General features: G+C 42.0%; 4 protein-coding genes and 1 long non-coding RNA gene across 6 annotated transcripts in view; 2 read left to right on the top strand and 3 right to left on the bottom strand.

Annotated features, from left to right (window-relative positions):
- MVB12A (multivesicular body subunit 12A) overlaps nucleotides 1-11,989 on the top strand; it is a 20,378-nt gene extending 8,389 nt beyond the window's left edge. For both annotated transcript variants that reach the window (XM_073548999.1, XM_073549000.1), the window contains exons 5-10: nucleotides 2,606-2,735; nucleotides 3,637-3,768; nucleotides 5,098-5,198; nucleotides 5,273-5,334; nucleotides 5,518-5,577; nucleotides 11,499-11,989. In XM_073548999.1, the coding sequence (XP_073405100.1) occupies nucleotides 2,606-2,735; nucleotides 3,637-3,768; nucleotides 5,098-5,198; nucleotides 5,273-5,334; nucleotides 5,518-5,577; nucleotides 11,499-11,543 (530 nt within the window). In that variant the 3' untranslated portion in view covers nucleotides 11,544-11,989. The remainder of the gene's footprint in view (nucleotides 1-2,605; nucleotides 2,736-3,636; nucleotides 3,769-5,097; nucleotides 5,199-5,272; nucleotides 5,335-5,517; nucleotides 5,578-11,498) is intronic.
- Nucleotides 11,990-17,099: 5,110 nt separating this feature from the next.
- On the bottom strand, nucleotides 17,100-22,474 carry LOC141052196 (single-stranded DNA cytosine deaminase-like; the record flags this gene model as incomplete). Its single annotated transcript, XM_073549414.1, has 2 exons — nucleotides 17,100-17,324; nucleotides 22,051-22,474. Coding segments are annotated over 2 exons (531 nt in total), but the record flags the coding sequence as incomplete, so codon positions are not given.
- Nucleotides 22,475-31,304: 8,830 nt separating this feature from the next.
- LOC141051884 (uncharacterized) lies at nucleotides 31,305-50,465 on the bottom strand. The gene is made up of 3 exons (XR_012220707.1): nucleotides 50,384-50,465; nucleotides 40,293-40,702; nucleotides 31,305-31,822 (listed from the first exon to the last, which is right to left on the bottom strand). It is a non-coding gene; the product is annotated as an uncharacterized lncRNA (long non-coding RNA).
- A 1,587-nt stretch (nucleotides 50,466-52,052) lies between these two features.
- Nucleotides 52,053-52,927, bottom strand: LOC141052194 (serine/threonine-protein kinase 25-like). The gene is made up of 2 exons (XM_073549413.1): nucleotides 52,890-52,927; nucleotides 52,053-52,295 (listed from the first exon to the last, which is right to left on the bottom strand). The coding sequence occupies exons 1-2, from the start codon at nucleotides 52,917-52,919 to the stop codon at nucleotides 52,053-52,055; spliced, it is 273 nt and encodes a 90-aa protein (XP_073405514.1). The 5' UTR covers nucleotides 52,920-52,927.
- Nucleotides 52,928-59,542: 6,615 nt separating this feature from the next.
- On the top strand, nucleotides 59,543-60,484 carry LOC141051678 (olfactory receptor 8J2-like). Its single transcript, XM_073548674.1, has one exon. The coding sequence runs from the start codon at nucleotides 59,543-59,545 to the stop codon at nucleotides 60,482-60,484; it is 942 nt and encodes a 313-aa protein (XP_073404775.1).
- The last annotated feature ends 11,605 nt before the right edge of the window (nucleotides 60,485-72,089 follow it).

Genomic DNA, 72,089 nt, shown 5'->3' with positions numbered 1-72,089 from the left:
CCACTTGGTACCTCCCTATAAGGCACCTATGGACGCCTGGGACCTTAACCTGGTCCTAAGTGTTCTGCAGGAAGCTCCATTTGAGCCGCTACAGGATGTCTCTTTGTTATACCTTTCCTGGAAGGTGGTGTTCCTGGTAGCTATAACATCAATCAGGCAGGTGTCTGAGCTGGCAGCGTTATCATGCCGAGCCCCATTTCTGACCTTTCACAAAGACGAGGTGGTTCTTAGACCAGCTCCTCCTTTTTTGCCAAAAGTCGTGTCCTCGTTGCACATTAATGAGGATATTGTCTTGCCCTCTTTCTGTCCAGCACCGGTACACCGTGTGGAGAAGGCCCTGCATACGTTAGACCTGGTGAGAGCACTCATGAGGTACGTGTCGCGGACGGCACCCTTTCGTCAGTCAGACGTGCTGTTCGTGCACCCTGAAGGTCGTAGGAAGGGACTCGCTGCTTCAAATTCAACTATAGCCAGATGGATTCGTTTGGCTATTCAGGAGTTCTACCGCATCAGAGGTGCGCCGATTCCAGCAGGGATCAGAGCACACTCTATTCGGGCAGTGGGCGCCTCTTGGGCGCTTCGGCACCAGGCTTCGACGGAACAGGTTTGCAAGGCAGCAACCTGGTCCAGCCTGCACACGTTTACTAAACATTACAATATCCATACTCGCGCTTCAGCGGATGCGAGCCTGGGTAGAAGAATTCTCCAAGCAGCGGTGGCGCACCTTTAGACAGGAGGTGCATGTAGCTTGGATTGGTGAGTCAACTTCCGACCCAGGGACTGCTTTAGAATGTCCCACAGTACCTGTGTCCCCCCAATGAGGCGAAGGAGAAACATGGATTTTTGTGATAACTCACCGTAAAATCCTTTTCTCCGAGACGCTCATTGGGGGACACAGCACCCACCCTGTTAGCCAAGTTGGCTTCTGTTTATTTAATTAATATGCTCTCTGTATGAGATTAGGGTGGTTATTTTCTAGACATGTTGTTACCTGCATTAAGGTTGATGTTGTCTGATTTTGATTTGATCTCCTACCGCTTTTGCACCAAACTGGTTTCTGCCCGCAATCGGGGCGAGAGTGTATACGGCGGAGGAGGAGCTAACCTCCTTTTTTTTTTTTTTTTTTTTTTTCCCACTTAGTGTCAGCCTCCAGGCGGCAGTAGCATACACCCACAGTACCTGTGTCCTCCAATGAGCGTCTCAGAGAAAAGGATTTCACGGAGAGTTATCACAAAAATCCATGTTTTACGTTACATCAGGTGCTATTTGGCAAAAAGATTTGTAGGACTCTAGTCCAGTGTCCACATTGGACACCAGGGTCCTGCGTCACCTCTGGGGTTTTAAAAGGCCCTCCTCCAGGACACGCCTGGTGAGACCTGGTACCTAGGTGTTATGCAACATTTTTATATCAGAGGCACCTTATAATAACCAAAGATGAGCAGCCGGGGTGTGGACTCGGTGAGCCAAACCTCTGACTCCTCAATTTCCATGACACCGACTCCACCAAAATGGGCTCCGACTCCACGACTCTGACTCCACAGCCCTTCCAGGGGTGTGGAGTCGGTAAGCCAAACCTCCGACTCCTCCATTTCCATAACTCCGACTCCACAGCCCTGATGAGCAGGATGCCGGCATTGTGACAACCAAGAAAGTTTGCAGGACTCTGGTGTGGGTGCAGCGCAGTAGCAACATAGATGGCATTAGCAGACTTGTACATCAGGAAATGCTTACTGAAGAAAAAAAGTATATACATAAATGCTCTGCCAGGCGAAAGACAGACAGCTCTAGTGCCTCCTGTTAGAAGTAGCTGCCCTATCATTGTTTGACCTTTTATCGAATCTTCCCATATGACTTTAGATATTTAACAAAATCAGAGTTTTCTTTCAAAGGAAAATACAGTAGATGGAAGTCTTTTCCTTTTGAAGACTCTCGGTTGTCTTAAAGGGTATTATGAAGTTATTAAATTGCTATAGTTAAAATGGAAATAAGCAAGTTTACAATTGACTTGCTTTTTCTGTTTGCTATCATTCTGAGATCTTTTATCTTTCATAGTGTACAGCTGGTTTCTATGGAGCTCGGCCTCTACTGCCTGCCCAGATCTGGCCACCAGCGTGCAGTAGTTACTGTATACTCCAGGAGAGAGGTTAACGCTTAACATTCCAGACAGCTGTCTCCATCACATTCATTTCTATACAGCAGTTAGCTGCTTAACTCTCTTTCAGCTCATGACGATCTTCAAAATCACCAGCCTCCACCAATGTCAGCTTTCAGAGCAGTTTTAATCACAGCTTTCACAGTCCTGATAGCTAAATGTGTTCCAGCAAAACTTGTGCTGAGCTTTGTGGTTCTACTAATACTACAGCTGTCGTTTACCATAACTGAGTGATCACGGAGGATGAGTGCTCACTCTGCCAGAGTCTAGGAAGTGAGGAGACTTTAAGGACACTGTAAGGAGACTGCAGAGCTCTGAGCTGCTCAGGAGACAACTTCAGAATACTCCTTTAGGTAATGTGTCAAGGTTTGTTAGTCGGTAGTTGACCTCTAGGGCAGTGGGCGGCAATTGGCCAATGCAGCTTATTCTGACTAAGGCTCCTTGTCTGCACAGAGGTAACCGTGCCAAAGAAGAAGCGTCTTTGTGTTAAACTGAGTCCTGTGACCACGGCGGACTCTGCTGTCTCTGACATTAAAGTGACGGTGAAGAGCAAAAATCTCGGCCCGCCATATATTCGCATCGGGTAAGTACCAAAGTTTTTATAGAAATCTCCCCAAATCCCAATGTGTGCTAGCTATGTAAATGTTTTCTCTCAAGCGTGCAGACATTTTTAGGCCAGGAAGTAACTATTGAGCATCTCCTTGTCAGCCATATTATTTCTTTCAGAGTTCATTTTCTGTCAAGATTTATTTCACTCCCTCCTTGAACTGTTCCTGGCACCAAATTTTTAGAAAGGAATATCCTACTATGCGGTCGGATCTGTCTGAAGAGTTTGAAAGTAATCTATATTTTTGCCATAAGATCAGAAACCTTTGAGGGTTGTGTGGATTAAATGGCTTTTCCTGGGACTATTCACAGCACTGACGTCTGCCCTGACTTGCAGAATTATACTGTGTCTTACGCTCACTGTTCTGATTCAGCTCCATTCGGGAGATAGAAATTTTTGGCATGTGACCATCCTCTTGATTCTAGTCATTCTGGTCACGTATCGACACCTCTTCTATCCTTTTATTTTTCATTCTGTATTAAATGGTCATGATATCACATATGTCATCGAGAAGTGGATCCTCTTGTCCAGCCTGGCTGCTCTCTTCTGCGTATGCGCCAACCAGCAATCTGACACCTGTTCAGAGCTTTTATTTACTTGTTTTAACTACCAACGTAAAGTAGCGGAAACCGGAGCTCTTCTGTGGTTTTGGTCCAGCTCCCTGCAGGGAAGTAAAATCAATATTGCTGGAGCAGAGGCACAGGACGAAATGCAATGACTGCATGGAGTAAATGCATGAAAAGAAAGAAGACATGACATTTTCTTGGGTCTAGCAGAGATACATAATCTATAAGTGTTTGTACATTGTCACTTGTAGTGTTATTGTCGTATTATCCGTGCATCTCGCCTTACGGCTCTGTTCTTGTTGTCACTCCAGTGATATGAGTGGCCTGGCTTTATGGTGCAAGAAGGTTCCTGTTTCCATCCCGAAACCCACTCCTAAACCACGCAACATCACATCCGGCGTCCGAGGACTTTCTTTAGATAACGGCATCCCAGCCACGACTACGTAAGTACAGCCCGCACACTGCCAGGCAACAAGAAAATATGGCAATATCATGAGCAAAGTTCATTACACTACCCGCTCTCTCCCAACTCTTGTGAAATTCTAGAAATTTGGGTAATTTAATATTAAAATTGGGTTGAGTGATATTTTCTGGTCAATATAGAGGAATATGATGTTATTACAGATTAAAAAAGTGATCTACTGTAGTCAACCTTCATCCATATTCCCTTACACCACACATGAAGACTGACGGTGGGTCCCCACTAAATATCTGCTTCTACAGAGAGTGTGACATGTTTATGCGGAAGGCCCATTAATGTGCCAGCTACTAACCCCAACCATATCTGCCAATTATTAAAAAGTTATTCCCAAAATTACAAGTCCTACTCTTAAGAGATAATTTCCTGATTTCTCGGGGTCCAACCACGGGGATCCTAAGCAGTCCTGAGATCAAGGATTTGAACCCTGACTGGAAGGAGAGGTGCGCGTGCTCGACCTCCACTGCTTTTGTCAGTTGAATTACCAGAGGTAGCTCAGTAGGTTACTCCGATATTTCCTTTTCTTCCGTAGACCATGAATTGAGTGGAGACAGAGCATGAGCACCTCTGCTTCTATTCAGGACGTCCAATTCCAATCACCCTAAGCCCGATGTTGGCCTTGCCGCAGAGTCCTCTTCCTAAAATCGAGAACCCTGATTTCAGGATTGCTTGGTGTCCAAGCAGTTGGATTCCTAGAGTTCAGCAAGTTATATTGTATTCCCTTGCTTAGAGGATAACTTGTGATTTTTGAGAATAACCCTTTATGGGTTGATGTGGGGAGGGGTTTGTCCAAATAAAAAATAATGATGATACAATTTGGGGCTTTTATTTAACCACTTTGCATTTTTACTATAAACTTTGGGTGCCCTAGCATCTCCTGTTATTAGAAGGCTCTGTTGATAAACTGGTCACAAAATGTCCTCCATCTTGCAACCCCCTATGTTATCAGCTGTAATCTACGGGAACCCTGACAGAAAGTGTTCCGGTTCCTCAGAACAACACTTTGGGGAAAATGAAGCATTACACAGCGTCTACTGAAATCATCACAGCAAAATGCAAGTGAATGGAGTCATATTGGGACCCCCTAGAGACAAACAAGTTGTAAAAAAAAAAACAACTGACTTTTTGCAACTTGCCTAATGGTTTGTTTGAAATTGGGTTTTGTAAATTGGAAGGGTCTCGGGAAGGTCATTCATGGGCTACCAGTAGACCCTTTGTGGCTTGGCACAGGAATATGAGCTGTATGGTCGGGTCTCCTACATACCGCTAACGTCTCTTCTGTTCCTTTTTGTAGCACAGTCCACCTTCCGGCTCCGGTAGTTTCTCCTAAACCCTATGCCAGATCGCCTCAGTCTGAACACCCGCTATACGAGGCCAACGTCTACGGCGCATCTGGTAAGACTTCGGTCTGTATGTAATGAATGGTAAAGTCTTTCCCAGAGTCGCACATTTACCTTCTTGTGTTTTAGCCATTGATGGGATCCCATTTACTATCCATCCGATGTTTGGAAGCAAAATATCAGAACCTGCCGTAAGTATCCGGATTGTGTACCCCAGTTATTTCCCACTGCATACTGCAAAACTACAACTCACAGCATGCTCCAACAGTCTGTAAATGGCACAGATGTAGTTTTGCAGCATCGATAGAAGCCGTTGTCGGATGTGTTGTGTCCGGCGTCTACTCATGCATCTATTGTTTCTTATTCCTTTTCAGATAAACTTTTCTAACTTCAAAGATTTGAGAATTAAAACTTTGGCAGAGATTGAAAATGAGGTAAATCTTAAAGACACCAGTAGTGGGTGATGTCACGGCTGTAGCTTGTGCTCATTTTGCTAATAAATAGTGAAGCTTGTAGTTTCTGAAAAGTGGCATCCCGCTATAAAGGGACAACCACTTGAGCCATATTGCCTGCCGTACACAGACCTGATACGAGAAGGGGTCAACCACGGACATGCTGCATCATTTAAGCTATTTATTTTGAAGAGGGCGTCAGAGTTGAAAAGGTTGTTCCATCTTCAGGAACGTACCGCTCCTCTGCTTCTTGATTGACGTCTTGTATCAGCGTCATGGCTGAGCCACTGACTCCTAACTGCACTTTTCCACAATACAAGTAGACACAGAATTTATCGAAGGATCATTGAAGCTGGCCTGAACCAGCGATCCAGGCTCAGTAGCAAAGAGCTTGTAAGTGCTGCTCTCCTTGCCTAGGAATCCACAATCCAGGCTTAGTAGCAAATAGCTTGTAAGTTCTGCTCTCCTTGCCTAGGAACCCGGCCTCTGATAGACTCCAGCTGTGGTTGGCAACCATGACAACGAGCAGTAAACAGTTTCTTACTGGAGAGCAAAGTTGCTTGCTTATCTTGCTTGTTAAAGCGCTTTGCAACTTTACCCATTTAATAGGATGAGACAACCCCTTTAACCCCTTCCTGACATGAGACGTACTATCCCGTCCACGGTACCCGGGCCCGTATGACCGGGGACGGGATAGTACGTCTACCGCGATCAGCGGCGCCCACGTGGTGAGCGCCGCTGATCGCGGCCGGGTGTCAGCTGATTATCACAGCTGACACCCGGCACAATGTGTCAGGGGCGGTCACGGACCGCCCCCGACACATTAACCCCTTGCACACCGCGATCAAACGCGATCGCGGTGTACCGGGAGTTAAAGGGAAGCATCGGCAGGGAGGGGGCTCCCTCCGTGCTTCCCTGAGCCCCCCACGGCAGCGCAATGTGCAGCGCTGCTGCGGGGGGCTCCTATCCTCCAGGCCCCCGAATCCAAGATGGCGACGGGGGCCTTCGGGGGCCTGGGGAAGCTGGCTTCCTCAGTGCCTGCAAAGCGCAGGCATGAGGAAGCCTTGTGCACTGCCTGTGACAGATTGCTGATCTGTCACAGTGATCTGTGATGTGACAGATCAGCGATCTGTCACAGGACAGTGATGTCCCACCTGGGACTATGTAATAAAGTAAAAAAAAATTAAAAAAAAAGTGTAAAAATAAATTAAAAAAAATCGCCAAATAAATTAGTAAAAAAAAAAAAAAAATATTCCCCAATAAATTCATTTTTTTAAAATAATAAAAAAAAAAAACAATAAATGTACACATATTAGGTATCGCCGCGTCCGTAACGACCTGCCCTATAAAACTGTCCCATTAGTTAACCCCTTTAGCGAACCCCTTAAAAAATAAAAATAAAAAACGAAGCAAAAAATAATGATTTATTATCATACCGCCAAACAAAAAGTGCAATAACGCGAGATCAAAAAGACGCATATAAATATCCATGGTACCGCTGAAAACGTCATCTTGTCCCGCAAAAAACAAGCCGCCACACAGCATCATCAGCAAAAAAATAAAAAAGTTATAACTCGCAGAATAAAGCGATGCAAAAATAATTATTTTTTATATAAAATAGTTTTCATTGCATAAAACCGACAAAAACATAAAAAAACGACCTAAATGAGGTATCGCTGTAACCGTACTGACCCGAAGAATAAAAGCGCTTTATCAATTTTACCGCACGCGGAACGGTGTAAACGCACCCCCCCCCAAAAGAAATTCATGAAACGCTGGTTTTTGTTCATTCTGCGTCCCAAAAATCGGAATAAAAAGCGATCAAAAAATTTCACGTGCCCGAAAATGGTACCAATAAAAACGTCAACTCGTCCCGCAAAAAATAAGACCTCACATGACTCGATGGTTCAAAATACGGAAAAATTATAGCTCTCAATATGTGGTGATGCAAAAACTATTTTTACAATAAAAAGCATCTTTTAGCGTGCGACAGCCGCCAAACATAAAAACCGCCATAAATAGTAAATCAAACCCCCCGTTATCACCCCTTTAGTTAGGGAAAAATAATAAAATAAAAAAAATGTATTTATTTCCATTTTTCCATTAGGGTTAGGGCTAGGGTTAGGGCTAGGGGTGTGTTGGGGTAGGGTTAGGTTAGGGTTAGGGTTAGGGCTAGGGTTAGGGTTAGGGCTAGGGTTAGGGCTAGGGCTAGGGTTAGGGGCGTGTTGGGGTTCGGGTTGGAGTTAGAATTGGGGGTTTCCACTGTTTGGGCACATCAGGGGCTCTCCAAATGCAACATGGCGTCTGATCTCAATTCCAGCCAATTCTGAGTTGAAAAAGTCAAATGGTGCTCCTTCCCTTCCAAGCTCTGCTATGCGCCCAAACAGTGTTTTACCCCCACATGTAGGGTATCAGCCTACTCAGGACAAATTGCAAAACAATTTTTGGGGTCCAATTTCTCCTGTTACCCTTAGGAAAATAAAAAATTGGGGGCAAAAATATCATTTTTGTGGAAAAAAATGATTTTTTTATTTTCACGTCCGAGTGTTATAAACTTCTGTGAAGCACTTGGGGGTTCAAAGTGCTCACCACACATCTAGATAAGTTCCGTGGGGGGTCTAGTGTCCAAAATGGGGTCACTTGTGTGGAGTTTCAATAGTTTAGGTACATCAGGGGCTCTCCAAACGCACATGACACCCGCAGACCATTCCATCAAAGTCTGCGTTCCAAAACGTCACTGCTTCCCTTCCGAGCCCCGACGTGTGTCCATACAGTAGTTTTCTCCCACATATGGGGTGTCAGCGTACTCAGGACAAATTGGACAACAACTTTTGGGGTCCAATTTCTCCTGGTACCCTTGGGAAAATAAAAAAAATGGTGACTAAAAGATCATGTTTGTGGAAAAAATACGAATTTTTTATTTTCACGCCCGGGCGTTGTAAACTTCTGTGAAGCACTGGGGGGGTCAAAGTGCTCACCACACATCTAGATAAGTTCCTTGGGGGGTCTAGTTTACAAAATGGTGTCATTTGTGGGGGGTTTCCACTGTTTAGGTACATTAGGGGCTCTCCAAAGGCAACATGACACCCGCAGACCATTCCATCAAAGTCTGCATTCCAAAACGTCACTACTTCCCTTCCGAGCCCTGACGTGTGCCCATACAGTAGTTTTCTCCCACATATGGGGTAGCAGCGTACTCAGGACAAATTGGAAAACAACTTTTGGGGTCCAATTTCTCCTGGTACCCTTGGGAAAATAAAAAAAATGGTGACTAAAAGATCATGTTTGTGGAAAAAATACGAATTTTTTATTTTCACGCCCGGGCGTTGTAAACTTCTGTGAAGCACTGGGGGGGTCAAAGTGCTCACCACACATCTAGATAAGTTCCTTGGGGGGTCTAGTTTACAAAATGGTGTCATTTGTGGGGGGTTTCCACTGTTTAGGTACATTAGGGGCTCTCCAAAGGCAACATGACACCCGCAGACCATTCCATCAAAGTCTGCATTCCAAAACGTCACTACTTCCCTTCCGAGCCCTGACGTGTGCCCATACAGTAGTTTTCTCCCACATATGGGGTAGCAGCGTACTCAGGACAAATTGGAAAACAACTTTTGGGGTCCAATTTCTCCTGGTACCCTTGGGAAAATAAAAAAATGGTGACTAAAAGATCATGTTTGTGGAAAAAATACGAATTTTTTATTTTCACGCCCGGGCGTTGTAAACTTCTGTGAAGCACTGGGGGGGTCAAAGTGCTCACCACACATCTAGATAAGTTCCTTGGGGGGTCTAGTTTACAAAATGGTGTCATTTGTGGGGGGTTTCCACTGTTTAGGTACATTAGGGGCTCTCCAAAGGCAATATCACACCCGCAGACCATTCCATCAAAGTCTGCATTCCAAAACGTCACTACTTCCCTTCCGAGCCCCGACGTGTGCCCATACAGTAGTTTTCTCCCACATATGGGGTATCAGCATACTCAGGACAAATTGGACAACAACTTTTGGGGTCCAATTTCTCCTGGTACCCTTGGGAAAATAAAAAAATGGTGACTAAAAGATCATGTTTGTGGAAAAAATACGAATTTTTTATTTTCACGCCCGGGCGTTGTAAACTTCTGTGAAGCACTGGGGGGGTCAAAGTGCTCACCACACATCTAGATAAGTTCCTTAGGGGGTCTAGTTTCCAAAATGGTGTCATTTGTGGGGGGTTCCACTGTTTTGGTACATCAGGAGTTTTCCAAACGCGACATGGTGTCCGATCTCAATTCCAGCCAAAAACGTCAAATGGCGCTGCTTCCCTTCCGAGCTCTGCCATGCCCCCAAATAGTGGTTTACCCCCACATGTGGGGTATCAGCGTACTCAGGACAAATTGCACAATAACTTTTAGGGTCCTGTTACCCTTGGAAAAATAAGAATTGAGGGTGAAAAGATCATTTTTGTGGAAAAAATATGATTTTTTAATTGTATGGCTTTATGTTATAAACTTCTGTGAAGCCCATGGGGGTTCAAAGTTCTCACCACACATCTAGATAAGTTCCTTAGGGTGTCTAGTTTCCAAAATGGTGTCATTTGTGGGGGGTTTCCACTGTTTTGGTACATCAGGGGTTTTCCAAACGCGACATGGTGTCCGATCTCAATTCCAGCCAAAAACGTCAAATGGCGCTGCTTCCCTTCCGAGCTCTGCCATGCGCCCAAATAGTGGTTTACCCCCACATGTGGGGTATCAGCGTACTCAGGACAAATTGCACAATAACTTTTAGGGTCCTGTTACCCTTGGGAAAATAAAAATTGGGGTGAAAAGATCATTTTTGTGGAAAAAATATGATTTTTTAATTGTACCGCTGTACGTTATAAACTTCTGTAAAGCCCTTGTGGGTTCAAAGTTCTCACCACATATCTAGATAAGTTCCTTGGGGGGTCTAGTTTCCAAAATGGGGTCACTTGTAGGGGGTTTCCACTGTTTAGGTACATCAGGGACTCTCCAAACGTGACATGGCGTCCAATCTGAATTCCAGCCAATTTTGCATTGAAAAAGTCAAACGGCGCTCCTTCCATTCTGAGCTCTGCCATGCGCCGAAACAGTCGTTCCCCCCCACATATCAGGTATCTGCGTACTCAGGACAAATTGCACAATAACTTTTGCAGTTCAATTTCTCCTGTTACCCTTGGTAAAATAAAAAAAATTGAACCTGAAGTATTTTTTTTATGAAAAAAAGTTAGATGTTCATTTTTTTTTAAATATTCAAAAAAATTCCTGTGACGCACCTAAAGGGTTAATAAACTTCTTGAATGTGGTTTTGAGCACCTTAAGGGGTGCAGTTTTTAGAATGGTGTCACTTTTGGGTATTTTCTATCATATAGACCCCTCAAAGTGGCTTCAAATGTGATGTGGTCCTAAAAATAAAATGGTGTTGTAAAAATGAGAAATCGCTGGTCAACTTTTAACCCTTATAACTTCCTAACAAAAAAAAATTTTGGTTCCAAAATTGTGCTGATGTAAAGTAAACATGTGGGAAATGTTAGTTATCAAGTTTTTTGTGTGCCTTATCTCTGTGATTTAAGGGCATAAAAATTCAAAGTTGGAAAATTGCGAAATTTTCAAAATTTTCGCCAAATTTCCGTTTTTCTCACAAATAAACGCAAGTTATTTGAATGAAATTTTACCACTAACATGAAGTACAATATGTCACGAGAAAACAATGTCAGAATCACCGGGATCCATGGAAGCGTTCGAGAGTTATGACCTCATAAAGGTACAGTGGTCAGAATTGTAAAAATTGGCCCGGTCATGAACGTGCAAACCACCCTTGGGGGTGAAGGGGTTAAAGAATGCCCATTATTTGTCATCTGTTTTTGGTTCCAATCTCGTCACTGTGACTTTTTTCCTCTTGATTTTTTTTCAGTACGACTATGGATTTGTGGTGGAGCGCTCGGCTTGTGCCAGATGACGATGGACCTGTTCAATGATTTGCTGACCAATCGATGCAAACCAGAAATGTCCTGCACCCAGTTTATACAACGTATGACGACAAAGCCCACGCGGATTCATGTCCACGCGTGTTTTCTCACGTCACATCAGATATCCATAATATAAGGAACATTGCTCTTTCCAATTGTGGGCGCCACGTATTATGTACATGATCCAGCCCCCAAGTTTAAAGAAGCCCTTAAAGTCCTCGCTTTTTATGCACAGTCTCATACTGTTAGGAACCCCCAGTGATCAGGTATAGTCTACTAGTTTCCCTGCAGCACCTCCACTTGAGAAATGAAGTATTACATTGAAATTAATGGGGTATCTTTATAATGCATCAATGTGCCAGGTCCGCCTGAGTGATGCTGTTTGTAGCCACTTTCTACTCAGGCTAATAAATGAATATTGCCACCCTTTATGAAAGCGGTCAAAAAAAGAATAAGCCAAAGGGGGCACCCCAAACAGCTTTATGGTTTCATAGGCAAAGTATCTTTCTCTTAGTAACGTCCGTGCCTCATTATATTAGCAAATACCTTCAAATGGAAATTTAGTATAGTTCTTCTGATTACCCCATGTAATTACCCCATGTGCAGGGCATTGCAATAGCTTGGGTATCCATGGTTATGACTACTAATAACAAACTGTCACTATATGAGTGTTAAAGGGAATCTGTCACCCCTTTTTTGAGATATCCTATAATGATATCATTCAATTGTGTGTCACATAAGGATTCTCTTAGTACTTTTGCTTCCCCCTGACCCCGCACCTTTCATGCATAAATACCTTTTTATATCGGTTCAGATGTATGTAAACTGCCGCTGTCCGGTCCGATGGGCGGGGCTTATTTACCTGCTCCCCCTCCCTGTCTTGCTCTACGCATTTCTTCTTGTGCAGAGCAAGGCATGGAGGGGGGGGAGCAGGTGAATAAGCCCCGCCCAGCAGACTGGACCGTGGCAGTTTACATACATCTGAACCGATATAAAAAAGGTATGCATGAAAGGTGCGGGGTCAGAGGGAAGCAAAAGTACTAAGAGAATCCTTATGTGACACACAATTGAATGATATCATTATATGATATCTCAAAAAAGGGGTGACAGATTCCCTTTAATAACCATGGATACCTAAGCTACTGCAATGCCCTGCACATGGGATAAGAGACATAGCTAATCAGAAGAACTATACTAAATTTCTAATTGGAGGTATTTGCTATTATTATTACACCTACTACCTATTGGGATAAGATCTTTGAGATGGGATTACCCCTCTAAGGCTGCATGTAGACATCCATTTTTTGTTATATATTTTTGACATATTTATGAGCCTTCTCTAGTGCACTTTTTTTTTTCTAAATGGAGACTTATCCAATTTGAGGATCACAATTGCTCATTGCAGCCAATGGTTCCATGAGAAATAAGGGATGTCACACAAATGACATCCATGATTCTTTCCGTCCATTTTTCACTGTTTATAGGAGAAGCTCTGGACAACAACTCTTTTCTTTCTTTCTATCGTTGTTGCTTTTTTTTTGCAAATGAGAATAGGTGACTTGTGGAAGGTAAAAAACAAAATGACACAAAGACCAAAAATAAGTGGAAATCCAATGAAACACATTGATTAAAAAAAAGTTTGTTTTATCAAATATGCAAAAAAAAAAAAAAAAACCTTTGACTCTTTTAGCTTCTGTTCAGAAGGTTCTTAGTTTTATTGTGACAACCGATATTAACAGTCCAGGGAGCTCCGTCATGGTTGTCAGCGCCGTCATTCCCTGACTTCTGAATAGTAGTTGTATGGTGATACTTCCCAAAAAAGTCCCTACGGGAGCTGTAATGTCCGGTATATGTATGCCGTTTCTAACCCAGCTTCCCCAGTAATGGATGTAACCAAGAAATGGCTGATCAGAACCAGAGTAATAGTCGTTTACATTTTTATGTCATAAATCCATGCTATATTTTATTAAGCAACTTTTTAATGTATTTTGTCAGATAAATCTGCTTCTTTCTCCTCCTGAATGGCTCTTTCACTCTCGATTCATTGGTAAAATCTATGTTCAGTGAAGACAGATTTTCCCATTACTGAGATTGGAGATGACGGTGCTCATAAGGTTCTATGGAGGAGAGAGGAGCCTGAGGCCGACACACACATTCCACTGCTAGTTCCATAGAACTTTATGAGCACCAACTGTCATCACCAATCTCAGTAATGGGAAAAATCCACCTTAAGGACAGTCCTTTCTCATGAACTGGGTATTTTGCTAATGAAAGATCAGTCCGGGAGGAGAAAGAAGCTGATTTTTAATGTAAGATTTATTACAAAGTTTCTTATATTTGCATGTATTATTTATGAAGAAAAAAAAATCAATGGCCACTCTGTAGGAAGGACACACGGCTGGTGTTTTATGATCAGCCCATTGACCTCTATGGGAAGTTTGTATTGAGCGTCTGTTTGTTTTCGGGGTCTGATTATGGATCGGTGTTTGTGTGCGGCAGTGAAGGTGCTAGTTATGTATTAAGGGGAAGAGAGCAGGAGCTCAGACCTGATAATATATTATAAACTGACAAAATGATGAATTGATGGATAAAAGGGCTGTAGAGCAATCTTGACACTGCCAAATGAAGAATTACACCCAAATATTCTGTCTTTGTTGACCTGATGGGTGCAAGAAATAGGAGACTGGACAAGGTGTGTTTCCTACCACTAGGATATATCTTCACTTTCATCTGTCTAGACTTATGATCTCAATGGGTACCCTGCAAATATCCCTTCTCACTAGAACTCTTACTCCGTTCTGGCCGTAGCATCTTAATTATGAGCATTTCTTTATCGGCGGCGTGACAAAGGATTAAATGCTATAATCCTGTTTGTCTGAAGCCACCACTTGGGGGAGCTCAAGAGCCAACTGCAAAGAGTTCATTGAACTCGATAATAATCATTCAACTAGCTCCCCCTGGTGGTGGCTGCAGACAGACCAAATTAAAGTGTTACTTGCATCATTATCTTTAATAGCTGTGTCTTCTAGGTCCACGATCAGCTGACCTTCATCATTATAGACAACCTATAAAATCCTCATTTTCTGGCGTTCTCCCCATGTATGTACACCACATATTTACACCATTCCTTTTTCATTTTATGTCTTGTTCCCAGAACTTAACATTAAGTTGCTAAATATATTTATTGTCTATTTCCTTCAATTATTTCTGTACCATGTCCAAATACCGTGGACAATAAATCTTGTTTCTGGCTCCCGTCTTGTTATATTACTGCTCCTATAAATATGCCTTTTAATAAATATGAGCTACACATGAGTATCAGACTTTGGGACATATATATATATTTTTTTTATAAAAGTGACATATTCTTCCCGTCTGTAAATATTCAGAAGCTTCAGTCCTAAAAACTTCCTTTCAGATTAGTGGTGTAAATATTAGCTGGGGGGAGGAGGAATATGGAGTTGCAGCCTCTCTCATCATGTGTAAGTGAGACTGCATGCCGTGAGAGGGGAGAAAGAGCAGAAGAATTGCTCTGACTCGGAGCACATAGTGCAGCTATAACATGAGGCTATTGTGAACAGGACCCTGGGAAACAGACTCCCGTCCCACCTTTGAAGTATTTCCATAAGAATGATAGCCGCCACTATGTGGCTCTCATACTCCAGTGGCCCCATGTTCCTTTATTATATCGCCATATCACGTCCTCCATTACTAACAGCAGTTTACCATCTCTGCACGGTGGACCCCGGGCTGCGAACGCATCTAGCCTCTGCTTTAGGTGCGTTCCGCAGGCCCTAACAGCGTCCAATCTCAATTCCAGCCAATTTTGCGTTGAAAAATCAAACGGCGCTCCTTCACTTCCGATCTCTGCCATGCGCTCAAACAGTGGTTCCCCCCCACATATGGGGTATCAGTGTACTCAGGACAAATTGCACAATAACTTTTGCAGTCCAATTTCTCCTGTTACCCTTGGGAAAACAAAAAAAATTGGATCTGAAGTTTTTTTTGTGAAAAAAAGAAATGTTCATTTTTTTTTTTTTTTTTTAAACATTCCAAAAATTCCTGTGAAGCACCTGAAGGGTTAATAATCTCCTTGAATGTGGGTTTTGAATGGTGTCACTTTTGGGTATTTTCTATCATATAGACCCCTCAAAGTGAGTTCAAATGTGATGTGGTCCTTAAAAATAAAATGGTGTTGTAAAAATGAGAAATCGCTGGTCAACTTTTAACCCTTGTAGCTCTGGTAGATCCACTCCTATTTATAGATGAATTGTAGCGATTGGATAAGGATTAAAATATAACTTTTATTCCACAATATAAGATAAAATATATATTTTAATCCTTATCCAATCGCTACAATACATCAACTTTTAACCCTTATAACTTCGTAACAAAAAACATTTTGGTTCCAAAATTGTGCTGATATAAAGTAAACATGTGGGAAATGTTAATTATTAACTATTTTGTGTCTCATATCTCTGATTTAAGGGCATAAAAATTCAAAGTTGGAAAATTGTGAAATTTTCACCAAATTTCCATTTTTTTCACAAATAAACACAAGTCATATCAAAGAAATTTTACCACTATCATGAAATACAATATATCACAAAAAAACATTCTCAGGATCGCCAAGATCCGTTGAAGCGTTCCAGAATTATTACCTCATAAAGGGACAGTGGTCAAAATTGTAAAAATTGGCCCGGTCATTAACATGCAAACCACCCTTGGGGTAAAGGGGTTAATACTCGTATCCTGCTGTGCGCCATATCATAATTAAAAAGAAGAGGGGGGAAAAATGTTCTTCACCCCTTTCTGACTTGGGGTGTATTGATATGTACTACTTAATCTGGTGCGGGTATATAGAGTGGACTTAGGATCTCAGTGCCATACCTGGCATGTGGTGTATACAGCCAGCACCTGTGGATAATAGCAGCAACCAGAACAAGCTCCGATTTCTGCTATTTAAACTTTGCTGTCAATCAACTGACCAGCATTTAAATGGACTGGTCGCTATGATGCAAATACATCGGCACCCATCGCTCACCCCTTGAGCTAAAATCACGAGATGTCAATGGTATGCCATTGCAGCTGAGGACCTACTGAAGGCCCTGTCTCTGCCATCTTTGTACTCCTCTAAAGCCCATCCATTTTCTGGGCTTCAAAGTAGATTGTCAATTTTGCGCCAAAAATATGCAAAGAAAAACAAGTTTTACAAATATGAATAAAAGTTAGTTACTTTCCCTTTTTCCAAATCAAAAATAAAAAAAATGAAGGAAAAAAAAAAGATTTGGTATCGTGTCCATAAAAGTCCGATCTGTCAAAATATAAAATTAAGTTAATTTTTTTTCTTTTTGATGAAATGTAAGTTCCAGAGTTGCTGTCCTTGAGTCTCTGAAATTCCTCTCAAAAACACATTAAAAAGTAATTAAGAAGCCACAAAATGGAATTAAAAAAATGTCATCACTGCACAATACAACAAACCTTCACACAACTCCATGAAAAAAAGGCTGGAGGTCTCGGAGAATAAAGACATAAACCATTTTTTTTTCTTTCACCATATATAATAATAAAATGCTACAAATTTTTTACTGATTGTAATTTTACGGAGATGGAGAATAAAGAACAAAATAAAAAAACACCTATGTTGTGTAAGTTCTGTACTAATCAGCTCATCAACCATCGGAAAGCCTTGTAATAATCGTTGTTTAAATTTTGCCGTGGGATGAATGATTCCGACGTGTCGACAAAATGCTTCCAGCACCAACGAAAGTCTAAAAAAATGGAAAGAAAAAAAATTAATTCATGAAGAGGAAAATAGAATAAAAATAGAAGAATTTTTATGTCCTTGCCAAGTCATTTCTGCCCTATGCTTTAAAGTCAAATGATATCCAACTTGTAAGTTCTACGATAGCGTGGTTCTTAATGGGTCAGCAGGTCTATATAAGTAATCAGAAAGCAGCACAATGTAGGGGCAAAGACCTTGATTCCCGTGATGTCACTTACTGGGCTGCTTTGTGCAGTTTTGAAAGAATTCCTGTTTTCTCTGTTTTATGTATAGCAGTGCTCTGACTGCTGAGCTCTGTATAACTCCGCCCACATCCTTCATTGGCAGCTTCCTGTGTACACAAGTAGCCAATCAGTGATGGGGCTGCATAGCTTAGCTGCACTGCCTGACACAAGACACCTAGTCATTGATGATCTCCTGCTGATAAAGTTATTGAAACTACTTGCAGCTGAGCAAGTGATACATCACTGGAAGCCGCATCTCTGCTCCTACATCATTCTGTTCTTAGGTTAAATAGCAAAAACTTGCTGACTGATTCCCTTTAAAACTCTTCTTCTACGCTAAGGCTATTTTAATACTGAGTTTTTTTTATCAAAATATATCCAAAATTCTTTTGGTAAACTCTTCCAATTAATTTCTACGGGAAATCCACCGTGATGGTCATACGAAGAGTTTTTGTGTTTTTTTTTTTTTGTTCCCCTGAATAGGTTTTGAAAAATTCCTGGGTGGGCATTTAAAACAGTGAATGAAGACGATCTTGAAGGAAATCTTTGCAATCTAGCCACTGTCTAATCAAAAGGCTTCAAAATACCCTATCAAAAATCCTCAAAACCGCTTTACAAAAAAAACTCTTCCACAGCTTTCCAAAAAAAGAAGCATTTCCTAAAATGATTCTGCTTGAAGACACCAATTTTGAATTCCTTAAAATAAAAAAAGACTAGCTTGGCCCGTGCGAAATTTTCGTACATTGACTTGATGGTAACCATACACTTTCACACGTCAGTGTTTCTGGTACATGTGGTGACCGTTTTAACACATATCAGAGATACTTACACATATAGACCCATTCAAGTGAATGGGTGTGTGCACGTGTCAGTATGTCCGTGGGCAAAACACGCTGACATGTCCGTTTTTTGCTGTCAGCACGGGCCGCAAAACATCCCGCACACGAGTACACCAATGAGACACGGCTGATATCTATGTGTCATCAGTGTGACTCGTATTGACGCCTGGCAATCAGCGGTACAGTTAGTGCTGTTCCCTGGCACCGGATGCTGAAAACCATTCTCATCATTCTCCCCTGTGCGCTCTGCGATCAGCACTAATAGCGGAGTATGTTGAGAGTTGTACTCAATTTATAACAGTGAGAGTAAGCAGTGGCTAATGGGAATACTACTCCAATCAGTCAACACCTTCTTTAGCTAATAACAGAACAGGTGGCAGCTGAACTGAACTGCGGTGAACTCACTGACCTTTTCTCATAGTGCTGAGGTCACCTTATTTCAGCCCACTTGTTAATATAGCCTCAATGACCTGTGGTAACCTCTCAGATGTCATCGTTGGTTACTGATGCTGTGCTCCCAGCAGCTCATTCCCAAGCGGTTCTCAGCCTGGACGGTCGCATCTTGCACCGTCCAGGGTGAAAACTCTATCCCCAGACATGGATTACGACAAGAACGACGGGCAGGTGAGGGATATTGTTTTTATTTTGTTTTATTACAGGAGACGAGGAATTCAGTGGAATTAGGTGTTAGGTAAGTATAACTGTGTTTGCTATTTTTAAATAAAAAAGTAAAAAGTTTGTTTTATTTTAAATAAAAGACTTTATTCTGGCTGTGTCTTTATTTACCATGTAACTATAGGATTAATAATGGATAGGTGTCTCATACAGTTGTGGCCAAAAGTATTGACCCCCCTCCAATTCTGTCAGATAATACTCAGTTTCTTCCTGAAAATGATTGCAAACACAAATTCTTTGGTATTATTATCTTCATTTAATTTGTCTTAAATGAAAAAACACAAAAAGAATTGTCCTAAAGCCAAATTGGATATAATTCCACACCAAACATAAAAAAGAGGGTGGACAAAAGTATTGGCACTGTTCAAAAAATCATGTGATGCTTCTTTAATTTGTGTAATTAACAGCACCTGTAACTTACCTGTGGCACCTAACAGGTGTTGGCAATAACTAAATTACACTTGCAGCCAGTTGACATAAATTAAAGTTGACTCAACCTGTGTCCTTGTGTGTACCACATTGAGCATGGAGAAAAGAAAGACCAAGAACTGTCTGAGGACTTGAGAAACCAAATTGTGAGGAAGCATGAGCAATCTCAAGGCTACAAGTCCATGTCCAAAGACCTGAATGTTCCTGTGTCTACCGTGCGCACTGTCATCAAGAAGTTTAAAGCCCATGGCACTGTGGCTAACCTCCCTAGATGTGGACGGAAAAGAAAAATTGACGAGATTTCAACGCAGGATTGTGTGGATGTTGGATAAAGAACCTCGACTAACATCCAAACAAGTTCAAGCTGCCCTGCAGTCCGAGGGTACAACAGTGTCAACCAGTACTATCCGTCGGCGTCTGAATGAAAAGGGACTGTATGGTAGGAGACCCAGGAAGACCCCACTTCTTACCCCGAGGCATAAAAAAGCCAGGCTGGAGTTTGCCAAAACTTACCTGAAAAAGCCTAAAACGTTTTGGAAGAATGTTCTCTGGTCAGATGAGACAAAAGTAGAGCTTTTTGGGCAAAGGCATCATCATAGAGTTTACAGGAGAAAAAAAGAGGCATTCAAAGAAAAGAAAACGGTCCCTACAGTCAAACATGGCGGAGGTTCCCTGATGTTTTGGGGTTGCTTTGCTGCCTCTGGCACTGGACTGCTTGACCGTGTGCATGGCATTATGAAGTCAGAAGAATACCAACAAATTTTGCAGCATAATGTAGGGCCCAGTGTGAGAAAAATGGGTCTCCCTCAGAGGTCATGGGTCTTCCAGCAGGACAATGACCCAAAGCACCCTTAAAAAAAGCACTAGAAGATGGTTTGAGAGAAAGCACTGGAGACTTCTAAGGTGGCCAGCAGAGTCCAGACCTGAATCCCATAGAACACCTGTGGAGAGATCTAAAAATGGCAGTTTGGAGAAGGCACCCTTCAAATATCAGGGACCTGGAGCAGTTTGCCAAAGAAGAATGGTCTAAAATTCCAGCAGAGCATTGTAATAAACTCATTGATGGTTACCGGAAGCGGTTGGTCGCAATTATTTTGGCTAAAGGTTGTGCAACCAAGTATTAGGCTGAGGGTGCCAATACTTTTGTCTGGCCCACTTTTGGAGTTTTGTGTGAAATGATCAATGTTTTGCTTTTTGCTTCATTTTCTTTTGTGTTTTTTCATTTAAGACAAATTAAATTAAGATAATACCAAAGAATTTGTGTTTGCAATCATTTTCAGGAAGAAACTGAGTATTATCCGACAGAATTGCAGGAGGGGTGTCAATACTTTTGCCACAACTGTAGACGCTTCTCCATTATTAAGCAGTGAGCTTGATGTCACCTGACAATACAAAGGTGACATCAACACGACAAATATGAACCCCACTTGCCACCTCTACAGGGCACGTGGGAAGAGCCGGGCAGATTGCCAGAATTGGCACATCTAAAAGATGCACCTTTTCTGGGCAGCTGTGGGCTGCTGTATTTAAGCCAGTATCCATGGTCACTTGCCAGCCTGAGAATACCAACCCCTAGCTAACTTCTTTAGTTCGGATGGTTGTCAAAAATCAGGGGACCTCACGGTTTTTTTTAATGACTTATTTAAATAATTTAAAAACAGTGTGGGAACCCCTCTTTTCTTGATAACCGGCCTTGCTAATGCTGACAGCTGAGGTTTACAGCCCACAGCTCTCAATTTTGCCTGGCTGGTTATCAAAACTATAGGGGAACCCACATCATTTTATTTATAGAGCAGGCGGCGACTGTTGAATACTCCCATCAGCTGCATACTGCTTTTGTTATCAGCTGAATATAACTCAACATTCTCCCCTGCTAGCGCTGATCGCAGCTGGAGCAGGGCACAGTGATGTGAGCCTTCTTCAGCACCCGGCCCTGGGGAGCAGCACAAACAGTACCGCTGATTACCAGGCATTGGCACGTGTGATACAGATGCAGCACACGGTTGCCACATGTATGCCACAAGTATTACACGGACATTGATATCTCCGTTAATTGTTTTTTCAGTACCAGAAATATCAGGATGTGTTAAAGAGCCCTAAAACAACTTTTGTCCTAACAATATTTCTCCTATGTGTTCTTTTTAATGAGTAGAGGGAAAGAAGCCACTTCAAAAGATTGACATGGTGGAATCTAAAATCTCCAATCATTCTTTCGCCTGACATCTGCCATCGTGGAAGAGAAGATAATAAATAACCAGTACATCTTTGTGCAATAGATTGGTTCAGGCAAGTCTAGATTAATATTTATGACTGCCCTAAATCTTTCCTGTTTTATTTGCTTGGAAAATAAACATTTGCATCACTGTGTAATCCAAGCCAAAGGGACAACTTAATTTACCCTAAACAGGCACTGAAAAACTTGTAGGTGAAAACTTTGACTTTTTAAGTCCATATGGTGGCTCATCGAATGATAGGTTGAGGGTTTATTATGTAGAATATCTAAGATTGTCAAAACTCATCACAGTTCAATCGTGCAATCTCTTACCTATTTGACACATTGGTCGTATTTTTATTCCTTTACATTTAAGTTCTTGGATCTTAGTTTTAGAAGTGCACGGATGGACCTTGGCGAATATGATGTGTAACTTGACATGAGGATTATTGGGAAGGAACGTGTTCAGCAAAATCTCAGTGCAATTATTACATGGACTCCATGAGATATACCATACAACAGTGCAATTTCTCCAAGCATCGTTGAATCGTTCTCCAAGAAACACCATCTCAGCGTGGGATTCTCCGGTGTTGGTAAGGTGACCGAAATCAACACTTTTGTGCTGATCGTACACCTCATAGCAGAGATGAGTGGCTGGAGGCTGCGTATTTGGTCGGTAATGAGAGCGGAACATCGCAGGAGGCATCAAAATCATATTGGTGGAAAGAGCGCAATTCAAAGGCTTAAAAACATAAATAAATTAAACATCGCATTGGAAAATTTTACAGATCCAGAAAGAGACTGATAACACAAACGTGACAAATGCTTCTCATAACTGAAAATTTGCTACAAGCATATCCCATCTCTGTATGGTATAAAAGTATGTGACACACTTGTGGTACCACTGCACTCCTAGATGAGAGGTTTAGTTTGTAAAATGGGGTCACATTTGAGGGATTCTGTTGTGTTGGCACCTCAGGGGCTCTGCAAATGTAACATGGCACCCTCAAACAAGTGCAGCAAAATCTGCACTGTAATATGGCGCTACTTCCCTTATGAGCTTTGCACTGTGCCTCGAAAGCAGTTTTCGATGACATATGGGCTATCGGTGCACTCAGGAGAAACTTCACAACAAATTTTGGGGTCTATTTTCTCCTGTTACCCTTGTGAAAATACAAAATTTGGAGTTAAAAAAGATTTTGGTGGAAAATATTTGATTTTTTTTTATTTTCAAGGCTTAAGGTTATAAACTTCTGTTAAGCATCTGTGGGTTCAAGATGCTCAATACACATCAAGATAAGTTCCCTAAGGGGTGTAGTTTCCAAAATGGTGGCACCTATTGGGGGTTATCACTGTTTAGGTACATCAGGGGCTCTCCAAATATGGCATGACGTCCGCTAATTATTCCAGCAAATTTTACATTCAAAACGTCAAATGGCGCTCCTTCCCTTCCAAGCCCTGCTGTGTGCCCAAATAGTAGATTTCCCCCAAATATGGGGTATCCCCATGCTTAGGAGAAATTGCACAACAAATGGTGTGGTCCATTTTCTCCTGTTTCCCTTGCAAAATTAAAAAAAAATATGTCTAAAATATAATTTTTGTGAAAGAAATGTTTATTTTTTCCTTCCACATTCCAAGAATTCCTGTGAAGCACCTGAAAGGTTAATAAACTTCTTGAATGTGGTATTGAGTAGCTTGAGGGGTGCAGTTTTTAGAATGGTGTCATTTTTGGGTATATTCTGTCATATAGGCCACTCAGAGTTACTTCAAAGGTGAGGTGGTCCCTAAAAAGATGGTTTTTCAAATTTAGCTGTAAAAATGAGAAATCGCTGGTCAAATTTTAACCCTTATAACGTCCTAGCAAAAAAAAATTATTATATTTCAAAAGATGTGCTGATGTAAAGTAGACATGTGGTATGTGGTAAAAAATAAAAGTTTCAAAATTTTTGCCAAATTTCTGTTTTTTTCACAAATTAACGCACATCAAAAATCTAAATTTGTTAGAATTTATCCTAGACTTTTTTTTTCCATCTGTGACATCATGGTGTAGATAGGATTGTGGCAAATTATAATATTACAACTTATGGTTATGAAATGTCTGGAGATGAGCTGTTGAATCAGGGGTTTATTTTGATTGCACTTTTTGGACTCGGAGATCAATTTTTTCCTAAGATGTGGAAAATTGTCTTTATCCTCATGGGAAGGGTTGCCTTCCTCTGGATCAACTTTGTGTGATTTGGGGCTGAAATTAGGAACATCTTTTTATTTCTTTTTTGCTTTTTTTTTTTCCAGCTATGCAACAATGTTACTGTATGGTTTTCATTTTGGCAGAGTCACTCAAAGTTTTCCCACATCTACGTGCAGACAGTAGGAAGAATCATGAATCATACCAAGTTTTACTTTTCATCTGTGACATGTCTAAAAAATGTAGATCGCATTATCTTATGTAAATTTAGGTACATGTTTGTAATTTAGGCATAATGATGTTAGGTTAGACATATCCATATGCTGACTGGGGACGTACTGACCTGATGTGTTCAACTTTCCAGTGTTCTTCTGGTCTGACTTCTTGGATGGAAATCATCCACGCTTTGATAGTTAGAGACGGGTTTGTCTAGTAACGATGCAGAACATCCTTTGTTGGGTGAGTACATTCCAGTCTTTGGGTCAGGTTTATAGTCAACTTCATTAAGTTTCTATTTCCTGAATTCTGATCACTCCCAGTTTATGGTTTACAAGTCAATTATTGTTCACCCAAGAACATAAAAGCAGCTGATGGATCCTAACGACTCTCAGGAAAAGAAACTGAAAGAGCTTGTCTGTGCTAGATGTTGCAACTAATCTCTGTCCATACATTTTTTTTAAAGATGAGTAAATATTCAGATGTAAGGATATTCTTAATAAACAACAGAAATCCCCTTGTAAGGTGTTATTAACCCTTTAATGTTAATGATTTTTTTTTCATATTTGCACTTTTGTTTTTTTCCCTCTTTTTCTTCCAGGAGCAATAACTTTTCTATTTTTACTTCGACTTAAACATTTTAGGGCTTGTTTTATTGTGGGACAAGCTGTAGTTTTGAATGACACCATTCATTTTGCCCTATAATGTACTATGAAAATGGAAAAAAAAATTCCAAGTGGGATGAATTAAAGCAATTTTTTGCTTTGTTTTTACATTTATTGTGCTGTAAGAATGATCTTAAAACATGATTTATTTTTTTTAGGTCAGTGTGGTTATGGGGATACCAAATTTATGTTGATTTTTTTCTTTTTAAGTGATGAAGAAAATCAGATTTTGTAAAAATAACATTTTTTTATTCATTTTACAAAATTCGTAAGTTGTAACATTTTTATTTTTCTGTTGGTGGAACTGTGTTAGCGCTTCTTTTTATTGATATTAAATTGAGGGACATTCAAGATTTTGACATTTTATTGTCTTTTTATATATAGGTCAAATGCAATTCAACTGCTCTTTACAGTGGTTACCATAAAAATTAGTTTGATATTTTGTAGATCTGAATACCAAATATGTTTTTTTTTCCTTTCTTTATTTTTAACTAAGAAAAAGGGGGTATTTTTATTAGTAGAATTTACTTGTGGTGTAGGATTGTACCTTATGATAAAGTGATTGAAGAACTGAATAAAGCATAGATTTTATTTTTTATATATCTTTTCTCTTTTGTACAGATATTGGCTAGTAAAATTTACTTTCTCCACTGTATTTCATTGCCTAATCATAAAAAGGCAGCATCATACAGATGGAAAATAAAACACCCCCAGAGAATGTCAGAACTGGCTTTTTCAGTGTCATGTGATGAGAATGATGTGTCTAACGTTATCACACTGGGATCTCCTCACTCCTGGAACATGTACTGACATTACAAGCACCAGAAAAAGAGGAGAGCTCTGCTGCAAACTACACTGTGACTCTATCCCAGATATCGGGGAATAATGTCCTGATAACTTAAATATATCCAGAATGTTGTTTGTGGCAAACTGATCACCACTGCAGCTCTCCTCTCACATCACTGTCAAGTCATTAGATTATGAATGACATGACAGTGTCGGCAGAGGAGTGCTGTAGTGTGCGAGCAGCATGTAGCATAAATCTATTCCTGGTATCAGCACATTATTCCTCAATGTCTGGGATATATCCATAGCATTGTGTGTAATGGCATACAGCTCTCCTCTTGGCACTTGTAATGTTATCAAGCATCGGATGTAAAGAGATCTCAGTGTGAGATGGTTAGCCACATAAGTATTACCACATCACACTGAAAAAAATGGTGTTTTTTCCCCCCCTGTACGATTCTGCCTTTTTATGATTCGGTAGTGTAGTTCAGAGGAAAAAGTAAATGCCTACAGAGAAGAATCTCTTCTAATGCACTCTTGGTTGAAGGGAACATTTAGATTATTAGGCACTGTGTTAGGGTTGGCGGAACGCACCAAATAAAATATAATAATAAGGTGCGTTCGCAACCCAGGGTCCACCGTGCAGAGATGTCATACTGCTGCTCGGTAATGGCGGACACTGACTGAACACCGGCAGGGTAAACGCTGACCCAGTGTGTACAGGAGCAAACTCTGTTACTGCACAGAGCCGCAGAACACAAGTGCCGGAGCCTGTTAACCTCACAGGGCTCGGCAAGGTGAACACTAGTTCAGAGACACAGGACTCTGCCTCAAGGACACGGGGTTAGAGTCCCTCTAGTCCCACTAGCGTTCGACACCGCCACTGCGATGCCCGAACTAATTAATATAGTTGCACCCCGTGTGCACTGCATCGGTTCAGCGGACACCAATAACTACCATGAGCAGGGAGGTAAGCGCTTGACGTGCACCGCTGCGAGGAACCCTGCTGCATATGCGGCCCAGTGGTGCCATGCGCTGACTGGCGCTATCTGGCGCTAACGCTCGTGTGGGGAGCGGGATGCTCAGTAGCCCATAGACTATGCCACTACTGGCGCTGACTTTATCTCCCTAAACCATAACTCCTACACAACCGAGAGAAGGGGTTTCATAATGAGTCAGTCACCAGTCTCATACATCCGTCATTACACACACAAGTAGCCATCAGAGTCTATACTAGCGCATGGCCGCGCGGCCATGCGACTCTTTTATAGCGGCGTCCTTCCGGGACCTTCCTGACCTTCCTGATGGTCCAATCTGAGCTGGAGAAGGACCTGAGGATGTGACCTCCGATCTCCAATGAGAGATCGTCCCACGAGCCTGCTCAGTGGACAGAATGGAGGACGTAGTCCCTGGAGTAGCTCGCTGCTGACCAGCATGCGTTGCTATAGCTGGACCAGAGGTGGCAGCAGCAACCAAACCTACAGAGCTGGTCTGAGCGGAGCGTCTGGATCGACGAGTCGGCTGAGCAGCCTCCTGTGCGGCCGGAGGGGAATGGGAGACCGCCGAATGCAAGGCTCGGGATTCCCGCTGTGCAGCGACAGGAACCCGACGCCTAACACACTATAATGTTTACAAGCCAATATCTCTGCAGCAAAAAAAAAAATTAGATTTATTTAGCTCGTCAGGGCCTTTATTATAAGGTACCCAATCTAACAGGCCAAAAATAGTGAAATGTCCTCCTAAGACCATTTAGCCCTCCATAAAAGGACCCCTGCTCTTCTCCATTTACACCTTCGGCCTCGGACAGCTCATAGAATCTCACAGCTTTCAGTATCACCTCTATGCTGATGACACACAGATCTACCTCTCTGGACCAGATATCACATCCCTACTAACCAGAATCCCACAATGTCTCTCTGCTATTTCATCTTTCTCCGCTAGATTTCTAAAACTTAATATGGACAAAACAGAATTCATCATCTTTCCCCCTTCTCACTTGACCCCCCCCCCAGCAGACCTATCCATTAAAATAAATGGCTGCTTACTCTCCCAGTCGCACAAGCTCGCTGCCTCGGGGTAATCTTTGACACTGATCTCTCCTTCAAACTACATATCCAAGCCCTTTCCACTTCCTGCCGACTTCAACTCAAAAATATTTCCCGGATCCATACATTCCTCAACCAAGATTCTGCAAAAACCCTATTCCTTGCCTCATCATCTCCTGCCTTGACTACTGACTGCAACTTCCTGCTCTGTGGCCTCCCCTCTAACACTCTTGCACACCTCCAATCTATTCTAAACTCTGCTGCCCGACTAATCCACCTGTCCCCTGGCTATTCCCTGGCCTCTCCCCTCTGTCAATCTCTGCACTGGCTCCCCATTACCCAAAGACTCCAGTTCAAAACCCTAACCATGGCATACAAAGTTATCCACAACATGTCCTCCATACATCTGTGACCTCGTCTCCCGGTACTTACCTGCACGCAACCTCTGATCCTCACAAGGTCTCCTTCTCTACTCCCCTCTTATCTCCTCTTCCCACAATCGCATATAGGATTTCTCTCACGCATCCCCCCTACTCTCAAACTCTCTACCACAACAGACTCTCGCCTACCATGGAAACCTTCAAAAAGAGCCTGAAGGCCTACCTCTTCTGACAGGTCTACAACCTGCAGTAATCACCGATCGACCAAGCCACTGCACAACCAGCTCTACACTCGCCTACTGTACCCTCACCCATTCTTTGTAGATTGTGAGCCCTCGCGGGCAGGGTCCTCTCTCATCCTGTACCAGTCGTGACTGTTTTGTTGAAGATTACTGTACTTGTTTTTATTATGTATACCCCTCCTCACATGTAAAGCGCCATGAATTAAATGGCGCTATAATAATAAATAATAATAATAATTAATAATAAAATATATTGGTGTCCAGATTTGACCAGAAACCTGCTTGTTCACAGTGGTGCTCTCCTGCACTTGGTATCCCCTGCTGTGAATGACATCCATCCACTGGGACACCATGTGCATTAATATGCATTTATTAAATCCTCTTTTGACACTATTGAAGTCAAAGTATAGCGACACAATTGCATCAAAATCATACCTGCTGTCTCACTGCCTCAACTGCATGTGAACCCAGTCAGATATTCTAGCTGTTATTTCCCTTTCCATGATTTAAAAAGAAACCCTTTGGAAAATGGAAAAATTAGCAAATTAATATATTTAGCATTTTCACTCCAATGTGTTGTGTGCCCCTTGCTGTTCCTAACATGATGCCTGTCGTTATGTGACGTCACTGCTGCAGCCGGTGAATGCCCATCATGGTCACCTGTCATGTCATCTCTATGGATGATACACCAGCGTGCATAAAGAAATAGTAGGGGGTAAACAATACTTGCATAGGAGGGATCATGCTCTGTAATAAAAGGCATGAGGACAACGGATGTCGTTAAGAAACCACAGCTTTAAGGTGAGAGCAAAATTCAACCCCACTACAGAAATTTTTAAATCCTAGAAAACTTCTGTGCACAAAACCCTACACCGTTACTTTTAATATCGTCTTCTGTGCCTAATACTTCAAACATTTGCAAACTATATTCCAAAACTTTAATGTCTTTTTCAGTTAATGATTTCCTTCCAGTGACTATGGGATTGGTAATGTGGGATACTCAATCTGCAGATTGTATAGACTGTGGCCAGACAGTTCTTAAAATTAAGGTCCTTAAAATTTCCATCTAAAGTATTGCATTAAATTATGGTATGGGGAGGAGTGAGATGCAGCTGCAGTATCTCACTGTGTGTGCATGCAAATGCTGTCAGATGGATGGTTGTTCACTACATTGCTCCTAGAGGCCTTATGGCTCTGGATTCACAACTTATATTCCAGTTTGCTTATAGAAATATAGAAGAGAGGAAACCTATAGTAAACATCAAAATTATCCCTCCAAAAAAGTTCTAGATTGTACCACCCAGGGTAGAAAGAGTTTGTTTTCACCTCTGTATCCTTTTTATGACCATTCATTTTCTAACAATGAAGCAAGGAATACTGCAAAAGTTCTGGCCAGTTAGTAGTAACTAGAGATGGGCGGACACCTGAACGTTCGGGTCCGGAGGGTTCGGCCGAACAGTTACAAGAAGTTCGTGTTCGGGTACCAAAACAGTACCTGGACCCGAACCCGGACTGTGAATGGGGGGTTGGACTTCCAGTGTTTTTCATGCTGTCATGTTCATGACAGCGCGGCAAACACCGCTTCTGATGTGCGGTAAAATCATTCCCGCCAGTTAGAGAGCCGTGGTTCCCACGCTGTCAAAAGACAGCGTGAGCACTCAGCTGTGATCAGAGGTGTAAAGTTTACCTCCGGTCACTGGTGTCAAGTGGATGGGACTACTACTCCCATTATCTGACACCTGGTCCACTAATTAGTAGCAGGTACAGCTGATGGGTATATTCATTAGCCATCTCCTGTATTTTTGATAACCAGCCAGGCAAAACTCACAGTTGGGGGCTGCAACCCTTAGGTGTCAACAAGGCTGGTTATCAAGAATAGAGGGGTCCCCACGCTGTTTTTTTAAAATTATTTAAATAATTTTAAAAAATGGTGTGGCGTCCCCCATTTTTGACATCCAGCCTTGCTAAGGCAGACAGCTAGAGGCTGGTATTCTCAGGCTGGTAAGGAGCCATGGATATTGGCCCCCCATCCTAAAAATAGCAGCCCGCAGCTACCCAGGAAAGGCACATCTAATAGATGTGCTAATTCTGGTGCTTTGCTCGGCTCTTCCCACTTGCCCTGTAACTGTGGCAAGTGGGTTCATATTGTGGGGCTGATGTCACCTTTGTATTGTCAGGTGACATCAAGCTCATGGCTTAGTAATGTCTATAAGACACCTATCCATTACTAATCGTATAGTTATATTGTAAATACACAGCCAGAATAAAGTCCTTTATTAGAAATAAAACAAAACACAATTTTTTATTTTTTATTTAAAAATAACAAACAAAGTTATACTCCCCTAACACCTTTTCCACCAAAGCCCTTGTTCTCTTGTAACAATACTGAAATAAAAAAAACAACAATATCCCTCACCTGTCTGTCCCACGCTGTAATCCATGTCTGGGAGATAAATAGTTTTCAACCTGGATGGTGCCAAGATGCGACCATCCAGGCTGACAACCACTGGTGACTGAACTGCTGCAAGCAGAGCCTCAGTGACCGAAGGTGACGTCATCGAGGTTACTTCCGGTCACTGAGGCTGCATTCCCTGCAGGGCTGAACTGCCGTGACTTCGGTGAGATCGCATCTTAGCACCGTCCAGGTTGAAAACTTTTTCCCCCAGACATGGATTACAGCGTGGGACAGAACGATGGACAGGTGAGGGCAGCCGAACCCGAACAGTAACACGGACTTCCTGGTGAAGTCCATGTTCAGTGTCCATGCCTGAACAGTAGGTATTTGGTACAGACGCCGAACATTACTGTTCGAAATTGGCCATCTATAGTAGTACTGTTGATGGGAACAACCACAGTGTGTCCCCCTCTATTTAGCGGCTCAATAATGCCAACTATAATCGTTACACCGGTGCCCCAATTAATTAACATGTGACATTAATTTGAAGAGCTATTAAAACTTTTAATTGGTTGATTTTTTTCCAATTAGTTTATACAAGTTTCTTAAATAAAATAATACATAATCAAATAATACTAACATCATGATAAGAATAACTCATATTGGTCGTGATAAAATATTTCCAAAATCATTAGCAAAAAAATCATAAAAGTAGAAATTAAAGTACATATATAGCATAAATGCAAGTATCCTGTATCCTTCATAGTCGAAAAGAAGAGTAAGTCCATTTTATGTAGCTGATAGTTTGATCTCTCGGTTTCTTATATACATATAAGAAAAGGGTAGGACTTTGGTTGGGAAGCAGCTTGCTGATGCAGAAACCTTTTCCTGGAGCAACACTCCATAAAGGAGGACAGAAAACGAATATTCCCAACCTCTCAGACTTTTCCCCTTTCTGAAGATGGAGCACATGAGCGGTTAACAATCCCAGAAAGTGCTACAGGTTATTAAAAAAAAGTTATTTCCTATTTCTTTCAATATTTACATCCATTGTATAATGTATTGTCTATGAATCGGACTGTAAAGCGTCCGACAACCACTGAAAAGTATTGTGATAGGTTTTGGCCAAATGTCGCCATGGAATAAATGATTCGGTCGTGTCAACGAAGTGTTTCCAACAGTAAAGGAAATCTATAACACAAAATTCACAGAAAACAATTATTGCATTAAAATGAAAAATCTAATATTTATTTTTAATTTTTTACTGAGCCCTGAGCATTAAATCTGATGAGAAGCATTTTGGAACTGCAAAAATAGTGCGGTTCTTTGCAAGTGTCAGCATGGAGTATGTCAAAGCTCATTATATACAGTGGGGCAAAAAAGTATTTAGTCAGTCAGCAATAGTGCAAGTTCCACCACTTAAAAAGATGAGAGGCGTCTGTAATTTACATCATAGGTAGACCTCAACTATGGGAGACAAACTGAGAAAAAAAAATCCAGAAAATCACATTGTCTGTTTTTTTTTCATTTTATTTGCATATTATGGTGGAAAATAAGTATTTGGTCAGAAACAAGCAATCAAGATTTCTGGCTCTCACAGACCTGTAACTTCTTCTTTAAGAGTCTCCTCTTTCCTCCACTCATTACCTGTAGTAATGGCACCTGTTTAAACTTGTTATCAGTATAAAAAGACACCTGTGCACAACCTCAAACAGTCTGACTCCAAACTCCACTATGGTGAAGACCAAAGAGCTGTCAAAGGACACCAGAAACAAAATTGTAGCCCTGCACCAGGCTGGGAAGACTGAATCTGCAATAGCCAACCAGCTTGGAGTGAAGAAATCAACTGTGGGAGCAATAATTAGAAAATGGAAGACATACAAGACCACTGATAATCTCCCTCGATCTGGTGCTCCACGCAAAATCCCACCCCGTGGGGTCAGAATGATCACAAGAACGGTGAGCAAAAATCCCAGAACCATGCGGGGGGACCTAGTGAATGAACTGCAGAGAGCTGGGACCAATGTAACAAGGCCTACCATAAGTAACACACTACGCCACCATGGACTCAGATCCTGCAGTGCCAGACGTGTCCCACTGCTTAAGCCTGTACATGTCCGGGCCCATCTGAAGTTTGCTAGAGAGCATTTGGATGATCCAGAGGAGTTTTGGGAGAATGTCCTATGGTCTGATGAAACCAAACTGGAACTGTTTGGTAGAAACACAACTTGTCGTGTTTGGAGGAAAAAGAATACTGAGTTGCATCCATCAAACACCATACCTACTGTAAAGCATGGTGGTGGAAACATCATGCTTTGGAGCTGTTTCTCTGCAAAGGGGCCAGGACGACTGATCCGGGTACATGAAAGAATGAATGGGGCCATGTATCGTGAGATTTTGAGTGCAAACCTCCTTCCATCAGCAAGGGCATTGAAGATGAAACGTGGCTGGGTCTTTCAACATGACAATGATCCAAAGCACACCGCCAGGGCAACGAAGGAGTGGCTTCGTAAGAAGCATTTCAAGGTCCTGGAGTGGCCTAGCCAGTCTCCAGATCTCAACCCTATAGAAAACCTTTGGAGGGAGTTGAAAGTCCGTGTTGCCAAGCAAAAAGCCAAAAACATCACTGCTCTAGAGGAGATCTGCATGGAGGAATGGGCCAACATACCAACAACAGTGTGTGGCAACCTTGTGAAGACTTACAGAAAACGTTTGACCTCTGTCATTGCCAACAAAGGATATATCACAAAGTATTGAGATGAAATTTTGTTTCTGACCAAATACTTATTTTCCACCATAATATGCAAATAAAATGAAAAAAAAACAGACAATGTGATTTTCTGGATTTTTTTTTCTCAGTTTGTCTCCCATAGTTGAGGTCTACCTATGATGTAAATTACAGATGCCTCTCATCTTTTTAAGTGGTGGAACTTGCACTATTGCTGACTGACTAAATACTTTTTTGCCCCACTGTATATGGTGTTTTCTGAGGTTTTGCTAAACACTTTTCATGCAAGTTTTCGGCATAGCCGGGGAAAGATTTACTATAATATCACTTGTTATGTATTTCCAACTGATTCTGTTTAGAAAAACTGAAGGATTATAATGGATGTAAGGATCAGCAGCAATGCAAATGGCCAATCTATGGGAGATTTTAATCTGTCATGTGAACCTAGTCTTAGAGTCTTTACAACAGGATTTGAAGCGGAACTGAATTTCGGTCATAGTAGAATCCGATAGTCTTCAAAGTTGAGTTTACATGAACTATGGGTGGTCCATGACCTGCAGTCATAATATGGATGATAAAATGCTGCAAAAATGTAACAAGTCCTCAAATTAGCCAATTTTAGGAATTAGCGAGTTTTCAGATGATAAATATTTAGAATGAACATTGGCATCTCCATCATTTTTTAATATAAGAGAACCCCAAGAGACTTAATTGTAAGCCAATGAAGTAGCTCAGACAGCACTAAGCTCCGTTCTACAATGAATCATCTGGCTTTGCTTAACTTTAAATACAAGCTTTGGCACAGATGTCTACAGAACCTAAGGTATGGCTTTACATTTTCCTTCCAAGATTTTTGTTTTTATCAACTTGTATCACTATAGTTTTGAGAAAAAGCAAAGCAAAATTTAGTTTTGGGAAAAAGAAAACAAAGCACAATTTTTTGTTGCCATTTGTTAGCTTTTAATAGGAGATCAATTCCTTGTGGATTTTCTGTTTTCTAAAAATGTATAACTCCCCCCCATTCTCACAATAATTTTCCACAGGTGCACACTGAGCGGTTTGATGGGTCTTTCAGCCTAAGCAAGATTAATTATGGGTCTTTGGGACATGGCATCACCCAAAATTTTCTGAAAAATTAATAGGTATCTTAACTCAACCTCAATGTCTCCTTGTAAAGACCATTTTCATAAATGTTTCAAAAAAAGATAACACATTTGCATGTTTCTTTCTTTCTTTCTTTCTTTCTTTCTTTCTTTCTTTCTTTCGTCTCCCCTCTCTCTTTTTTCTCTTTATTTCTTGCCTTCTCTCTTGCTTCCTATCGTTTGATCTTTTTCTCTTCCACTCTCTCTTTTTCTCTCCCCCCTCTCTTTTTTTATCTCTCTCTTTCTCTATCTTTCTCTCTATCCCCTTTCTCATATCTATGGAGAGCAGACACAGGATTCACATGTCCATGAAAAGCATCAAGAGTACCACATATCGTCCTGAGGTATTAATTCTGCCAATATGGCGAATATGAATTTGAAAAGGTTCAATCATCTCAAATATGTTCCTTATTCTCTTTCTTTTTTTTGTTAATTCTCCCACATGTTTGTTTCAATGGCGAGAGGAAAATATGTTACTTCCAAAAGGAATTGTGCAACTCAACATTCCCGATCATTCTCTCCCCTAAACTCTGCTGTCAAGGGATATATATTAATAAGATACAGTATATAGCCATTACATTTGTTAGGAATCTGGGTCATTCTATGCTTATGCAGCAACCCAGATTCTCACATTTGTCTCCAGAGGCTAAGTCCTTTTTCCCTGCTTCTGAGCATGCTCACGGGACGAGCTCTCATTGGAGTTTAGGAGTCAGGTGCTCAGGTCCTGCTCCTGATTTCATTGGTTATGCTCGGGGCTCTGGAGATTTCCGGAAGGTCCCGCATGCTATAAAAAGTGCGCATGGCTATTCTGCCATGCGCTAGTCTTTTCTATACTTGCTGCTGTGTGTTTGGTGATGGATGCTTGGACTGGTGAATGACTTATTAAGAAACCCCTTCCCTCTGATAATACGATTGTGTGAGTGATTGGGATACAGCCAGTATTCGTGCTAGCACCAGCGCGCTCAAGCTCCACCTGTTACAGCAGCCAGCATCTTGCATTGCACCTGCTAATTTGCGCTTGCAGTCATTTTTGGCGACCGCAGTTGCGACGCCATGCACACGTCCAGTCACGGTAAGTCCATTTGGTGGTAGTGACGTCTTTAACTACTCCGATCTCTGGCTACCGCACGTGTGCCGCTGATTATCTGTGCAGTACATACAGACTCAGCGTTTTTTGTATTTGTGTTCTTGTGTGCAGCTCTGTGAGTTCTAACAGAGCTTGCTTTTGTGCACTAGGTGCAGTTCTTCCCTGTGCACATTACCGTCCTTGTGCTCTGCCTATTTAGCAGAGGTTATTACACCTGCCGCACGGTGGACCCCAGGTGGCGAACACGCTTTATTTATATTTTTTTAAGCGTGTTCCGCTGCCGTAACAACATTGTTGTGAAATAGCCTGGCTTGATCAAGATTTGGCTCACATCGATTGCCGTTCTAAGTATTTCTGTGATGTTTTCATAATTTTAGGTTACTTTCCTGGCTTTGACTGCAAAAATACATATATTAGCTGTGTAAACTTCATCCGAAGGACAAATTAAATGACCCTCAATCAGCAATGAAAAATATTATAATGAAAAGTTTGACTTCTCTATATTATGTCACATCAATAATGGGATTGACATTAGGTGTGTATAATGCTTAAAGATATTGTCAACTATTTTCACATTGATCAGCTATCCTTATGATAGATCATCAATGTCTGATCAGTGGGGTGCGACACCTGTCATCCTCGCGATCAGTTGTTCTCAATACTGGCGGTGGACATGGCAGTGTGGCCATGGCCAGGTACTGCATTTCCTTCCCCTATTGATTTGAATATGTCGTGGATGTGCACTACCCAGGGTAGTGGGTGTCACAACCCCACTGATAAGATATTGATGACCTATCCTAAGTATAGGTCATCAGCATTTTAACCCCTTCCCGACCTGTGACACAGCGTATGCGTCATGAAAGTTGGTGCCAATCCGACACATGACGCATATGCTGTGTCATGACTTTAAAGCCCCCCTGCGGGTCGGGTGACCGGGGTCAATGAAAGGTCACCCGACCCGCTGATACAGGGGGCTTTGTACTTCACCACAGGGGGGTGATTCGCCCCCACGTGGCTACGATCGCACTGATTGGCTGTTTCACTTTTAACAGCCAATCAGAGCTATAGTAATATTTCATCAATGAAATTTGATGAAATATTACAAACCAGCCATGGCCGATGCTGAAATAGCATCGGCCATGGCTGGAGACACGGATCCGACCCCCCCCACACCAGCTAATGGGGCCAATCTGCACCCCGCCACTGAATGACAGCGGCGATCTGCCGCTACTGTCATCATCTGCTCCCCGCCTTCCCTCCACTCCCCGCCAGCTTCCAATCACCTCCCCTCCCACCCCCGGTACATTTAGAGTGCCGCTGTCACTCCCGGTGTCCCGCAGTCCCGGATCATGGACACCACCATCTTGGAAAATGGCGGGAACATGCGTAATGTGCCCGTTCGAATCTGCCGGCTGCAGATTCCATTGATTCATTTTGATCACTGTGAAACTCTCACAGTGATCAAAGTAAAATAAAAAGTAAATAAACCCCCCCTTTATCACCCCCATAGGTAGGCACAACTAATAAAATAAAGAAAATATTTTTATATAAAATTTTTCCATTAGGGTTAGAATTAGGGTTAGGGTTGGAAATAGGATTAGAATTAGGGTTAGGGTTGCAATTAGGGTTAGGGTTGGAATTAGGGTTAAGATTAGGGTTAGGGGTGTGTTAGGGTTGGGATTAGGGTTAGGCTTGTGGTTAGGGTTATGGTTAGGGTTGGGATTAGGGTTAGGGGTGTGTTCAGGTTAGGGTTATGGTTAGGGTTGGGATTAGGGTTAGGGATGTGTTGGGGTTAAGGTTGTGGTTAGGGGTGTGTTGGGGTTGGAGTTAGAATTGAGGGGTTTCCACTGTTTAGGCACATCAGGGGGTCTCCAAACGCGACATGGCGCCACCATTGATTCCAGCCAATTTTGTGCTCAAAAAGTCAAATGGTGCCCCCTCCCTTCCAAGCCCCAACATGTGCCCAAACAGTGGTTTACCCCAACATATGGGGTATCAGCGTACTCAGGAAAAATTGCACAACAACTTTTATGGTCTAATTTGTCCTGTTACCCTTGGGAAAATAAAAAATTGGGGGCTAAAAAATTATTTTTGTGGAAAAAAAATGATTTTCTATTTTCACTGCTCTGCGTTATAAACATCTGTGAAGCACTTGGGGGTTCAAAGTGCTCACCAGACATCTAGATAAGTTCCTTGGAAGGTCTAGTTTCCAAAATGGGGTCACTTGTGGGGGGTTTCCACTGTTTTAGGCACATCAGGGGCTCTGCAAATGTAACAACGACCGCAGACCATCCCATCAAAGTCTGCATTTCAAAACGTCACTACTTCCATTTTGAGCCCTGACAATGGTTCCCCCCCACATATGGGGTACCAGCGTACTCAGGACAAGCTGGAAAACAACTTTTGGTGTCCAATTTCTCCTGTTACCCTTGTGAAAATAAAAAATTGCGAGCTAAAAAATCATTTTAAGAGGAAAAAAATGATTTTTTATTTTCACAGCTTTGCGTTATAAACTTCTGTGAAGCACTTGGGGGTTCAAAATGCTCACCACATATCTAGATAAGTTCCTTGGGGGGTCTAGTTTCCAAAATGGGGTTACTTGTGGGGGCTTCCACAGTTTAGGCACATCGGGGCTCTGCAAACGTAACATGACGCCCGCAGACCATTCCATCAAGTCGGCATTTCAAAATGTCACTACTTCCCTTCCAAGCCCCGACGTGTGCCCAAACAGTGGTCCCCCCACATATGGGGTGCCAGCGTGCTCAGTACACACTGGACAACAACTTTTGGGGTCCAATTTATCCTGTTATCCTTGTGAAAAAAAATTGCGGGCTAAAAATCATTTTTTGAGGAAAAAAATGATTTTTTATTTTCACGGCTATAATCTTTTGTAAAGCACCTGGGGGTTCAAAGTGCTCACTATGCATCTAGATAAGTTCCTTAGGGGGTCTAGTTTCCAAACTGTGGTCATTTGTGGGGGAGCTCCAAAGTTTAGGCACACAGGGGCTCTCCAAACATGACATGGCGTCAGCTAAATTTTGGAGCTAATTTTCATTTCAAAAAGTCAAATGTCGCTCATTCCCTTCTGAGCCCGGCTGTGCGCCCGAACAGTGGTTCCCCCCCCATATGGGGTACCAGCGTACTCAGGACAAACTGGACAACAACTTTTGGGGTCCAATTTCTCCTGTTAGCCATGTGAAAATAAAAAATAGCGTGCTAAAAAATAATTTTTGTGGAAAAAAAATGATTTTTTATTTTCACTGTTCTGCGTTATAAACTTTTGTGAAGCACTTGGGGGTTCAAAGTGCTCACTACACATCTAGATAAGTTCCTTATGGGGTCTAGTTTCCAAAATGGTGTCATTGTGGGGGGTTTTCACTGCTTAGGCACACAGGGGCTTTCCAAATGCGACATGGTGTCCGATAACAATTGGAGCTAATTTTCCATTCAAAAAGTCAAATGGTGCTCCTTCCCTTCTGGACCCTGCCGTGCATCCAAACAGTGGTTTATGACCACATATGAGGTATCGGTGTACTTAGCAGAAATTTCCCAACAAGTTTAAGGATCCATTTTATCCTGTTGCCCATGTGAAAATGAAAAAACTGAGGCTAAAAGAAAAATTTTGTGAAAAAAAAGTACTTTTTTTGGACAGATCAATTTGTGAAGCACCTGGGGGTTCAAAGTGACCACTATGCATCTAGATAAGTTCCTTGGGGGGGTCTAGTTTCCAAAATGGGGTCACTTGTGGGGGAGCTCCAATGTTTAGGCACACAGGGGCTCTCCAAACGCAACATGGCATCCGCTAAATATTCCAGCATATTTTCCATTCAAAATGTCAAATGACGCTCTTTCCCTTCTGAGCCCTGTCGTGCGCACAAACAGTTGTTTATGACCACATATGAGGTATCGGTGTACTCAGGAGAAATTGCCCAACAAATTTTAGTATCCATTTTATTCTGCTGCCCATGTGAATATGAAAAAATTTATGCTAAATGAAAATTTTTGTTGGAAAAATTAAAATGTCCCTTTTTTCCTTCCACGTTGCTTTAGTTCTCGTGAAGCACCTGAAGGGTTAATAATCTTCTTGAATGTAGTTTTGAGTAGCTTGAGGGGTGCAGTTTTTAGAATGGTGTCACTTTTGGGTATTTTCTGCCATATAGACCCCTCAAAGTGACTTCAAATGTGAGGTGGTCCCTAAAAAAATGGTTTTGCAAATTTTGTTGTAAAAATGAGAAATCACTGGTCAACTTTTAACCCTTATAACTTCCTAACAAAAAAAAAATTTGTTTCCAAAATTGTGCTGATGTAAAGTAGACATGTGGGAAATGTTATTTAGTAACTATTTTGGTGTCACATAACTCTCTGGTTTAACAGAATAAATTGCAAAATTTTCAAAATTTTTGCCAAATTTCTTATTTTTCACAAATAAACTCAAAAATAATCAACTTAAATTTACCACTAACATGAAGTCCAATATGTCACGAAAAAACGTTCTCAGAATCACTAGGATCCGTTGAAGCGTTCCAGAGTTATTTACCTCATAAAGGGACACTGGTCAGAATTGCAAAATATGGCCAGGTCATTAAGGTCAAAATAGGCTGGGTCATGAAGGGGTTAAAGCAGTGGAGAACCTCTAAGATTCAGAAAACTCTGCACATTTAAAAATGTGATAGCATTAGGTGAACTCTCCTGGACCATACTGACCTTCGTGGGACATTGCTTGTATTTTTACTCCTCTACTGTTAAGTTCTCGGATCTTAGTCTTAGTAGTGCCCTTGTAGACCTTGGCAAATATGATGTGCAACTTGACATGAGGGTTTCTGGGAATGAATGTGTTCAGCAAGATCTGAATGCAATCATCACAAGGACTCCAGGAGATGTACCATAGAATTGTGCATTTTCTCCAAGCATCTTTGAATCTATCTCCAAGAAACACCTCTTCAGCTTGAGACTCTTCGTTGTTGGTAAAGTGACCACAATCAATACGTTGGTTCTGATCATACACCTCATAGCAGAGATGAGTGGCCGGAGGTCTTGTAGATGGTCCATAGTGAGAGCAAAACATTTTGGGAGACATAGAAATCATGTTGATGAAAAGTGTAAAAGTAAGAAACCTAAAAAAAAAAAAGAATTTCAAAGTTACAGCAGAATTTTTTTTTGAAACAACGGAAATTCTGTATCATCAAAAGTATTACAAATCTGTGGCTCAAGACTTTTACATATTGTAAAATCCTGAGGCAGAGAACATTTTTGACTTCTTAGAGACAATCCAAATGTATGTGCATAGGAGTGATCGTGGTGCATCCCAGCACCCTGTAGTGTTCTTTTGTTTCATGTGACCATGGAAGCTACAATCGTGGAGTTCCATTGAGTTTCCAAGACACCCAGCAGCCTGCTGATGGCAGCCATGCCTGCTAACAAGATGGTGCTGCTGTGAAGACCAACCTGTGGCTGGGCATAATAGAAGATCATGGTTTTTGCTATATACCACAATAGTATGGTATTGCAGTATATAATATAAGCTATTAAACAATCATATATTAAAATCCACCAAGTGGACTACAAAATAAAGTAAAAAGAAATGTGTTTTTAAAATGTAAAAAATCTAAAAACTTTAAATCACCAACTAATATCCCTTATTAAAAAGAAAGAAAGAAAAAACAGTATTGTCAAATATAACTTTTAATGAAAATTTATCTCACCTCCTGATGAGCCTTTTGTGGTCAAACGTGTAGAGGTCACAAGACATATTTCTGATGAGTATCCTTTTTGTCTGTTCCCTATTTATTGCTTGATCACATGCTATCCCCATCTTTTCATAGACAGGGGAAGGATCCACACAATATCTGTCATGACACAGCTGTCGGGTGACCCAGGACCAGGGACTCCTTCCCTGTCCCTAACACTAGTGGGCGCCCTAGCTCACCCTACTCCCTGGGATACTTCCGAAGGTGAAGATGCTGGGGCTTCCACCTTTGCCTTGTCTCCTGAGTTAGCCCTCCATCTGATCTCTTTCTCCACCCAGGTAAGAGGGGCGCTACTGTGCACCGTAGTACACCAACTTCACAAACAAGGCAACACAAGCAAGGGTTAACAGAAAACTCCAGGCATACAAAATATTTACTCACATATAACAGAGGAATGCACTGGGGTGTGAAGATAGGGAATTAAACCAAAGAAGAGAAGGATAAGGAATTACCACGCATACAAACCAAGCAACAGTCACTGATAACTCCTCCAACTCTCCTTCTCATAAGAACTCTCCCTCCATTAGCCATGCAGCAGTAAAGCTAGCTCTGACAAGGATTTGTATCAGAGCCCAGATTATAAAGGGAAAAGGAGAGGCTAACCGAGCTCAGCTGAGAGCACAGGGATTTCCAACATGGCCGATTAACCACTGTTCTGCTAGAAGAAATAAACAAATGAAGAAGTGCATCATCTCAGCACCAGAGTAGGAGCAATCACTGCGGTCTTCTGGCTCCACACTGTCGTGGTCACTCTGTGACAATATCATTGTGGGATCTGCCTGCGGTTTGTGTGAGGCTATATTTTGTTGCCTTTATTCAGCTGCCATTTGCTCCTGGGACTAAATATCTACATCAAGGACTCCCAGGATCAGACGTCATTGAGTGAGGGCACCATATCTGCTGTTAAATAGGGTGCCAACCTCAGCTGTCTAGGCAGGCTTTCAGTATAGGAACAGTGCAGAGGGGTCACGTTCACTTTTTTTTTATTCTTTCTTTCTGTCTAGTCTCTCTCCCATTAATTGGCAATACAAAGTCCAGAAATAGAAGGCGAGCACCATCACAATAGTCCACACATCCGAACCATCATATGTGTATAAAAGAGATGCAGCCGGCAATACAACTGTTTAACCCTTAGGTGCACATTTATAGAAAATGAGCTAATCCACATAGCAGAAAAATAGTAGAAAAGAACAGCACTCACCCGGTAGTATAGTCAAGGCTTTATTGTAAAAGCATATCAGCGGGAGAACGGGTGCAAAAAGGAGATAGCAAAACGATCGTCGTTGCTATCTCCTTTTTCCCTTACGTCCCTCCGGACAGCACCATGGAGGACGTCCTTCCTTGCCCTATAGTGGGACAGGATCAGAGAGAGGTTAAAAGGCCCCTCCCACCTCCACCCTCCAGTGTTTTTCCTGTCACGGCAGGGGACGGTTGTATGAGAGGTTGCTCTTAGAGCGAAGATAGCCTATGGACATTTATTAGCCCTCTCCTCGTTCTCCTCCTACCTCTCTGACCGCTCCTTCACTGTATCTTTTTCCGGCTCCTCTTCCTCTTCTCGTCCCCTTACTATCGGGGTCCCGCAGGGCTCAGTCCTAGGCCCCCTCCTCTTCTCTTTATACACTGCCCCTATTGGACAAACAATCAGCAGATTTGGGTTCCAGTATCATCTCTATGCTGATGACACCCAATTATACACTTCTTCCCCTGACATCACCCCTACCCTAATTCAAAATACCAAGGATTGTCTGTCTGCTGTCTCTAGCATCATGTCCTCCCTCTATCTGAAACTAAATCTCTCTAAAACTGAACTTCTTGTGTTTCTCCCCTCTACTAACCTCACTCTACCTAACATCGAAATAACCCTGGAGGGTTCAACCATAACTCCCAAGCAGCATGCCCGCTGTCTTGGGGTCATATTCGACACTGAACTTTCCTTTACTCCGTACATCCGATCACTCAGTCGCTCTTGTCACCTGCATCTTAAAAACATCTCCAGAATCCGACCTTTTCTCACCTTTGAAACTGCTAAGACTCTTACTGTCGCTCTTATTCATTCTCGCCTGGACTACTGCAACTCTCTTCTGATCGGTCTCCCTCTTACCAAACTTTCTCCTCTCCAATCCATCTTGAATGCGGCAGCCAGGGTCATATTTCTGTCCAGCCGCTTCACCGATGCCTCCATCTTGTGCCAGTCATTACACTGGCTACCTATTCGCTACAGGGTCCAGTATAAACTCATCTCTCTCACCCACAAAGCTCTCCACTGTTCTGCACCGCCTTATATCTCCTCTCTCATCTCTGTCTATCGCCCTACACGTGCCCTCCGTTCTACAAATGACCTAAGACTAACATCCCCCGTAATCCGAACCTCGCACCTCCGCCTCCAAGACTTCTCTCGTGCTGCTCCAGCTCTCTGGAATGCACTTCCCCAGGCGATCAGACTGATACCTAGCCCTGACCTATTCAAGCGCGCTTTGAAAACCCATCTCTTCAAACAAGCCTACCACATCAACTACCCAGCAAGCTAACTTTGCCCTGTTCCCTTCTTCCAAATATTATTCTGAATCTGCACCCTACTATTCATCTGTCTCCCCACCCTTCATGCACATGATAACTGCACTTGATACTTGTCTATTGCACTTAAACACACGGGCTGATGACCGGATCATGCAGCTTTATATGAAAATCCCTATTATAATTGCCAGACCTGAATTAACAAGCATTTTTCACCTACTGTGTCCCCCCATTTCCTTGTAGATTGTAAGCTTGCGAGCAGGGACCTCACTCCTAATGTCACTGTTTGAATTGTCTTAACTTGTATTGAATTTATTGTCTGTACATGTCCCCGCTTAATTGTAAAGTGCTGCGGAATATGTTGGCGCTATATAAATAAAAAATTATTATTATTATTATTATTTATTGCTTTCCATTCCCCTGGCAGGTGGTCTGTGGCTGATTCCTCTCTGGGAGAGGTCCCTCAGCCATCATTCGTTGTACCAGACGGGATTGGGGGTCTCAGCCCTCTCTTCCCCGCTGTCAAGTGGACCGTGGCTGACACCTCTTGGAGAAGTTCCTCAGCCAGCCTGCATGATGGGCTCAGGGGGATCGTGCGGCGCGTCCAATCCTTCCCCCTGTCAAGGGGCCCAGGGCCGACACTCTCCGGTGGGGAGTCCCTCTGCCCCAGAGACCAGTCGAGCGGACGTGCTCCTGGGTTGAGCCGCTCCTCCCGGTGGGAGTCTCTCGGCTCGGACGCCGGCCGGCAAAACATGGCTAATTCCGGAAAACATGCGGTGGAGAAGGCCGCCGCGCCTCCGGCAACGTCAGCATAAGGTCGGCGTGCGTTCCACGGCAGAACGCGGAAGTGCAGAACGAGACAGGCAACAGCCTAGTTTCTTGGATCTCGTGGGGCACATGAAAGGAAATCACTGGCAGTAATACAACATTCCTGACCGAACGCCACTTCCCTCCATGGTAGGCTCTCGGCGTTACCAGCTCCCCCTGTCTTTCTAGCAGGTGTGGAGCCAGCACAGGTGAGTGCACGCTGGAATGTTATGTTCAGGGCCTGGCCTCTGGGTTAATACTAGCCTCATGCCTTGGTGCCAAAGCTGGGCCTAGAGCCTCATGTGCTGAGATATGCTCCACATATAAGCAGCTAGGCCTTGGACCTCTAGGCTATAGTAAGGCCATTTGTCCAAGCTACATCTCATAATGGGACCTCAGTTAGTTGCAGACCAGGTCTGCACAGAGCCTTATGGCTGGACACATGGTGGAATGCAACACAGGGTCTCCAGGGAATCTGCTCTCCACCTGAGTCTCTTTAATTAGCTCCTTCAGGTGGAGCTGGTCTGACAATTGAGATATACTATTCAGAGCGGAGGTTTATCCGGATCTCTGATTGCTCTCTTGGAGGTAGCTGGGGACCTGGCCTCTTGTTTGGCACCTTCAAGCAGGGCTGTAATCTGTGCATCATATTACATCATAGGGGCATCGTTTTGTCTCTGTGCATCGTATCGCCGCTGAACATCGTATCGCTGTGCACGATATATGGCCGCTGTGCACGACATATGGCCGCTGTGCACGACATATGGCCGCTGTGCATGACATATGGCCGCTGTGCACGACATATGGCCGCTGTGCACGACATATGGCCGCTTTGCATGATATATGGCCGCTGCGCACGATACATGGCCGCTGCGCACGATACACGGCCGCTGCGCACGATACACTGCTGCCGTGCACGATATGTTGCCGCCGTGCGCCATACTGCCGCTGTGCATCATACGGCCTCTGTGCATCATTGTGCATCATATTGCAACATTGTGCCTCATATTGCATCATTGTGCCTCATTGCATCATTGTGCTTCATATTGCATCATTGTCCTTCATATTGCATCATATCGCATCATTGTGCTTCATATTGCATCATTGTGCATCATATTGCATCATTGTGCATCATATTGTATCATTGTGCATCATATTGTATCATTGTGCATCATATTGCATCATTGTGCTTCATATTGCATCACATTGCATCATTGTGCTTCATATTGCATCATATTGCATCAGTGTGCCTCATATTGCATCATTGCGCTTCATATTGCATCATTGCGCTTCACGTGGCATCATTGTGCTTCATAGTACCTCTGTGCATCATATGGCTTCATAGTGCCTTTGTACATCATGTGGCTTCATAGTTCCCTTGTGCATCAGACTGCATCAGGGGGCTGCATAGTGCCTCTGTTCACCATGCGGCATCATGGTGCCTCTATGCAGCGTATTCCACTATGTGGCTTCATGGTGCCTTTGTGCTGCACCATAGAGCTCTATAGTGTCTGTGCGTCATACTGCATCATATAGCTTCATAGTCCCTTGGTGCATCATATTGCATCATAAGCCTTCATAGTGGCTCTATGCATCATATTGCTTCATAGCGCCCCATAGTGTCTTGGCACATCATATTGCGTCATGGCGCTTCTGTACAGCATAAGGCTTCTGTGCATCATATGGCGTCATAAGGCTTTGGTACCCCTGCGCCTCAGGGGGTCATTTATGGGTCCTAATACCTCTGTGCTTCATAATACCTCTGGTGCTGTGGCTTTGGGCCTCTGGCTTAGACCTTCTGACTTGGGCATTTTTGTGGGCCACACCTTGTATGGTTGGCCTACCACTTCACATTTTGTCTCAGGCCCCAACTCTGGTCTTTGTGTTTCGGGCCTAGACCCAGTTTCTGTTGCTTCATTGTTGGCAACTGGACTTAGCCAGACGAACAGTTATGCTTGAATTGGCCTAGTAACTTAACATTTCTTCTATTTGGAACAGAACCCTCAAGTGAGTTACTGTCTTCAGGGCTAAAGGCAGGTCCCTCTCATAGTTAACTTTTAAAGGGAGACATACGTCTTTGGGGTTCATCCTTTAAGTGGACATAGTCTGGGTGCAGAAAATCCCATAAGGTGGGAGGAAACAATTCTTCCCGACTCCACATAGAGCAGTCGGACTGGTTTCCTTGATAGAGACCCATTAGGCAGATTCTTGTCCTATAAATCAGTTGTATTATGTTTACCAGGGGTGGCATCACTACTTTTTGTACCTGGTGGCGTTTCAGCAGCCCTGCGTCAGGTGGCAGAGGATCCCATACTCGCTGCTCTTACGGGAGTCAGGGCTCCTAACGTAAAGAAGCGGTATCCATGACTCTTGCAGTCGAGAACCCATAGCCCATCTGCCTCGCAGTAGTCAATCCCCTCTGCGATGGGAGGAAACCTACTTCCCTCTAGTTATAGAGTGTGGTTCCTCGCACCATAGCAGTCAGTGGTATAAATATCTCTAAGAAGATTGCCTTTTAGGATATAACATATGAATAAGTTGACACATTTACAGTGTCTGGGCTAATGACTTGTATAGAAGCACACACTTACTCTCCTCAGTTCCAAAGTCCAGACTCCAGTGTCTAACATCAGTAAAACAGGCGTGAGGATCCACATTTCCCTTTCAATGCTTCTAATGAAAAGCCAATGTTGGTAGTGGCAGGACTAGTTACCTGCCAGATGGAGTATTTCCTTAGTCTTAAATAATAGCCAACCCTTTCTTGAGGTTTGGACATGTAAAGGATTCAGAATACACATGATCTCCTGGATGAGTAGGGTACATACGTCTCAATACTCCGCTATTTTCCATGTACTGTTATTGCTCTGATCTTCCAGCGGAGCATGGTCTCTGGCCTGCAGGTTTCCTTGTAGTATGGTAAGGTGGTCTCTAGCCAAGGTTTAAGCCGAGCCCAGGAGGACCGACGAAGGAACTATCCTGTATTATAAGCACATACAGCGAATTAACGGTCTGTACAGTCCTCTTTGTATTATGGCTGTAGTTATCACCATACCTTTTGCTGGGCAATAAGGTTTTAATCCTATTTCTGTGACTGCGGTGTTCATAAGTATCTATCACAATAACTGTAATTCACTGCAGTTTATTAGTGGTATTGGGGTGCAACAGGTTGTTCCACTGCAAATCTTGTTTGCCACATTCATACTGAAATTGGCCATTATAGACATATATCAGACACTCACTACGGTGATTACCTTTGTAGATCCCTTTCGATATCTAGATTTCCTCTCATCTTATAGATAATGTCTAGATCTAGACTGGTTTTTACCTAGAACTTTGATCTGGGGGCTTCTGTACCCACCCTGAGACCTTTGCTTTGGTATTCTCCATGGTGCTGTCCGGAGGGACGTAAGGGAAAAAGGGAATTAGACCTACCGGTAATTCTGTTTCCTGTAGTCCCTCAGGACAGCACCCTTAGTTCCCTCCCTTATGTTTGTCTTTAGGCTTGCATGGAATCGATCGGCAGATTGTTCATCCATCAGGTCATCGTGGCTCGAGATGGGGATGGAGCCGCTAAAGGGTCTTACAGACGCGTTTGTAAGGGCGTGTTTAGACCATTTCCATCCATCCACGGTGGTACTTTGAAAAAACGCTGGAGGGTGGAGGTGGGAGGGGCCTTTTAACCTCTCTCTGATCCTGTCCCACTATAGGGCAAGGAAGGACGTCCTCCATGGTGCTGTCCTGAGGGACTACAGGAAACAGAATTACCGGTAGGTCTAATTCCCTTTTTGCACCCGTTCTCCCGCTGATATGCTTTTACAATAAAGCCTTGACTATACTACCCGGTGAGTGCCGTTCTTTTCTACTATTTTTCTCCCATTAATTGACCAACACCATATACCTCCACATGTTACCCAGTCATTCTGGTCATTTTTCCATGACCAATTTATAGGGTGCTCCAGGGCAGAGTGGGACAGCCACTGAGGAGCTGGGCCGCCTATTGCATGCAGTATCATTTAAGGTGCCAACCTCTGCTGGTAGGCAAGTGCTCAGTTTTGGTCGCTTATCACTGGGAGAACTCAGAATGCACTTTTAAGTGTGGTGTCTATGTCTGTTGGTCGTTGTTTGTCCTTTTTAATTGATTTTGATTAAAAGTTATATTTTATATATTCTTTGGCGTTCCTTCATTTTAACAGTTCTCCATTTGAACCTCTTCAGTAGAATATTTCATTTGTAGCATCGCAGTGTCAGTAAGTCTGATATATGAAAATAAATTATTGATTAACCACATAAAAAATCAAAATGCTAATATTGTGTTTTTTCAGGTTTAACAGCACCGCAAAATAATGCATTATGAAGCGATCAAAAAGGTGCATCAACCTCAAAATGGTATCAATAAAAACATAAACTGCCCATGCAAAAAAATCCTCACATCTCCACCGATGTAAAAATGAAAACGTCACAGGTCTTAAAAAATTGTGGATTTTTTTTTCAAAATTTCTATATTTTTTTCACCACTTAAATAAAAAAAATTCTATACAAGTTAGGTATCTCTGTCATTTCTTTGATCTGTGGTATATTATCAGGTTAATTTTCACTGCACAATGAATTAGTGAAATTGTGGTTTTTGTGCAATTTCACAACACTTGGAATTATTTTAATCAATTTGCCCTTTTCCAGTCTATCAATTGATTAAATGATGTCATTCAAAACTACAACTCAAACCTCAAAAGAAAAACAAAAAAAATTATACAGTGATGTGGATGGAAGAATAAAAAAATCATGACTCTTGCAAAGGGGGGAGGAAGTGAAACAGGTCTAATTTATTGTTTCATGTATTTGGACAAGCAATTAAAATAAAATTGTAAACATTTGGCATAAATCCAATGAACATATAGGATGGGGGATATATATAACAGGATGGGGTCAGAATAAGGGACATATACCAGGATGGGGAATATATACTGTATATACCCCTGTAGACTGTGAGACCTCGCGGGCAGGGTCCCCTCTCCTTATGTACTTGTGTGTCCCTTGTCTTACACTTGTTTATTATTCTTGCATATATTACACTTGTCTATTATTCCCCTTTTGACATGTAAAGTGCCATGGAATAAATGGCGCTATATAAATGCATAATAATAATAAGCAATAATAATAATATACAAAGATGGGGGATATATATACCATGATGGGGTCAGGATAAGGGACATATACCAGGATGGGGAATATATACTGTATATACAAAGATGGGGGATATATATATACCAGGATAGGGGGTATATATACCAAGATGGGGGATATATGTAGCAGGATGGGGGATATATTTACCAGGATGGGTTCAGGATAAGGGACATATACCAGGATGGGGGATATGTATACCAGGATGGGGGATGTATATACCAGGATGTATACCAGGATGGGGGATATATATAACTGGATTGGGCCAGGATAGGGGACATATACCACAATGGGGGATGTATATACCAGGATTGGGCCAGGATAGGGGACATATACCACAATGGGGGATGTATATACCAGGATGGGGCCAGGATAAGGGACATATTCCAGGATGGGAGATAATCGCGTCTGTGCCTGCCGTTAATTAATAATATTTGTAGATTTGAATTGATTTTGAAGTAGATTTTTTTTTGCTGGTTTTTGCCCATTTCTCCAGCAGTAATGTTCTCCACCACTATATCAACATATTATCAGCAGACATGCACTTACCTGATGAAGTGTTGTATCACCTGCTGTGCTTCTATTACTGTCACTATAGAAATAACCCAGCTTTTATTCAGTTAGTAGGTAGCTTGTTTATCTAGTTATGATGCAAAAGGTATTTATGGATGATGCATACATTGGCAGTTTAGTCTTTATGTCTATTTAAAGTCTCCTTCATTAGTTTTTTCTTGCGCCGATCACGCCCAGATTATGATGTACAAATAAAGTATTGTCTACCCAATGACATATGAACAGCAGAAGGATGTGAGTGACTCTAATGAAAAGGAAACTAAAAGTATTTGGCAGTGCTAATACGTGTCACATGAAGGAGCCAAATTGTACCTATCTAGATGAGCAAAACATCTTCAGGCTGGGGATGAAATATTAATGTACGGTAAATTAAATATTGTATTAATAGCAATTCCTAAGAGAATAATTATGATCAATGTTACATAAAGTCAGTGGAGTAGCAACTATTTGTGGCGCCCGGGGCGGTCGAAAAATTTGCCGCCCCTTTGGTCATTGATAATCCGGAAGCATCCGAAGAGCCCACACTACACTCAAAGATCTAATTTTTAGTCTGCTACTAACTCTGCTGTTATTATGTCTACACATCAAGACTTTCATCTTCTTGCAGTTCTCTCTATATACAGTATATATATGTATGTATTAGCTTGATGATGCTGGATGAAGACCTAATGGCTTTTTAATAATAATTTTTAATAATGTGACAGAAAAAAAAACAAAGTACAAATTATTTTCGAAACTTGGGTAAAGTTCAGCGGTGTTCGCCGGGCCGGAAGTGCGCTGCCACGCCCACGGTGGAGATACACAGACAGGTCCTGCTGGCTGCTGCTGCTGCACTGTGCCTCCGCGCTTCTCCCACAGAGGAGAGGAATTGCTGCTGCTGCCGCGCCGCCCCCACACACGTGCCACCTGGGGCGGACCGCCCCCCCACGCTACGCCACTGGGCACTGCTGAGGTGTTATGGAAGCCCAGGTTGCTTTGATAGCAGCCATCAGCTCGTCTTAAGAAATCTGGGTGCTCATAATATTAGCCAACGTGTTGCGCAGAGATAGACAGGGAGCGCTCTACTGGTTGAAAACGAAAATGGAAGTGAAGCTCCCTGAACTGACATAGAAATCAGGACACTTTGAGGATAAGAAAGTTTAATTTCTTTGTGCTTTGCAACACTTTGGGCTGAACAATCCCTTTAAGGCTGGGGTCACACTAGCGTATGGCATCCGATGCGATAGCTCTGCTGCGAGTGTGAGTCGAGTGTCCTGCTACTGCACTCCCATCCTCTCACACAGAGCTGATCAGAGCACAGCTGCGGAGGAGGTGGAGAAAGTAGTTTCTCCATCTCCTCCATTGCCGGCGTCACCGTACATCGCACCGCACTCAGATTATATCCGAGTGATGTGCGTTGTGTCATTCGCACCCATAGATGCAAGTGAGCCAAGACTCGGCCAAGTCTCATTGCCAATCGCAGCATGCAGCGACCGATTCAGCATGAGAAAATCGCAGATATGATCTGCCCCAAAGAATAACACTAGAATGAGTGCTATGCAATGTTTTCTCGCATAGCACTTGTCCGTATTCCACGGTAGTGTGACGCTGGCCTAAGTCTCCCATCGAGACTCAGTTTCCTAGTACAGAGCGCATTAATAAAGGTTTAGGACGTTACCTTCAGGTAGGAGCCATAATAGCGATTGATATAAGGACTGTCACACTGGCTCAGAACAGTGATCTCTTGTTGAATGTCCTCAATCTCATCTTCTGCCTCTTCCAGGTCTATGATCTTGATGGCCACCACTTCTTTGCTGCGATTCTCTATACCTTTGTACACTTCTCCAAATGATCCCCTCCCAATGCGCTCCAGCTTGGTGAAGAGGCGTTCTGGGTCCATTCTCGATCCCTACAGAGGAAGAAATAATCAGAAAGCCACAATACCTAGTGCCTTTGCCATTTACTTTCTAGATGAGTCGTCACATGACAGCAGCTGCTTCCCTCCGTCCCCCCGTCCCATTTCCTTTACTGAATTCTGTATACAAAGCCCGGGGCAAGTGGTGGCGTAATGCAGGCTGCGCCGGGCAGTTATACCGGTCACAGTCCTCCTCGTGTAGCAATAACCAGTGGTGGATTCTGTGTACAGACAGCAGTCACTTTGATATTAAATCACAATCAGTTTTGTTTTTCTGAAATCAACCACAAACGGTCTTCACTTTCCAATCTGCATGGGAAAAATAACGACTGCCTGAAGGCGACATTCTTTCAGCTGATCCCTGAGGCTCATTCTGTACTGCTGTACGTGGATCAGTGCTGAGTGCGCAACTCTGGAGCCGGTTAGTGCAGGTGCAGCTCATGAGACTAGTGCACAACAGACACGATGCAACGAAAACAGACCCGTGAAGAAGCCACGTTACCTATCAGATCTGGAGGCTGGCGGAGTTAGCGCGGCTTCTTGGTGGGCGACCCAATAGCGGTGTACTGCATTAAGAGTGAGAATTACCTGTGATGGGAAGTCCCGTAGGTGCGCCATTCTGGAGCAATCTGATTCCGCTCAGTGACAGATCAGTGACCCATAGACTGGGGGTGACGGCACAGCGCACACAACTTGCCCCACATCGCTCGCCCCCTCTATAATCTGCACAGCCCTGAATGCAACACACTGACAAGAAGCAGCAGCTGTGAGACTGTTCTGCTACCAATAGTCATAGGCAGTGGCTGCAATGTGCAGAGATAAAATGTCCCTACTGCTGGGATGTATGGAGCCCAGTACACCACAGCTCCCTCCTATACTAATCTATGGCAACCCATAGCACTGAGCCATAGCCACTCAGCACAGCAATACACAGGGTCCTAATAGCTGGCCTGCTCTATACAGAGAGCAAAACAGTCCTCCCTGATACCACACACGTACTTACGTCATCCCCGCCCGGGATCCTGGGACATGTAGTTCTTTTGGAAGCCGTTGTCTATTGTCCTGATGGCACCTAGAACTACAAATCCCACAAGCTAAAGGCGCGGGGTGTTCTGGGAGTTGTAGTAGCTAGGCATGAACGTAAACAGGAGACATGTGACCGGAGTTAGGCGTTACGTCAAGCCTATGGAAACCGCTCTGGGAAAGTGGGAGGGAATAAGTGGAACTGGTATCACGTGACCACAAGTAACCCATGCACTGCTGATATACTGTGGTGGAGGCCGTGTGCGCACACGTGTGCTCCGCCCGTGGTTGTCACAGACCTTAGAAAATAAAATGTATTCCCAGGCGGCACGTGTGTGGGGGCGGCGTGGTAGCAGCAGCAATTCCTCTCCTCTGTGGGAGAAGCGCGGAGGCACAGTGCAGCAGCCAGCAGGACCTATCTGTGTGTCTCCACCGTGGGCGTGGCAGCGCACTTCCGGCCCGGCGAACACCGCTGAACTTTTCCCAAGTTTCGAAAAGAATTTGTACTTTCTGTTTTTTTTTCTGTCACATTATTAAAAATTATTATTAAAAAAGCCATTAGGTCTTCATCCATTATCATCAAGCTAATACATACATATATATATAGAGAACTGCAAGAAGATGAAAGTCTTGAAATGTAGACATAATAACAGCAGAGTTAGTAGCAGACTAAAAATTAGATCTTTGAGTGTAGTGTGGGCTCTTCGGATGCTTCCGGATTATCAACGACCAAAGGGGCGGCAAATTTTCGACCGCCCTGGGCGCCACAAACAGTTGCTACGCCACTGCACTTACTACACAGGAAAAGAGACATGTGAATGTTATTCTACCGGTCAATACAATAGTGATTCAAGATGAGCAGATCTTTTGAAATTCAAATTCAACAAATTTTCCCCAATAAATGTAATTTACGGAAAAAAAATTTGCTCAATTTCGATGTGGGAAAGCTTGTAAATGCTCAGAAAATACACATGGGGAGAAGAAAGAGTGAGAACCCCGCCGACCCTAAGATCTTACACTTTACAGAGAAAGACGTTCTTGCTGATCATAACAGCTTACACTTTACAGAGAGAGCGGACCCTACTGAGCTTATACTTTACAGGAGAAAGCGAGAGGACCTTGCTAACCATAAGAGCTTACATTCTACAGGAGAGAAAGAGAGAGGACTCCACTGACCACAAGAGCTTACACTCTACAGGAAAGAGAGAGATGATAACATTGACCATTAGAGCTTACACTCTATAGGAAAGAGAGAAGACCTCGCTGACAATAAGAGCTTATACTCTACAGGAGAGAGAGAGGATCGCTCTGACTATAAGAGCTTACACTGCACAGGAGAGAGAGAGAGAACCCCACTGACCATAAGATCTTACACTTTACAGCAAAGAATGAGGACCCAATGACCATAAAAGCTTAAACTCTACAGGAGAGAAAGAACCTTGCTCTCCATAAGAACTTACACTCTACAGAAGAGAGAGAGGACCCTGCTGACCATAAGAGTTTACTCTTTACAGGAGAAAGAAAACCACTGACCATAAGAGATTAGACTCTTCAGGAGAGGAAGAGAGGACCAAGCTAACTATAAGAGCTTACACTTTACAGGATAGGAAGAGAGGACCGCTCTGACCATAAGAGCTTACACTCTACAAAGGAGAGTGGATCCAACTGAACATAGGAGTTTACACTCTACAGGAAAGAGGACCCTGCTGATAAGAGCTTACACTTTCCAGAAGAGAGAGGGAGAGTTGATGACACTGACCATAAGAGCTTACACGCTATTCCTTATCTATTTGCCAGAGGAACAATTTGCTATTAAAATAGAGAAAGAACCTCCCCACCATGTTTCACCCTCACAGGCTTCATCAGGGTAATAAGTCATTTTATGAAGCCCATAAGAGTGAAGCATGTTGGAAAGTTCTTTCTTTATTTTAAAAGCGCTTCAGTCCTCTGGTCATTAGAAAGTACACAATAGGATACAATGCCTGATGGTAGATAATAGATTCCAGTCCTTTTGCTTTATACTAGTTACACAATGTGAGGCTATTAGAGCTTTTTAGCTATAAACAGGAGATAATATGTAACAAGGTGGCACAGGGTTGTAGTTGTAGGTGAGGTCACTAAGGCACAGTCAGTCCACACCCCGACCCCTTGCACATGAATTAACAGGACGGATACAACCCCAGGGGATTTACCTCTTCTCCTCTGTCACTGTAGCCCAGGCAATCAGAATCCAGAAGCACAGTTATGATCCAACAGGGAAATTATTTATTTGTGAACAAATGAGGTAGAAAAGGGTAGAAAAAGTAGTTGCAGTAATCCAATACAAGTTCCTGCTCTGTCCCTATTGCTAGTCACTGCAGTGTCAGCAGCAGCAGAAGTGGACTGCTTCAGTGGCTGGTATTTGGACGCTTATAGTCCTTTCAGCGGAGCACTCACAAAGTCCTATTGCCCTCTTCACTGCCCATGGGATTGGGGCAGCACTTCTCTGCCCTCCAGGCGAGCCTTTTCCTCCTCATAGTCCTGAGCACCTGCCCTAGGCAAATGTGCCCGGGCAAATGACTGGAAGCAGGAGCTTCCTGCCGCCAGTCCACATGTTAACCGTTCCTGTCCCTGCCTTTAACATGTACAGGGCAACACAATACAGTTCAACTTGTGCATAAATGGTACATAACATACAGGTACATCACACATGTACTGCATAAAGTGCACGGGACCAGCACACGGGAGAGAGGGGAAGCAATGAGGTTCTCCACCACCTCCTTACATATCATATGTACATTACAGCCTTATTATCCTTGGAGAATCAGTAAGAAATTTTCATTTGCGACTATTTGCAAAGTTTCTTCAGTTTCTCTTTTCATATGCTCTGGGACAATAAAAAAGAACAAGTTGCAAAAGACAACATCCAATGTGTCAAGGCTTTCAGTACAGTAACATTACATGCCTTTTCTATGTAACTGTGATCTGATACTTAATCATCAATTAAAGATTCAAAACAAAGGGATTTATACTCAAGAGATTAATTAATATTCACAATCCAGTGGCGCTGATCTTTTACCCTACCCATCCGAAGACTATAAAATCCCTGCAATATTTTTTTGTAAATAGACACTTTTTCTTATACTGATTTACTAGAAAGATGTTGAGAGGTCTTGAGCTGCCATTTTTCTTCTATCCTGACAGAAGGTTATAAAGTTTGATAAAAAGCGGATGTCAAATTTCTAAAGCAATTGTACAACTTTGTGAGCACTGGCCACCAGATCTGGTAAGTAGGCAATACTAACTTAATGAATCCCCTCGTTGTAGAGTAGTTTTTTCAGGGGGCCCATCAGGCCAATGCAGTACACGTAGAAAGCCCAATGATTTATAAGAGATGTTATGTAATGCTTTATTTGCCCTGTGGTGACGCTGCAGGGAGACTAAGCACTTGCTGCTAGGTTCCCGGGTATATTACACTAGGGCGCCCAGCAGCAAATCATTTTGGGAGACCTTTTCTAGATAAGAGGTTATATGGAAAGTCAACAACCTTTCAATCCAAGACTTAAAGAAAACTGTCCAAAGGTAGAAAATAGTGCAAAAATCTATTGCTTGATAAAATGTCTGCGGCTTTAATACTTCCTGACAGTCTTTGCTGATTAACTTACAGCTTTGATGTGCAATCTACCCCTGGGATTACTGTAGCCAATCATTGGTCACTGCAGTGATGCTAAGGTGTATTAGCACAAGATTGCAGAGGCCAAGTGATTGACTGCAGAGGTCACATCGGTAGACACGTCAATATACAGGAAAATCAACAAATCAAAGCACTGGAATTGCTGGAGTAATGTGTGCTTTTCAGATGAGTAATGGTTCTTTTGTTTTATTTGTTATGGCATTTATTTTTTTGTTCACAATTTTTTTTTATAAAACCTCTTTGAAAATTCAAAGGCACAGATTTCAATGATTTCACTCTTCTGCCTACATTATGGGGCTACTGACTTTTTGACTAATGAATCTTGAAAGAAAAAAACATATAGGGGCAAAATTGTCGCATATTTTCCCTTGGCATTGTGGCTGAAATCAATACTAGCAATGATGAAAAGAAATGCAGGTTGTGATATATTCGTAGAAATAGGCTATGTGTAATTGATTCGAAGCCCCTCGTCTTTTAGAATAATTTCTGCTATGAAAAAAGTCCATTCCTTCAGAAGTTCACAATAATTTTCCATCATGTCCGGCACCTCAGTGATTGAGTTGTGCCAAATGTCATTATCTCATGAGTCTTTCTAACTGGCCTATTGTAGAGGAAATAGACTGAATTTCTTCCACTGAAATTTAGTAAGGCGACTAACGTAGGGTTTTGTGGGGGGGGGGGATTTTTCAAAATTTATTAAAGACCAGGAAATGTTTTGAAATAAAAAAAATAACTTACCATCAAGGTTGCAACCTACTCTGCAAATTTTTATGAACATCTGAACCAAAACTCGCAGACATCCTAAAATTTTGCTAACGTTTGGCACGACCCTTTACAATATACAAAAAATCCCCATGGCATAATGTCTTTGAATCAATCACGAAGACCGGTCACTTGCTGTAGATGCCAGCATCACCACTGAGGCCAGTATTATGATGACTGGGATTCAAGGGGCAGTTTTATTATAGTCTAACATTCCCTATTCTTTCCTTATTTAAAAAAAATGGAAACCCCCCCCCAATATTTGAGATTGTTCATTGTTACTAATACCGGACCCTCAAAAATCTATATTTTATATCATGATTCATGACATAAATGTAGAAAAAATATTTGTCACCTTTAAAGGACTGTCTGACCTGATGTTGATGACCTATTCTTTTCATATTAAATTGAATAGGAGCTGAGCGTCTCAGTTACGGTCATCAATCAGTGAACGAAGTCTTGCAGTTTAATGTATACATCCAGAGCTGAAAACAGCCAATCAATGCAAATCTTTTGTATCAGACCCCCACAATATGGTATTGATGACCTATCCTAAGGATTGATAAGTGCAAACCGATGGCACAACTCTCTAATTGTGGTGCACAAGTAGGATCCCCAATCCGTGACAAATCTAAATATAAACTTGGCACACACAAGTGGAATCCAATGCAAATGGTGGTTTCATAAGGTACAGTACATACAGTGATGTTTCGGTCTATATGACCTTCATCAATGTACTAAAAATAAAAAGTGGATATAAGTGTCAAATAAATCAGGTATATACAAACGTTGTACAACACATGGTTAAGCCAAAATACAGAGTGTAATTGACATGATTCTTATTCAGAAACCATTATGGCTGTTAGTTTAATATATTAAATAAATCAAATATATACAAAGGTTGTACAACACATAATTAAGTCTGGGTATCAGGTGTGGTTTCCATGATATATATGCAAAAAACATGTGCAGCATTATGGCTAGTAGCATACTATTTTAGACATAGCGATGCAACAATCTAAAGTGCAAGAAATGGTTAATGAGAGAGGCACATACCCCTAAAAATCACTGTGGTTCCTAGGGGTATGTGCCTCTCTCATTAACCATTTTTTGCATATATATCATGGAAACCACACCTGATACCCAGACTTAATTATGTGTTGTACAACCTTTGTATATATTTGATCTATTTAATATATTAAACTAACAGCCATAATGGTTTCTGAATATGAATCATGTCAATTACACTCTGTATTATGGCTTAACCATGTGTTGTACAATGTTTGTATATACCTGATTTATTTGATACTTATATCCACTTTTTATTTTTAGTACATTGATGAAGGTCATATAGACCGAAACGTCACTGTATGTACTGTACCTTATGAAACCACCATTTGCATTGGATTCCACGTGTGTGTGCCAAGTTTATATTTAGATATCCTAAGGATTGGTCTTCACTATCATAAGGCTAGACAACCCTTTAGCGCTGTTTTTGCATATTTTTATATTTTTTGTATATTTTTCCAAAACTTGTTTACGGTTATTTGGTAAAATGTATTTTTCCTAATTGAAGGGGTTCTTTGAGTCATAAACATTGATGTCCTAATAAGATTTATACAATGTTTAAGGTCTAAAAAATGCAACTAATGCTCTATAATTAAGTATTTCTAGCTATACATCTTTGTCCAAGGTGGGGACCAATAGTGTTTTTTTCTTACATTTTTCTTTTTCTGTGTAGTGATAACTCATCTCTTCTAAGTTACAGAATTCAACCCTAAGCATGAATCCACCAAATCAAACCATGGTTACCTATTTCATTATTAATGGGATTTCAAGTGTTCCTGAACTTCAGCTTCCAATCTTCCTTCTGGTTCTTCTTATTTACATCATCATTCTTGGAGGCAACATGACCATTATCACAGTGTCCTGTTTTGACCGTCAACTTCGTACTCCTATGTACTTCTTTCTAGCCAACTTGTCACTGGTGGACCTCTCTTGTTCGACCGTATCACTCCACAAGATCTTTGCTAATTTCATACTCGGGGACAAGTCAGTTTCTTACCTCGCTTGCATGGTACAAATGCACTTTTTTGCATCTTTTACATTTGATGAATTTGCAATACTAGCAGTGATGAGTTATGATCGATATATAGCCGTCTATAATCCATTACTATATCACACAGTCATGACCCAAAAAGTTTGTATATGGTTGTCCATAATCTCCTGGATTTCTGGCTTCTTCTTAGTCCTTCCACCTACTACTTTGGTTTTGAACTTTTCTTGTTACAGGTCTCATGAGATCAATCACTTCTTCTGTGACCTTGTCCCTCTCATGGAAATTACTTGTGATGACATTGCCACCCTACAGATTGTCATTTTCACAGTAGGGATTTCTCTTTTTGGTCTGTTGCCTTTCCTCCTTACTTTCACACCTTACATTTTCATTATCATCTCCATACTCAAAATCCGCGCCAGCTCCGGAAGACGTAAAGCCTTCTACACCTGTTCTTCCCACCTCACAGTTGTCATCCTTCTCTATTTGATTATCTTCTTGCAATACTTTACTCCAAAATCAAAAAGATCGACAGAATCAAGTAAATTGTTTTCTATGTTTAATACTGTCTTTATCCCCATAGTAAATCCATTGATCTACAGCTTCAAAAATAAAGATATGACATTAGCAATAAAGCGAAGGCTTAAATTTTGTAAAGTAATAGCATAAATCGAAAATCGAAAAAAAGACAAAACAAAATTATTATGCCTGTATGAGAGGCTAATACAGGTGGATTATGTGTAATTGCTAGAGCTGAGTGTGTGTTATAAGTGGTTTATGATGGAAGGTTGAAGCTTTACTTAAATGCTACGTCACCACTAATGACGTTCAAGTCTCCTTGACTTTATGTACAATGATAGCAGCTTCGTATTCATTTATGTTTTCTATATTTTGTACTAATATACTAATATATTTTACCATTTGTTTCTTGATAATAGTGAATAAAGAAAATTTTGATATTTTGCTTAACATTCTGCCAGTTCAAAAAATACTGATTGTGGGTCTGAGGTATAGGAACTGAAATGAACGGTGAGAATGCTTAGCTGTTTACTCTACTTTACATTACATGCAAAATGCAATCATAAGAGTCAAAACCCAGGACCTCATTCAGTTGTCAGCAACAGTGCCACATATAAGTATCAGCCACAGTACCCCGTGTCACCCACAGTGCCAATATAAGTGTCAGCCACTGTTACCCATATGAGTGTCAGTCATATTACACCATATGAGTGTCAGCCACAGTGCCCCATATAACTGTCAGCTACAATGCTCCATATGAGTATGAATCACAGTATCCCATATGTGTCAACTACAGTTCCCCATATGTGTGTCAGTCACCGTGCCCCAAATAAGTCACTCACAGTGCCCCATATGAGTGTCAACGAGTGCCCCATATAAGTGTCACCCACAATGCCACATATGAGTGTTAACCACAGTGCCCCATATGAGTAGCAGTCATAATATGAGTGTCTCATAGTGCCCCATATGAGTGCCTTCATCATTGTATATATTGGTACACTGTTATAATTTGTTTGATATCTTAATGGAAAAAATGAGAAACACAATTTTATTAGTCGGCTCCAGTGAGTTACACTGCTTCATTGATTGTCAGTATGGAAAGTTACTGCGCCAGTGTGAACCATCACTTTACAATGTAGGAAAATAAACTAGTCGTCGTAGCTGCAGGGCATTATGGGGAAGTCCATGTGGCAATACAGAAAGGCATTAACCCCTTTATAATGTGTCAGGAGTGTATAAATTGTGCTATGCCATTTTATTTTCTGTAAACCATGAATGGAATCTGAAAAGTTTTGAATTCTCATGAAACCGCAAATTTCCAGAAATTTGACTCGAATTTGATTCTCTGTGGGTTGATTTGCTCATCTCTAGTTATTACCATCTTTAGGTGGGTGTCCCAGTGGTGGAAATCCCTCCAATCAGCAGGTTATCATCCTATGAAATTCTATAAATGGGAAAAAAACACTTTAATACTCAGTAGCTCAGTTCTCACATTAAAAGGAAACAATCCGATAGCCTTGGTGACACCACTGCATTGCTCCTTCACTGCGCTCTAGTCCCAGCATCTCATAAGGCCTGCAAAAATGAATGGCTTGTCAGGGAACCGAGTCAGGACTTTGGACTCACTGATTGGTTGAGGTGGTCTTGGTAATAGAGGGCTGGGTGACATCTGTGATGGTCATGTAATGACCAAACTATATTAGAACTCATAAGTTATCTTTAGATAATTTAGTATCACTGGCATTTTATCAAATTTCCCATTTCATCATAGTGATATAGGACATGTAAGATAAATGAATAGAACATCATATCATACTCTGAGAAGCCTTGGATACATTGGCAACTCATTGGCTTTTAGAAACTTAGTAATTTTGTAGAATTAATAATTCCCTAATTTTGAATTTTCTAAAAAAAAATTTAGATTTGTTTAAGAATTTCCCCACAGAAGAAAATAATTTGCTGGATATGTTATTAATTAACTACTCAGTGTATTTTTTTGCCATTGATTTAATGTATTTACTAGGATGTTTGATGTTAATATGACTCAAGGGATGTCTAAAAAATTACTTTTATGGTAAGTTCCCAAGCGGAGTCTTTGGTGTATTTTTGACCCTGCACATTTTCGTTGAGCAACAAATTTTTCTTACAGTTCCACCAAAGTGGATGGAATTTCTGTAAGACTCCTTTTATATGTTGCGTAAACTGACCTGCGGTGCAATATTGAAATGTGCAACATGTCAATTACTATTATGGGTACTGGTCAAAAATGCAAAAAAAATGCAATATAAATAAAATGCAAGTAACATTGTTTACATCTTCATCATCAAAAACTCACCAAATACTCATCTTGTGTGCGCTCTACCTCTCCATTCAATAAGGTTCTAAGGAAGTTAGCAGAACACAAAGCTTACTTTCTATCCTCGAGCCACAACTCCATTTTAGTCTTCATGGAACAAGTATCATATCTATGGTAGAACCATAGAAGAACACCAGAATTAAGTCATCCATTTGGGAAATTGATGAGGGCAGACTGATGAGAAACCCAACCAGATCTAACAAATGTATCTATTGGATAGGTAATAATTTTGTAGACCAAAATACTCCTTTGACAAGTAGGTCTGCATTGGAGCTGTACACATTTTTAATTGTAGCAATAAAAATGTTAATTCTTGAAGAAAGATTTATTCTAAGTCAATATTACATACTTTTCAGACGTCTCAAAATTGAAGAAAATTTTGGACCCTAGAATTAGCTCCATGGTGAACAATTTAGTTGTTTTCAGATTCTGCTGAATGTCAAGTTCTAATATTCATCCTTGTTCTACTGATTTATCTCATCAGTGCTAGTAGTAACTTGGCCATCTCTGATCATCTTTAAACTTCTCTGATTCCTATTTCCATACCCTCATTTATTCTTCCTGTCCAATCTGTCCATAGTGAACATATCAGCTGTTTCTCTGCACAGAATCCTTCCTAATTTTATAACAGGAAAGAAGGTCATCTATGTCGGCTGCATGATTCTGATTTATTTCTACTCAGCTTTTACTGTTGAAGGACAAATGTTTTTGGGAGCCATGAGCTATGATCAATATGTGGCTATTTGTAACCCTCTACTATATCATGTGGTCATGACTCATGAGTGATGAAGTCTGAGGTCTATTGGCCGTTACCTACTGTCTGGTGAGTTTTGTAAAGGTCCTTCCACCAATTATCTTCATGACAAGAGCATATGGAGATAAGGAATAGGGAGGCACCAGTGCTTTGTTTTCTGTTCTAGACAGCAATGGCTGCTAAGGAAACTTATTTTCTTGTGGTGCAGAGGCCAACAATTGTGGTAAGTAATCATACAGAAAGCAGAAAAGCAGCACCCACCTTTTCCTTTGTGGTTAAAAGTCCTTTATTTGTAATTCATATGGACATCCATTAAGCAGTGCGTAAGTATGTGGAGGGAGACATGTGAGGAGATGGGTGGACAATGGCCGTTTCATGCTTGGATAGCGCTTCTACTGGTCCAAGATGTAATATCTACTGCAAAGACATAGCCATCTTACAAATAATAATCTACACAACAGGATTCATTTTCTTAAATATTATTCCCTTTATCCTCACCTTTACTCCATAAGTCTTCATAATCTTCACCATCCTTAGAATCTTAGAAAATGGTTTGAAGAAACTTTTAGAACAGACAATGGTCCCGGTACATACCTTTAGACTTAACATGTAAGAGAATGATAGACACCGGGAAAAGCAAAATTTATTGTAGTAACAAAATAAAAGTGTATACTGGTGTCAGTGTGGACCAGAGAATGGAACAAATCACTTGGAAAAAAAAGGTAAACCAAAAGGAGAGGCCCCGAGACACAGGTTACTGATTGCAGGAAAGAGTATAAGGACAAAGAGGCTGCTGTGCTGGGTAAGGAGACTTGTGGCGCCAAACCCTGATGCGCGTTTTGAACCTGACCAGACCTTGGTATGTACTCCGTGTGATGAGTACCTCCCTATACACTATCTGATTACACCCATTTCTCACTCAGCTTTAATGCGCACACACACTGATTACAAGCAAACAGGTCACAGGTGAGGATGTTACCTTTAGTAGCCATTCAAACCCATTCAACTTTTGTGCATGTTATCAGGCAAAAATCACCAGGGTATGTAAACTTTTGATCAGGGTCATTTGAATGTTTTGGGTTGTCATTATGATTTAAAAAGAGAAAACACAGTAGTTTGACAATAAATGGCTTCATCCAACCACTAACCATGAGTGGAGAAAAAGTTTTGGTGTTATCATTCATATTCTCTGAAAAAAGGCCAAGAAAGCAAAAATTCTGCCAGGGTATGTAAACTTTTGAGCACAACTGTATTTACATTTCTGATATTTAGCTGTGCACACCTATGTTTACACACATATTTTTCACCTTTTGTACATTGCACTTTATTTGTGGGTAATATCCATTTCTATATACCAACTGCTGCTGTGTTCTTATGATATTTTATCATTCCTTTTTATATATATATATATATATAATTTTTACTTATTTATGTTGTTTGTGAGCGCCTTCTGTGCCGCCACCTACCGTACTAGTTAATAAAGGTATTTTTACTTTATAAACACCTCTTTGTCCTTATACTCTTTCCTGCAATCAGTTTTTCTCGTACATACCTGCACAGCAACGCATCAGCTACTTAAATATATCTATGGTGCAATTCATAGAGAGGAGTGTTTGTGCATTTATTCCTGGGAAATTCGATTTGCGGATAATTATTCTCCGCAAATTTAATGTCCCTTATTATGGTCTGGGGTCTCTTTAGACATCAGGGCATAATAAACGCAATATATAAAAAATTGGAAAAAAAAATCATTTTACTCACCGCTCAACTCTCCTGCCCCTCCATTCGTCACAGTCTGGTCCTCCACGCATCTTTAGATTGCCGCCACTCGCCCTGAGGTCCTAGGGAATTTCATGCTGCTCCAGCTTTGGTGGAGCCCAGGAGGGTTCTGCACATGTACGTGCAAGGTCATAGCACAATGTGTGACATCATGACATTGTGACCTTTCTCTGGGATTTCATCTGAGTGATTCTAAAGATACAGCGAAGAGTGAATGAATTATGTGAAGGGGCCGGAGAGGTGAGAATAAGAATTTTTTATAACATTTTGATGGCATTTTGCAGTTTGGAAAATTAGAACCAGCAATCATCATTTTGCTGAATCTACATAGAAACTAATTATGGAAAATCTGCACTTTGGCAAATACGGATTTTTGTAAAAATTCGAATATAATTCAGTTTCACTAGAATTTACCGTATTTTCTGATTATAAGACGCACACGAGAAAAATAGGAATTTTTTTAAAAAAAATAAAATGGTGGTGCTTCTTATAATCCATGCATCTTATCGCTTACCGGGGGTGGTGGCTACAGTGAAGCGGGGTCCCAGTGTCACTGCTGGAGGAGACGGGTGGGGTGATGCTGTAGGCTGCAGGCTGGGATGAAGGAGTGTTCTGACGTGCGATGCGCCGCTGTGGGTGTCCAATGCTGCTGTGGGTGTCTCTGCTGCTGCTGCAGGTGTCTCCAGTGCGATCAGCGTTGAGAGCTCATCTCCTGAGATCTTGGTGCCGAGATCTCCATCTGCGCATGCGCAGCCCCGGCGGCTATCTTCCCAGAGTCCACCGCATAGGAAGCCATGGAACTGTGGGGGCTCTGCCCTTCCACAAAATGTCAGCAGAACCTGCGCAGCTCCGGAGGCACCCACAGCAGCACCAGACACCCCTGCATCACTGCCAGATACCACCACAGCACCACCGGACAACCCCGCAGCACTGCCAGACAACGCTTCATCCCAGCGTGCGGCCTGCAGCAACAGTACCTATAAGGTATATCCGCATTATAAGAAGCACCCTCATTTTCCCTCCAAATTTGGGAGGAAAAAATTGCATCTTATAATCTGACAAGGTATTCGCTCATTTCTAGTAACTCAGTTCTGCACAGTGGATGTTTGGAGCGCCATTATGCAGAGGAAAACTGTGAAGACAACATGGTTCTTAAGTAGATCTATGACCCCTTCATTTTTAGAATCAGTGAGCGTTCAAGAGGTTTGACCCCCATCAGTTATGCAGTCATGACATAGCGGCATTCCACCACTGCAAGATGGGAATATTATTCCTTTAGTTAACACGTGCATTACCTAATTAAAGGTGCTGTCTTACTCAGTGTAGGAAAGACTAAAAGCAACATGAAGGGAAGATGAGAAGGGAGTCCAACACTAGGGAAGGGGGATTGGAGACCCCTAGGGATATCTAAAGTCACCTTGTCTGCCCTAAACATCCTTATATAGGTTCTGCACCTATCTCCGAGCAGGAATATAATCTCTGCCTGACCCTGGAGATAAGCCCTACTTAAGAAATCAAGATCACAAGCTTCACAATCTCATTTATAAACACCTGAGCAAGAGTCTTGGCATTCGTAAGTGCCGGTAATGCGAGGAAATTAACCATTTTACTGAACCTATCTACAACCAACAGAACCACAGTCTTGCCTGCAGATTACGCTATGTTAGTAATAAAATCCATGTAAAAGTGTGTCCATGGTCTACTAGGTTGCGGAAGAAGGTACCAGATGGACGGGTATGGGATACTTTAGAATGTGCGCAGATAGTACAAGTAGCTACTTGTTCAACCACGTCCCGATTCAACCCCGGGCACTAAAAATGAAGAAAAAGGAGGTCCACGGTTGCCTTACCACCTGGATGACCAGCAAGCACAGAGATGCGATGTTCCCCAATTACTTTTTGGTGCAGATTTGGTGGCACAAATAAGAGTACAATGCCAAAATAACTACCCCTTCTCTAAAATCGGGACAGGGTCCTCATGGTCACCACCACCAGGGAAGCTCATACGGACAATAGTAACAGTAAAAGGATGGACAGTCCCCTCCAACCAATGTTGCCATTCTTTAAATGCCAATTTAATTGCCAAAAGCTCCCTATTACCCATGTCATAAATTCTCTCAGCTGAAGAAAATTTTTTTAGAAAAGAAGGCACATGGATGCCATTTACCAGGGGATGGACCCTAATACAACACAGCCCCAACCCCCACCTCCGAATTATCAGCCTCCACAACAAAGGGCTGGGAAACATCGGGTCAACTAAGTATAGGACGGCTCAGAGATGTAACACAGACGTCCTCCAGCAGCACCAAAGAGGAAGATAGCCAATGGCTATAACTCCAAGCCTCAATGGGTGATATGGAAACATCCCCGGCAACTCCCAGCAGCAGGCTGGGAGTCTATAAACACCAAGGTCCAGGTTTATCAATTAGAACTGGAGAAAGGTTGCCACTGGGTCAAACAGTCAGAAGGGTTAAGAAGATGTCTGCAAAGCTAAACGCTAAGACCTTCTACAGCTAGATGCAGTGCGACTGTCTGCAACCTCTGACACACAAGTGACAGGTGCAGCTGGATAAAAGATAATTATCATAGTAATATTCATTAATAACTAAAGACCCCTATATTGCCCGGGCATAGTAACTAACTGGTGTTAGTTATAACAAATTATAATGATTATATTACACATAAAAACATTTCACATCATATATTCAACACTACAGATTTTCAACACCAATTAACTAAATGATTACCTAAGAATTGATAGTATTTTATATTCAGCTCATTCAAAAGCCTTCTAATAAATAACATTTTTGGTTTTTCCTTCTGATGCAAAGTCTTCAAAAAAGAAAAATTTTGCTTTAACAAAACGGTGATGGCACATGCGCAATAGCATCTATCGGCAAGCAATGCTCTCAGTCTGCACATGCGCAGCCCACTGTATTCTGAGGACAGTGTGGGAACGCGCACAAGACAAAGAAATTGCCACTGTTGAACATAGCAACACTACCACATGGTACATGGAACACATCTGGAGTCATTTTGTCGAAGCAATTTTTTTTTTTTTACACAATGTTAACCCCTTAACGACTGCCGATACAACTTTTAACAGCGGCAGTTATGGGGCCTTATTCCTTCTGCACCTAATGCTCCTTTTTACACAGCCTCTTCCTGCACCTCACACTCCTCCTTTACACAGCTTTTTTCTGTAGCACAGCTTTTCTCCTTTATAGTCACCTCCTCCTGCAGCACCTCACACTCCTCTTCCATATACAATTGGAAACACGATCCCGAGAGAAATTGCACTAATTGCAATAAAGTGTATCGTATAACAGCCTACTTCTTGAGCAGCACCACACTTTTCTCCTTTAGACCTCGTACAAACGTTATTTGGTCAGTATATTTACCTCAGTATTTGTAAGCTAAAACTTGGAGGAAAACAATCAGAGGAAAAGTATATTAGAAACACGTCACCACTTCTGTATTTTTCTCCCACTTGTGGTTTTGGCTAGAGTTGAGCGATACCGTCCGATACTTCAAAGTATCGTATCGGATGGTATCGGCCGATCTTTAAAAAAAGTATCGGTATCGCCGATTCCGATACCGGAAGTCCCATTCAAGTCTATGGGACTTCCGGTATCGGAATAAGAAAAACCCTTTCCTGCCCTTGTACAGCCTCTCTGGGGTCTGTACGGGCCTTTCGGGGGGCTGTGCCGGCCTGCCGGGGGGCTGTGCCGGCCTGCCGGGGGGCTGTGCCGGCCTGCCGGTGGTCTGTGCAGGCTCCGGGGGGCTGTGCCGGCCTGCCGGGGGGCTGTGCAGGCTCCGGGGGGCTGTGCCGGCCTGCCGGGGGGCTGTGCAGGCTCCGGGGGGCTGTGCCGGCCTGCCGGGGGGCTGTGCCGGCCTGCCGGGGGGCTGTGCCGGCCTGCCGGTGGTCTGTGCAGGCATCGTCCGATGGGACTACAAGTCCCATCGGGCGATGCCTGCTACCATGACAGTGATTGACACATTAGCCAATGATGGGACAGTAGTAGTCCCATCATCCGGCTAATGTGTTAAATGTAAAAAAAAAAAAAAAAAATTACATGCTACATACATACAACATGCATACTACATACATGCTACATTCATACTACATACTACATACATGCTACATTCATACTACATAAATACTACATGCAACATACATACTACATATATACTACATGCATGCTACATACATACTGCATGCTACATACATACCACATATATACTACATACATACTACATGCATGCTACATGCTACATACATAACACATATATACTACATGCATGCTACATACATACTACATGCTACATACTACATATATACTACATGCATGCTACATACATACTACATGCTACATACTACATATATACTACATGCATGCTACATACATACTACATGCTACATACATACTACATATATACTACATGCATGCTACATACATACTACATGCTACATACATACTACATATATACTACATACATACTACATACATGCTACATGCATGCTACATACATACCACATATATACTACATGCATGCTACATACATACTACATGCTACATACATACCATATACATACTACATGCATGCTACATACATACTACATGCATGCTACATACATACTACATGCATGCTACATACATACTACATGCTACATACATACTACATACATACTACATGCATGCTACATACATGCTACATACATACTACATGCTACATACATACTACATATATACTACATGCATGCTACATACATACTACATGCTACATACATACTACATATATACTACATGCATGCTACATACTACATGCTACATACATACTACATATATACTACATGCATGCTACATACATACTACATGCATGCTACATACATACTACATGCTACATACATACCACATACATACTACATATATACTACATGCATGCTACATACATACTGCATGCTACATGCATGCTACATACATACTACATACATACTACATGCTACATACATACCACATATATACTACATACATACAATACATTCATACAATACATACATAGACATACAGTACATATAACATAGAGTAACATACTTACCAATACTTGTCACATTGTTCCCCGAAGCCATTGTCTTTTCCGGAATAAATATTAACATAACAAACCACAAAAATACTCACCCACGATCCGAAGCAGTCCACGAGTGTGTCCCATGACGATCTTGGGTAGAGAACTGCAGCATCAGCTGTTGCTGCCGTTCTCTACGGGCTGCAGGAATCCAATGACGGAAGGTAGGTATCCTTCCGCACTGTATTCCTCCGCCACTTAAAAAAAAAAAAAAGTCCCTAGTCTCACTTTATGCCATTGCTGTGTGGGAATTTCCCACGCAGCAATGGCATAAAGTGAGACTAGGGACTTTTTTTTTTTTAAGTGGCGGAGGAATACAGTGCGGAAGGATACCTACCTTCCTACATTGGATTCCTGCAGCCAGTAGAGAACGGCAGCATCATCTGATGCTGCAGTTCTCTACCCAAGATCGTCGTGGGACACACTCGTGGACTGCTTCGGATCGTGGGTGAGTATTTTTGTGGTTTGTTATGTTAATATTTATTCCGTAGACGACAATGGCTTCGGGGAACAATGTGACAAGTATTGGTAAGGATGTTACTCTATGTTATATGTACTGTATGTCTATGTATGTATTGTATGAATGTATTGTATGTAGTATGTATGTAGTATATATGTGGTATGTATGTAGCATGTAGTATGTATGTAGTATGTATGTAGCATGTATGTAGTATGTATGTGGTATGTATGTAGCATGTAGTATGTATGTAGCATGCATGTAGTATATATGTAGCATGTATGTAGTATGTATGTGGTATGTATGTAGCATGTAGTATGTATGTAGCATGCATGTAGTATATATGTAGTATGTATGTAGCATGTAGTATGTATGTAGTATGTATGTAGTATGTATGTGGTATGTATGTGGCATGTAGTATGTATGTAGCATGCATGTAGTATGTATGTAGCATGCATGTAGTATGTATGTAGTATGTATGTAGTATGTAGCATGTATGTAGTATGTATGTGGTATGTATGTAGCATGTAGTATGTATGTAGTATGTATGTAGTATGTATGTGGTATGTATGTAGCATGCATGTAGCATGTATGTAGCATGTATGTAGCATGTATGTAGCATGTATGTAGTATGTATGTAGCATGTATGTAGTATGTATGCAGTATATATGTAGTATGTATGTAGTATATATGTAGTATGTATGTATGTGGTATATATGTAGTATGTATGTAGCATGTAGTATGTATGTAGCATGCATGTAGTATGTATGTAGCATGTATGTATGTAGCATGCATGTAGTATGTATGTAGCATGCATGTAGTATGTATGTAGCATGTAGTATGTATGTAGTATATATGTAGTATGTATGTAGTATGTAGTATGTATGTAGCATGCATGTAGTATGTATGTAGTATTTTTTTTTTTTTTTTTTAACATTTAACACATTAGCCGGATGATGGGACTACTACTGTCCCATCATTGGCTAATGTGTCAATCACTGTCATGGTAGCAGGCATCGCCCGATGGGACTTGTAGTCCCATCGGACGATGCTTGCACAGACCCCCGGACATCAGCACAGCCCCCGGCAGGCCGGCACAGCCCCCCGGCAGGCCGGTACAGACCCCCACAGGGTGCACAGACCACCGGCAGGCCGGCACAGCCCCCCGGCAGGCCGGTACAGACCCCCACAGGGTGCACAGACCACCGGCAGGCCGGCACAGCCCCCCGGCAGGCCGGTACAGACCCCGGGCAGTCCACACAGCCCCCCGGCAGGCCGGCACA

This window comes from Dendrobates tinctorius, unplaced genomic scaffold (assembly GCF_039654945.1).
Source record: "Dendrobates tinctorius isolate UK_male_01 unplaced genomic scaffold, ASM3965494v1 ptg000158l, whole genome shotgun sequence".
Classification (NCBI taxonomy): Eukaryota; Metazoa; Chordata; class Amphibia; order Anura; family Dendrobatidae; genus Dendrobates; species Dendrobates tinctorius.
The sequence above is the reverse complement of the archived record's forward strand: the minus strand, read 5'-3'. Positions and strand labels throughout refer to the sequence as shown.

What these genes read in the sequence shown, in the direction of transcription:
- LOC141052194 (XM_073549413.1), bottom strand. Translation starts at nt 52,919, where the DNA reads ATGGCGCACCTACGGGACTTCCCATCACAG. An exon ending in TACGGGACTTCCCATCACAG is followed by an intron (nt 52,296 to 52,889) that starts GTAATTCTCACT and finishes CTTCCTCTGTAG; the next exon opens with GGATCGAGAATGGACCCAGA.
- LOC141051678 (XM_073548674.1), top strand. Translation starts at nt 59,543, where the DNA reads ATGAATCCACCAAATCAAACCATGGTTACCTATTTCATTATTAATGGG.